The 72,089-nt window shown below is 41.6% G+C and overlaps 1 protein-coding gene across 2 annotated transcripts; it reads right to left on the reverse strand.

Moving 5' to 3' along the window:
• Positions 1-31,508: 31,508 nt before the first annotated feature.
• On the reverse strand, positions 31,509-57,951 carry dnajc24 (DnaJ (Hsp40) homolog, subfamily C, member 24). 2 transcript variants are annotated; one of them, XM_063000139.1, is made up of 5 exons: positions 57,928-57,951; positions 56,280-56,391; positions 43,602-43,740; positions 33,285-33,353; positions 31,509-32,731 (listed from the first exon to the last, which is right to left on the reverse strand). In XM_063000139.1, the coding sequence occupies exons 2-5, from the start codon at positions 56,385-56,387 to the stop codon at positions 32,589-32,591; spliced, it is 459 nt and encodes a 152-aa protein (XP_062856209.1). In that variant the 5' UTR covers positions 56,388-56,391; positions 57,928-57,951; the 3' UTR covers positions 31,509-32,588. The 2 variants fall into 2 exon arrangements, with proteins under 2 accessions (XP_062856209.1, XP_062856208.1); XM_063000138.1 differs by lacking the exon at positions 57,928-57,951 and adding an exon at positions 57,593-57,723.
• Positions 57,952-72,089: the final 14,138 nt, after the last annotated feature.

Raw genomic sequence — 72,089 nt, forward strand, 5'->3', positions numbered from 1 at the left:
TCAACACACCCTTCAGCACATGGATAAACAATTTTATTAGCTCCATTCAGCCTCCAATTGCCAGCAACATGTCTGCTACTTTTTTTCTCCCCTTGCTTACACACTGAACACTAACAATCAGATGGAAGTGTGCCGTCAGATATTCTCTAAGTGTGTTTGCTCAGATTGCAGCTGCATTGGCTTTGTTCTGCCCTCAACTACACCCTTGATAATACGGTGGTACGTCTACCATTATTATACACTGATTAGGCATAACAGCAGCAATAGATGAGCAATCGTCTCTGACTTTACATAGTGGACCAAGGTGGACCAACTAGGTAGGAGTGTCTAGTAGAGTGGACAGTGAGTGGACATGGTATTTAAAAACTCCAGCAGCGCTGCTGTGTCTGATCCACTCATACCAGCACAACACACACTAACACATCCCCACCATGTCATTGTCACTGCAGTGCTGAGATTGATTCACCCCCCCCAAATAATACCTGCTCTGTGGTGGTCCTGTGGGGGGTCCTGACAATTGAAGAACAGGGTGAAAGCAGGTTAAAAAGGTATGTAGAGAAACAGATGGACTACAGTCAGTAATTGTAGAGCTACAGAGTGCTTCTATATGGTAAGTGGAGCTGATAAAATGGACAGTGTGTGCAGAAACAAGGAGGTGGTTTTAATGTTATGGCTGATTGGTGTATATACAAATACACCACAGCAAAATGCTTTCCACACTTTACCAGAGCCACTAGACGTCCTCACTGTTTACAGTTACACTTTTATCCAAAGCGACTTACAATTGTGACCAAATGCAATGCAAGCAGTTGACAGTAAATGGCCTTGTCCATGGTTCCAAGAGTGGATACTTGAACCAGTAACTCTTTTAATCACTAGTCCAGTACCCTAACCTCTGAGTTACTACTGCCCACTTCGGCATGCACTGTTCTCTTTGTGTGTACCACAAATGCACCAACATTTCTAGCCAGAAGAAAAGTTCCTGAAAAGCAAAAAAGCACCACTGTACAATGCATCCAGTAAAATGTTGCATATTTTAGATGTCACTGCTTAATCACAAACACATGGTTTTAACCGAAACAATCATGTCCATCCAGCTCAACAATTAAAGCATGAAAATACACTCTACAGTACGTTTCAAATCAGCAGATCAGAAATGAGTGGAACTGATTGTTTTCACACTCAATTGACTGTGCAAACTATTTGTATGTGTGTGTATTTGTGTGTGTCATTATGTATAATTTGAGTGAGCACATGAACAAATGTGTGTAAATAGCTTTTAATCATTGTGTGTAAATGAAAGAGAAAGTCTGTCATCATATTAACTTCAGTAGAAACATTAAGTATTTACTAAAACTCATACAAGCTAACCTCTCTTAAATAATACAGAGCCACCCACAGGTATAGATATTTATACGTATAATACATTGGGTGTGTTCGAAAACCTAGTGAGCTGCCTACACAGGCAGCTGCCTAAGTAGAGAGGATTATAATATGTCATCTACCTACAGTATGAGGCAGGTTATTCGAACACGCTACTCAGACAGCGATAACATCAGGTTTCGCTAACTAAGCTAACATAGTTAGCCTCATGCCATTCAAACCAAAGGGATGGGGTTGCACAACGCGCTAGCATGTCAACTAACGTCTCCCTCCGTGTACCGAAAATGGTTAAATTCGCTGACAAGCCCGAATTTGCAAAAAAAAACACTTGTGCAAGTTTATACAAATAAAAAATCGTAATAATTTATTTACGTTTGAAAATCCGTTCGTTTCTCTGCATCGTCCGCCATGTTTTTTATTTTTCTGTGAGAAAAGTTGTGCAGCATTGAATGCTGGGATTGCCTTCACCGCTAAGGCAGCATCGGATGCTCACTCGTGTATGATACTCGTTCAAAATACTGTTGAAATTTTAAGACACCTTACTAGTGAGCATATTAAGTTATTATATTAATGTTAGGATTTCTAACAGCCTCCTTCTATGAGTGGATCAGACACAGCAGTGCTGCTGGAGTTTTTAAACACCTCATTGTCACTGCTGGACTGAGAATAGTCCACCAACCAAATATATCCAGCCAACAGCGCCCCATGGGCAGCGTCCTGTGACCACTGATGAAGGTCTAGAAGATGATCAACTCAAACAGCAGCAATAGATGAGCGATCGTATCTGACTTTACATCTACAAGGTGGACCAACTAGGTAGGAGTGTCTAATAGAGTGGACAGTGAGTGGACACGGTATTGAAAAACTCCAGATGATGATCCACTCATACCAGCACAACACACACTAACACACCACCACCATGTCAGTGTCACTGCAGTGCTGAGAATGATCCACCACTTAAATAATACCTTCTCTGTAGTGGTCCTGGGAGAGTCCTGACCATTGAAGAACAGGGTGAAAGCAGGCTAAAAAGGTATGTAGACAAACAGATGGACTACAGTCAGTAATTGTACTACAAAGTGCTCATATATGGTAAGTGGAGCTGATAAAATGGACAGTGAGTGTAGAAACAAGGAGGTGGTTTTAATGTTATGCCTCATCTGTGTAAATTCGTATATTAGTAAATGACCACTTTTTTTCCCTCTCATGAACATCTTTGCTACATGTGTAAAATGTGTTTCCTGTTCCTCAGGGCCTTTAATTGGCCGGTGCGTAGGGGACACGGTGGTGTGAGAGCCTTTGGGACATTCTTTCTTCCTTTATACAGCAATAACAAAATAAAATAACAATTGTCTTGGAGATAGCACCTTTAATTAGCGCAGCCTCATTTCCTGACACCAGCTCGTCCTCATTAGAACCGTGAGGGCCCGAGAGCCGGTCTTTGGCCTTGGGGTGTTTAGGTTTGACATGATTAAGGTAATATGTGTTGGGATGATTTACCGCAGTGAACTGAGTGAAAGGGCTGGGGTGATGATGTGGACGGGTGTTAAATGTACAGAAGGGAATCATATTTATATTGTTGCAAGGGTTTAAAACAACTCAAAATTGTAGACTTGTGGCAAAGCCGAGGACTAGTTCTCAACAGTAGTCCAGTATCATAATGAAGAATCCCAGTAAAACACAACGTTGAGTGGGCGGATGTATTTACCTGTTGTCATGATGCCCCTCTACCTATGAGACCAGCAGCGGTGTGATGGCGACTCCTCAGGGAATCATTCTGGTCAGGTCTAATTTAGCAAAACAAGGCGTAAATCCCTCAGGTAGGAGGAGGTTGGAGGAGCTTCGCCTTAAAATAGTTATGAGACACGGCAACACTATTAGGTTTACACTATATGGTTCGATATATGTGAACACCTGACCATGAGCGAGAAACCCCGCCTCACAATCGATGTTCCAATTTGCACCGATCAGCCATAACATTAAAACCACCTCCTTGTTTCTACACTCACTGTCCATTTTATCAGCTCCACCATAAAGAAACACTTTGTAGTTCTACAATTACTGACTGTAGTCCATCTGTTTCTCTGCATGCTTTGTTAGCCCTCTTTCATGCTGTTCTTCAATAGTCAGGACTCTCCCAGGACCACTACAGAGCAGGTATTATTTAGGTGGTGGATCATTCTCAGCACTGCAGTGACACTGACATGGTGGTGGTGTGTTAGTGTGTGTCGTGCTGGTATGAGTGGATCAGACACAGCAGTGCTGCTGGAGTTTTTAAACACCTCACTGTCACTGCTGGACTGAGAATAGTCCACCAAACAAAAATATCCAGCCAACAGCGTCCCATGTGCAGCGTAATGTGACCACTCATGAAGGTCTAGAAGACGACCGACTCAGACAGCAGCAATAGATGAGCGATCGTCTCTGACTTTACATCTACAAGGTGGACCAACTAGGTAGGCGTGTCTAATAGAGTGGACAGTGAGTGGACACGGTATTTAAAAATGGTCTGATCCACTCATACCAGCACAACACACACTAACACACCACCACCATGTCAGTGTCACTGCAGTGCTGAGAATGATCCACCACCCAAATAATACCTGCTCTGTGGTGGTCCTGTGGGGGTCCTGACCATTGAAAAACAGGGTGAAAGGGGGCTAACAAAGCATGCACAGAAACAGATGGACTACAGTCAGTAATTGTAGAACTCCAAAGTGCTTCTATATGGTAAGTGGAGCTGATAAAATGGACATTAAATGAGTGTAGAAACAAGGAGGTGGTTTTAATGTTATGGCCTCGGTTAAATGGGAAACCCACACAGACTCAAGGAGAACATGCAAACTGGCCATCCAGACTGGGAATCAAACCCAGGCCATTCTTGTTGTGAGGCAACAGTGCAACCCACTGCACCACCATGCAGGCCTAAGCAGAAATTAAGCAACATTACAAAGTTAAATGAAAAGTTAAATGAAAAAAAAAGCTTTTTTTTATGGTGGTTAATTAAGAATTAATTTTTGCCAATTTGCTGCCAGTAAATAAAAAGTAAATGAAATAAAAAAAACTACCAACTAGCATGCTAACATCAGTGTTTTCTCTTACACCAGGTCTTTGCATAATCATCAGATCTGTTTCTTTATTTTATCTGAAGTCTCTTGTCTCGCCTGCTTTTGAATACAGTCTTGCTGACGGCTTTGCTCAAACAAGAAGACGTCTAAAGCATTCTCAGCCATTCACATAAGCATTCGATGCATTCCCATCTCAACAATGCCAGCATTCTCAGCTCAATATCTATTCCTTCCTCGTCCATGCAAAGGAATGAAGCTGCAGTCAGAGATGCCCCTGCATCCTCCAGCCATGCCCTCCCAGGCCTATTTGTATGGAAAACTGAGGTTACGCCTTGACCCCACCCTCTATCAATCAAAATGCTCACAATGCTCCTCCATCTGTCTGCCGGTCCTCAGTAGCACTGCGCCTCCGTCCTCTGAACACGAGGGCCGACGCGGAGAGCGGAGTCACCAACCTAAAGCCCACCCCCCCTCCCCAAAACCACCGGTTGCTAATGCTCAAGGGGGTCATTAAAATCAGCAACATCACTAGGCCATAATGATGAGCAGAAGATCCACTTCCTCTCTTTTTACTGCCGTGACTCTTTATGCATCTCTGTGTGACACCGGCTCTCCACGGCTCGTCGCTTCCTCCATAACCCCACGCCGTGACCTACAGGGCCCCCCCATGCCTATCAGGGGGATAACGCCAAAACAAATGTGGGAGGAATCAAAGACGGCGCTGGGAAGGACAATTCTGATCGAATTTGTGATTCATCAAGTGTCAGAACTTGATTAACGCTAAGATGAAGTGGACAAGCCAAATCTGATGAGTGCAAATACAATAAATTGGTCCCATGAGCAAATATTTACGGCATGTCTGATTACTTTTACCCAGTCCTGCCAACAGGTACATCTGAGGATTTGTCAAGGTGTCTGTTTGGGCCCCTTGTGTAATCTCGGCCCTTTGAGCCATTCCTACATTTCTTTTTCACCCCAAACCTGCATATTTATTTATTTGCTCATTTTAAGTAACCACATGGTCCTGACTAGGGTCGTAGGGCATATATTGTATCGTAGGGCATCACAGACACCCATTCCCTCATAACTATGGGCAATCAAAGATAGCCAATCCACCTACTGACTCTTAGAAGGGGGAGGAAACCAGAGTGCAGTAAGCACACAAAAAGCAACAAGAAGAAAAGATCAAATCACCCTCACGCTGTACAGCACCAACACCTGTTGCATCACCATGCCACCCACGGGACTTTTATCTTCAGTATCTGATTTATCTTATGGCATCACATAAACAATTAAGGCAGCCAATTCACCTACTGGTTTGTTCTTGGGAGATGAAGGAAACCAGAGTGCAGTAAGCACACAAAAAGCAACAACAGGAAAAGATCAAACCACCATCACGCTGTACAGCACCAACACCTGTTGCATCACCATGCCACCCATGGCAGTTTCATCTTCAGTAACTGATTTATCCTGATTTATCTTATGGCATCACATGCACAATTAAGGCAGCCAATCCACCTACTGGCTTGTACTTGGAAAAGGGGGAAAACCAGAGTGCAGTAGGTGCACAAACAGAAACAAGAGGCAAGAATCAAACCAGATTTTAAACCACCCTTCTGCTGTACAGCACCAACACATGTTGCATACCCATGCCACCCATAGCAGTTTTACCTTCAGTAACTGATTTATCCTGACCATCATCATGCAAGTCCATCTTATGGCATCACATAAGTGATTAAGGCAGCAAAGCCACCTATTGGCATGTTTTAAGAGCTGGAAGGTAACCAGAGTACGGTAGCCACACAGACATTAATTGGAAGTGTACCGTATTTACATGGCATACTGTGCCAAAGTGCCATCTATTTATATTCAGTAACCATTTTTTGGAGTCTATGAGACAAGTAACACAGTAATGTAGACAGAACTTGATACTGGTTTATTATAGGGCATCACATATCCACTCATATTTATTGAGTCCTTTACACATGGGGTAATTTAGATCAGCCAGTCTACCTACTAGTATGTTTTACAGAAATAGAAGGAAAATTAGATGTTTGAAGTAAACTCATCCAGACACATTGATGTGCTTGGCATATTCTCTAACAATGACCAGGGTCAAGGTTTAAACCCAGGTCCAGAAGAGCAGTAATGCGACGTGGAGCCACTCTATCATCTGTGCAGTCATGCTGCCCTAATCAGTTACAGCAAAATGATATTTTGATAAGTCATGAACGTATTCTTTTCCATTCCAAGACAAAAAAAATCATCTCAATTCAGCATCTCCTTGAAAAACAAAAACCTTTGTCTGTCAGCACGACACTTTGCCCTCAAACTCATTGATTGCTCAACTGTCTGACACTCAATGATAAAAGTGCCACACGAAAACCCAGCTCCCCTGTTTCTCCCACGATCTCGCTCTTTTGTCTCTGAAATGGTGTAATTTCAGAGATTGAAGTCTTTGCTGGTGGCTTCATCTCCTGCTCTGACAACAATAGGCCGTGAATGCTTTCAGCAATGATGGATAAATTGCCGGGTAGTAAAATATTATATCTAAGGTAGGTGATGGGGCAGCGTCTGTGGTGCGCTCTCTCCATCAGTCTCATGGCAGCTGAGGTAATTATAGTCTGTTAGTCTGTCTCGTGTTCTGGCTCTCGACATGGGAGAAGCCTCTGCTGTTTGTCACCAGCTCATCTACAGGAGCAATAGGACAGTAATGGGTCCAATTAACATCCGCTGCCTGACTGGCGTTTTCAAAGGCAATGACAGGCCCCACAGGTAACCTTTTCTGATTATTGACCTGACTGAAGGCGTAGTAAACTTCCTTCATTCCTTCATCTCAAATTCCAATAGCTAGAGCATAATTATAAGGACTGACTATGGATTTAAAGGTGTCATTTATTTTTGGTTATCAGTGGATGCATTTAGTCTATTAAAACCAGTTCTTCTCAGTCATAATTCAGAGGAAGCACCCGTTATATTTAAACCATTTAACATTCCAGTAAAAACACTTAAATGAAGGCAGTGTAAGGTTGTTAATGAGGGAATTAGCTTACTAGAGCATCTTTAGCACCTATGCATTCGAGTTTAGAACTAATTCATAGCGGGGAGTATTAATCTTACTGAAGGATAATTAAACAATGATTAGATGAAGTTTATGGACCAAAGTGAGTTTGGAGATAAAAGACTAAGCGATTTAGCAATTAAAAAAGAAATTATTTTGAAATGTTACCTCTGCTGAAAAAATCATGGTATCTGAGAGTTTTACATGGTTAATAATATTCAACAAAATTATATAATATTTCATATATTTTTTTAATTAAAAAAAAGATCAATTTTATCGTTTATTAAACAAAAAACAAACCAAAATAGTTTCATCATAACCCTGTTGACCTAATCATAACCCCTCCAGACCTAATTTAAAGACGACAGTCTTTGGCATTAAATATGTCTATAATTTTGGAGAAATAATGTCCATTTTTTGGGTTTAGCCTTTTTAAAAGTAAATTACAATGGTACCTCAACATCAGTTGGTTCTGGGAGTGGCGTTGAGTTTAAAAGGCGTTGAGTTTAAAAGGCGTTGAGTTTCAAAGTATTGTTTCCCATAACAATGTTTGGGAAACCTGTTAATGTGCTCCATGGTCCTGTGGAACTGCATATATTTTAGGCTAATGTAAAATAATGGGGTTGTTTTTGCCATTTATACACTGAAAATAACACAAATATAATATAAAACACTGAAATAAAAAGCTGATTCTCACAGTTTCTCAGATCCCTGAGCTGTAACACAAGTTTAAAAGTGAAACAGGAGAAAAATCCAGATAAACACAGATACATGTGGAGCTTTTAGAGTGAATCTGATGGTTATTCCACACAAATGCAGTTTCGTCTCATATTCGTACTTTGATGACGTATTACTGCACCACTCAAGCCAAGCGCTGAATAAAGTGCCTGTTCATTGTTAATTTGAAATTAAATAAAAAATAATAATAAAAACAAACTAAACATGTTGAGTTTAAGGGAAACGTTGAGTTTAAGGGTACACATTTCTCAGCGAAGGGCGTTGTGTTTCAAAGATTTTGAGTTTAGGGAACGTTGAGTTACAAGGTACCACTGTAGTATTGATTTGACTAGGATCCATTTAACATTTAAGGCAAAAACATTTATTCAAAGCAACTAACACTTAAGTTAGTTAAGACCCAACAACTAAGACTCAATGATGCCAACCTGGCAGTGCTAAGATTTGAACTTGTGACCTTCAAGTAACTTTTCTCAATGGTTAGTATTTGTTTTCAACACCTTTATGTTAAAGAAGCTTTTAATAGTTTTATCACTTTTTGTAATATTATTTGAGATCATATTTATGCCAGTTTTGCAGAATGAGTGGGAAGCTGTGTTGTACAGTAATTTTCAGGGTTTTTTTTTATTATTATTTAAAACCTTTATAATGCTTCCTTGGTATTGTGCTTTTGGTGAGTGTTCTTAATCTTCCTTTTCAGTTTAGGCTTTTTTTGGCAGTGTGAAGAATGTTTTAATCTAAAATCTTACATTAATCCTAACTGGACTAGTCCCTGCTGTTTGAAGTAATCTCCATAAAATGGTCCATTACCTCCACATGATACAGTACATGATATGTCTTGCAGTTTCTTTATTCAGTAGTTGCTTTTTGTTTGTGGCACTTTTATTAAGCCTTCTTAGAGGTAACACCTTGGCGTGGTGAATCTATGACCATCATATTTAGTCACATTCACAGAGTTAAGATGGGTCGCTGCTATGTATGTTCAGTGTTTTTGAGATGGCCTTCTACGTGTCTCCACATCAGTGCTTGTATAGATCCCTGACTTATTTTGAATGCTCTTCTTTGCTAAGATATGGGTCTGAACAGAGGGAGTCTGAGACAGTGAGCAGTCTGACAACCAAGGAGTATGGAGGTCCCTGCTAAGTCTGGTACCTCTCAAGGTTTCTTCCTGTAATTTTAAGAGAGTTGTTCTTTGCCACTGTCACCCTTGGCTTGCTCAACAGGGGTTTTTGGTCTGTAGGTCTTGGATTCTGGAAGTTGCTTTGAGACAATCTCTATTGTAAAAAGAGCTATACAAATAAAAATGACTTGACTTGACACAGTTTGGAGTCTAATACAGTGGGGGCAAAGCAAGTGGACAGGTCATCCTAAGATGTAGTGGTTGCTCTAATCTGCATTAGACTACTCCTGCTTTCTGTCCAATATTTTCAAGTGGACCCAAAGTGGTCAGATAATCCAACAGGTCTGGCATAGATTAGAAGCTCATGGAACATGGGTTACCTTGTCCATACTCAAGCAAGCTTTCAAGAAAGAAAGAAAGCCCCGCTTATTATTTTTACTTTGTCCATTTAATGAGCAATAAATTTCAAGCTTTGAGGTGCCAATTTTGAAGCAGAAGCTTCTTTTAGGTTAATGAAGATGTAAAGCTTGCTTGACTGTGAACGTTGTTAGATGTGAGTGGCTTGGTGGTTTTTGGAATAGATGTGAACCATTTTTTTCTCAACATAAGGTCAAAGTTTAAAATTGGTTCCTGACCTTGGCAAGGAGACCAAGGTGAGAACAAAGGTGATTTTGGGACCTGAAGCTGCTTGGAAACTAGTGATGATCCTGACTCATAGACCTCATAGACATAGACCATAGCCTCGTAGACTTTCATATTGCATGTGGATCAGTCCAGTGAGTCAAACCCTATTTATATGGGTACAGATAAGGCATTAGCTACAGTCAATAATAATTATTTGTATTAAATCATTATGCAATTGGAACCCACAGGCAGGTTTGTTGATCTTAAAAGTCGAAAAAGCCTCAATTGGGTAGGAAAACACTGAACTGGGCATGGGTAGTCAAAGGCTAGTAATAAGAGTAGCTGGCATAGGCACGGGGTATCATAAGCCATGTGCACTGTGGCCGGTTGGCTCAGTTGGTTAGCGCGTGGTGCTAATAATGCCAAGGTCACGGGTTCGATATCCATATGGGCCACTGTGTCTTTTGGACTTAAACTAACGTGTGTGATAAGGGTCTCTAACTACCAGAATTTATTAACCTGTGGTTCAAACGTTGTCTTTGCCAAGTGTGAGAACTTTGTAACGTCCTTCTCATTTAAGTCAGAAACATGCCACTTACTAAGCACTTAAGCTGAGAACTAACATGTAACATGAGTTTTAGCAGTTATGTATCCTTGGACTGGTGTTTACTTCAGCTAGAGTAGGGAATACTGCTATGGAAGCTCCTCTGTGAGTCACTCTTTATAAGAGCGTCTGCTAAATGCAGAAAAAGTAAATGTGTTTTTACCATTTAAAGCAAATCTGAACATCCAATTCCAGAGATTTCTGAATCACTAGATTGGCAGATTGGCACTGCCCTTTGAAGTCGCCTCCACTAAGTTAACTGTTAACTGTTAACTGTAGAAAGCTAAAGTGCACCTGTGTTCAATACTAGAGGAAGCCTGACACCACCCACCCTACATCAGCCTCACCGTCACACCCACGGCCGAGCCACGCAGGGACGAGAGATCCCCCCGCTCTTCAATTTGTCCTCCCAAGGATTGTCTTTTATTGATGAGTTTCTAGGTCAGCGACCCTGAGTGCTTTTCAAAGGATCTAAAAGGCACCCAGATGGGCCAGCTCAAGAAGGAGCCTATTGTCGTCAACTTTCTATAGTATCTTACAAATGAAATGCGCAGGAGCCATTAGCCCTCGGTGGATTGTTTTATGGGCAGGGTACCCCTCTTGCAGGGGGTAATGATGACAGTGCAGGCCACAGATCAGTCAACTCAACAATTGCACCGAAGGCTCTTTTCTTAAAACAAGAGGCTTTGGCTTCTCTTCTCTCCCGTAGCTTTTCAGTGAGAATAAACTCAGCACTGGCATCACAATGGGAAGCCAAGATGTTGAAAGTTTGGTAAGCTGTGGTGAAAGTGCAAACAATCTGTTAGCACCCGGACTCTGCCAATTTAGGGAATAATACTCAAGCTCGGAGTGAATCATTAATCAGCAAGTACTGTGCAAATGGACTTCATGAGGATATACTCTAAAAGAACGACACTTTACAGTAATTAAATCTTTTATTGATGACTCTCTATTTCACCGAATCTTTGAGTTAGCTTTAAGATCTCACAGGCATCCAGTTTAAGATGGCTGTTAATTTTGCTGAAAGCAGCATCATTGTGCTTCCATTGTGTCACTCCGTACTTCTGCAGGTGAAGCGCCGACCACTTTCCTTAAGGGAGAAGAAAGGCAGGTGTCAGCTTTCCCCCTCATTCAACCCGAGCTGTGGGTAAACTCCCAGACTGTAGGCCGTGTGAGCTCAGCAGATAAGCTCCGGCTAACCCTGACACCACCTTATTGAATTAAGGCTGTTTGTGCAAGCGGCCACCAGGGAAGGTGCCTTCACCTCAGCTTTTCACCTGTTGACAGGTGGGAGACAAGTCAAAGCTACCTCAGAGGAAATTAGCAAAGCAACTTAGTTTAGATGCCAGCTGGGTTTGATTAGAAATGATTCACATGAGGACTTTGACAGCCCTTTGTTCGCACAAAATGCTAATGCTACACGCTAATGCTGCTCGTTTCAGCCAAATGCAGCATTTATTTTAAGTAGTTTTTCAAAGTTGTAATGACAAATTATGCAGCTATTCAAACCAAACTTATGGTTCATTTGTTTAATGTGTAGAAATTATTATATTAAAAATATGGATACACTTGTGAAACAGTATTTTTTTGAAGAATGATAAGAAGTATGTACTGTATGTCATTGAAGCATTGGATTTTAATAATTTCTGCAATTGTTTTTGTCACTAAATAATTTGAACATATAGAGCTTAGTCCAACGAAATGAATTTGTTTTTTTTTGTCTTTGTTGTGGATTTTCTAAAAAGTCAGAAATAAACATACAACAACTTATATACATACAACAAAAGATTATAAACCTGGTGGTGCAGTTTAAAATGTCATTTTAATTTTTGTCATGGCCTCCAAATTCCTTATAAGCAGTGGCGGCTCCTGCCAAATCTCTCAGGGGGGGCAATTGTTGCGATGATGGCCAAGGTGACCCTTTCAATGGGTAAATTAACATCTTAAGTCATCTGTCAGTTTGCCCTCACAAATAACTTTGAACATGGAGAGAGACCAGCTTTACCATTAATCATAAAATGAAGTAAAGCCTTCACACTAACAATTTAATTCAGTCTTCATCAGATAGCATTTTATTTTAGGTGCAGCAGATCCAGAATAAAGATCGGCATCTGGGCTGATGTGCAATGAATAAAGAAGTACAATTAAACAATTGGGGAGATACAAAAAGTGCAATCACTATTCACAATTTAAAAATGACATTACTTACTTGTAATTTACTTGTTACTTATATTTACCCCTTTGTAGATACTTGCTTGATGTTTAAATTTGGTCTGGGTGGCCCTAATTCTTAAGTTGCTGATTTATGGAGTTGCTCCGAACTGAGGTAATGGTGGTCATGGTGACGAGATCGTGACACCAGGTTACGTTTGACGCAAGCACGTAAGTGCGAGCCCTCCCGGAACCCATACAGATTGTATTGCAGCGCCTGCAGTTTGAAAAAAAGTGCCTTAACATGAGAGTCTATGAGAGCAATCCGGAGCGATTTTCAATCAGACTAAAATCGCCCCAAAAGGGGCGGTACTGTACAGAACACAACTCGACGCTGATTGGACTACGATATTCAAAGGCAAGACAGACTCCAGAACAGTCACAGCTGTGATAGAAACATTTCTTCCCTTTTGTCTTTAGGTGGTGCGTCGACCGATCGCCCTAAGGAACAAGCCGCCCCTGCTTACAAGTAATATGCCCTTATAAAAAAGCTAGTTTGATTGAACCCAGTAAAAAGTGCCTATAACTGTGGTCTTTTTGTCAAAGTTGACGAAGAACACTGTAACGAGATCGCCTGCCATATAACTCAGTAGCTAAGCACAGATTACAGCATTATATCCTTATGCCATGCCACTAGTGGTCAGGGGGGATGGAGGCACAGCTGACTGACAGTCAGTCTCTGCACCTCATTGAACATTAATTCACTGGATGTCTGGGTGTCTATAATTACAGCCTCTTTTCCAGATTGATGCTGACTCTTGTTTTTGAACTCTCTCTAAGGCTGTGATGCTAGGTTCAGTCCGGACTGTTTTTCTGTCAATGCATATGCCGGCATTATTTATTGTATTTTTTTTTTTGCCGGGGAAAGAAACCGGTGTTGTGGTGTCTTTTGGTCATCACTTCCAAACCACCCTGGACTTCTCAGCTGCCTCCAGAGGTGGTGTGAAGGAACCCCTATGAGCAGACCCCACATATGGATCCACCCTGGATGCAGGCAGCATCAGTTGATGGAGTGGCTGCTCCACTCCTGTCATAGCCACTGCCCGTTTTTACTTTTCCTCTCTTTATTCTTTTTTCTTAAACCTGTTACATGCAGCTGGTACATTTGTGACAACTGGCATTCATCTTTTCCCATTTTTTTTCTATCATCTCTCTTCACTTCAGAGCTGTGGATCATAGTGGATCATTTTTTTGCTACTTTATACATTGGCCATGTTATACTTTGCTTACAGTGTTGTTCTTAGTTAAGCATCCTGCAGGTGCAGCGCTCCACAAATGCATGACACACCCCATTACTTTTACCTTATGCTGAAAAGAAATGTATCCAAATCATTGACTAAAACTATGTAAAACAAGTCTGCCATTAATCATAATGATTGCCAACAATCATAAAATATTACAGAGCAGCACAGACCTCATACAAGATCCTCTTAATGGTACTAACCAAATGCAATTTGGTCTATCTACTATTAAGTAGAGAAAATGAAAAACCCTAGTCACACTGCCTAGGTCAGAAAATAATAATAATAATAATAATTATTATTATTATAATAATAATAATAATTATAATGATAATAACTGTAATAATAATAGTAATAATAATAATAACAGTAACAATAATAATAATAATAATAATAATGATAATAATTGTAATAATAATAGTAATAATAATAATAATAATAATAAAATAGTAATAATACTAATAATTATTATTATTAATAATAATAATAGTAATAATAATAAGAGTAATAGTAATAATAGTAATAATAATAATAATAGTAATAATAATAATAATAATAATAATAGTAATAATAATAATGATAATAATAATAATAATAGTAATAACAATAATAATAATTTATTATTTATACAAGTATTTATACAATAATAATAATTAAAGCAAAAAACTAATCAATACTTCAATGTTCTGCCACAACAAAACTCTCTAATTCAGCAGTGCCACCTAGCCATAATCAAACAGATCAGAGTTTCTAAATCAACGACTTCAACCACATTTGTGAAGCTGCCAGTTGATTATTGTATGTAATTTGTGAGTTGGGGCCGAGGGACCGAGGGACTTCTCTAATCCTCTTTGGCTGGCAGCTGCCTGGACCTTCTCCTCCCCTGTTTTGCTAATTTGGGTCTGTGATGTGGTACACTTGTTCAGCGTTGATTGCTATCAGCAGCTCAAACGCTGGGGGAGCTGCCAGGGGAGCCTGTCACATGGATCCAAGTCGCATCTCAGTATATTTGCATAAGACGCAGAGGGCTCTGATATAAGATAAGCAGGTGACACACATTTTGTGATCACAGGCCGTGACCCTCATCGAAGGAGGGCGTGCGGGGTAAGGGGTGTCGATCGGGAATGATAAAAGAAACTATGTTTATTAAGCCGCGGGATTAGCAGGCTGTGAGGAAATCCTCTTGGGTGAATATCAAAACGATCAACAAATAAATGTTGTTAATGATCAACTTCATGATTAGGATTTAGTGCTGAGCAAAGAATCCTGCATTAGCACAACAATTTCCCAGCTGGGTCGCTCTTGTGTTCTTTGTTTCCTTGCAAACACCTAGCTTTTGGCACTGGATCCACTTTTTTCCGCTCAAATTCGTGTCAAATACAAGAGGGTCTAAGACACATGTTAACACAACAACAATAACCTTCTCTCTGACCAATGTTAAAGCCCATGGTACCAAACAGAGAGGCTTGTTCTTGAATGCGACTGAGGAGGGCATTGTTTAATGCAAGTAGGTGTGTTTTCAATTCAGGACCCCCTGCCTGAAAGCTTTTACAGTTCCCTCAGCTTCCTGCGGTGCAGAAGTGGCCAACACACTTGCACTGTACTCACACTCGCAGTCATTTAGGGAGGTCTCCACATTTATCGATCTCATCCCCCTGACTGACTAAGCTATTTTTTTCTTTCAATGCTGTGGGCCAGGAGCTTTTTGCTAGGCATTCCTGACCCCACACTGTCAGTCAGAACCAGGCATTATGCAGAAATATGCTGTTCAAGCTGGAATGGAATGAGGTGGGTGCTGGGATTCTTAAGTGAAAGACAGGAGAATCTCAACAGGAAGCAGCTCAGTTGGTTTACAGTTGGCATCCAAGGTATTTCTGGGATAAAGAGAATATGCACCGGTCTCTCAGACCCCCTAGAACTTTAGCTTCCTCTGTCAGGCCCAGTCAGTCATTCCTAGGCAAAAAATTAGATGCTTTAAGGCTTTTTTTTTTATTTCTTGACATTTTAAGACCTATATGATGTAGTTACTCTTTCTTTAAAGATCTCCTTATATTTGGCAAACAAGCAGATTAGCCTTATCAAGTCCCAGTACAATACAGCAGTGTAATTAACCCACCAGATATAAAAACTTAGATGTAGGACCTTGGGTTGAGAGCAAATCCTGGCCACCCAACACCTTTTCTTTAGGGTGTTTATTGTATATGACATCATTAAGTGGGTATTGAAGGAGAAATAAAGTATTTGGGAGCGAGCAAATACTAAGGTTTTCTTGTGCTCTGTTTATTAAGTACTCATCATTTAACATACAGTATACACCTTATATAAAATCAGGTCCAAAAAGAATGTTCTGGAGAAAGAATGCTCAAATGGTCACCAAGAGTCAAAACTGACTTTACGGCTGCTGCTGCTGCTAATAATAAAAAAAATAAAAAAATAATTAATAATAATAATAATAATAACAAAAATAATAATAATAATAATAATAATAATAATAATAATAATAAATAATAATAATAACAATAATAATGATAATAATAAAATAAAAAAATAATAATAACAAATAATAATAATAATAAATAATAGTAATAATAATAATAATAATAATAATAAATAGTAATAATAATAAAAAATCCCAACCACTACAGTTTAACTATAATTTGTGAGAATGTAGAGAAATAAAGGTAGGACCCTTGTTCAGAAGCTAATCCTGTCATCCCAACACCATATATATACAAATGTATTAATTAAATTTATTTATTTAAATTAATTAATTTAATTTATTTAGAGGTGGAATATGGGAACATTATCAGGAAAGCGTTTACATCACAGATGTAAAATGTCCTTACATTTATGGCTGTTCTCTGATTATTGTTGGGATTTTGCTTTTTCTGTCAACACATTATTCCTGTCCGAAATCGCATACTTAAACAGTACGTGCTAGATTCAAAGCAGTATGCACTCGACTGGTAAAGCATTAAGCTCTTTCAGTACGCAGGTGTGCAGTATGCACTCTACCATAGACGTACTACGTCCACCAGCATACCAACGTCACGTGATGCATGATGTCTCATCGCCACAGTTATAACAATTTTAAAGTCGGACAAAATTAATTCTGTCGCTCTCCACAAAGCTACTCATAACATTCTTCAGGGTTGTACTAAATCATAACATGTTTATCTTACTCTGCTTTCCACCGTCTTTCTTCTTCCCTACGAATGCCTTTGCAGCTCCGGTTGCATATAAATAGATTATCGGACCGTAAGTGTGCATCGTTTGCATATTCAAAAATGGCTGCCCAGACAGTAGGTCACCCGGGTACTTTTCACGTACTTTTTAATGTATACTACATATTCAGACATACTAACCACTCTCGCAGACTGCTTTCGCGTACTGTTCAGTATGGAAGTATGCAATAACGGACGCAGCTTGTGTGTAAGTCTACGTGTAAGTCTGCAGATCTTATAGAGCCCAGATGTACAGTATATATACCCTGCAATGAGGACTCATAAAGCTTCTTGGACTTTGAATCAAGATTTTGTCAGTCTACATGTTATCTTTGTACATTTGTGTATAATAATAATAATAATATTAATAATAATAATAATAATAATAATAATAATAATAATAAAATCAGATTCCACTATTAATTTAGTTGAGTAATCAGAGTAAGTTCTTATGCCAAATGAACCAACCATATTTCATATAAGAAAAACAATGTAGGCTCTATAGAGTCACAAAATCATGAATCAAATCCAAGTGGAGAAGTGAATCCTTGTGTCAGGGTAAAAAAGTTATATGTGGGGATGGAAGTGATGGAGGTTTGATTTGGTATTTGAACATCTTACCATCTAGCTTTGTTTTTCATTTATCAGCAAGTGTGCAGATTCGCAAATATGATCTTAACAAATGCCCTGTGAGTTCTTGCAAGATAGTATAAAAAACAACTAGAGATTGGTCATAAAAGAAGACGACAAAAGTCTTGGAAATACGACTTCTATTAAGTAAATCTTGCCCTGTTAATAAGAAGCTGCCCTCTCTATGAGGAAAGGCTTTTATTTGACAGCTCATAAGTGGACTGTGTTATATTTATGGGGCCTATGGGATCAGTAAACTGTGAAAATCATAAAGCATAGCCTAAGGAGACTTGTGAGTGGCAGGGCAAAACCTTAGAATACACACACACACATATATACTGACAGTGAATGTCTGTGAAACACAGGAACTCATTGAAACATAATTAGAAAGGTTGTTTACATATATTTGGCCATAACATTTACAAAATCCTACAGATGACCCAACAAACATGTGAACATGTGAACATGTGGACAAATGGAGGTCTGACAAGCATTAATGCCTTGGCTGTAAGTAACCAGTTTGTTCATTTGATCTGATTTAAATCTTCTGAATCCTGTTTGATTTCAATTTTCAGGCCCAACAAGGACCCCCCTCCCCCCAGGTGCAATTTATACCATCCGCTATTGAGTGCCAGCCTGTCACATATGGATCCTCCCTTGATATCATTCAGCCTGCATGTAATCTTATTATGCAAAGTCCTAATCCGAACCAACCTCCCGACATCCCAAGGGTCGCAATATTGTGATATCAAGGTGCGGGGAGGTCATTTTCTAAGATCCCTTCTCTTTTCTTTTGAGGCGATTGGCGACTTAGATGACTGTCCCCAGAGCCTTCGAATCTGTGGAGAGAAAGAGGTGGAGAGGCGCTGCCGCATGTTTTTTTGAAGGATGAGATTGACATGAGGTCTCCAGCTAGGATTAGACTTGATTTGAAGCAGTGGGATTTTTCCAGCAGACACATTATTGGACAGGGGAATAAGAGGCCACCGGCGTGGTGAAATTGGATCAGGATTGGCATTCGCTGCGAGTCAGTGGCGGCAGCTAAAATAGCAGCTGCCCTGCCGATTTTTCTCTCCTTTCAGGTGGAGCCACCTCCAGTGACTTGGAAAGAGAGAGGATGGGAAGAGAGGGAGGGGTGAAGAGAAATCGACGAGGACCGAGCCAGAAAGGGAAGAAGTAGTGGGGGTGATAATTTTGAGGTCTGTGAGGTTTAGCAGCAATGTAATGAGATTAAGTGTAACACCTTTTGCTAAGGGGGAAAAAAAAGCCACCTGGTGCTGTTACGGGCGGAGACAGAGGAGGCACTAATCCGTTCCCATCTCTAGGACATCATTCAGTGAGGCTGCGAGTGATTTCCGCTCGGCGAGCCTCCAGTTAATTCCGACACCAGGAGAGACAAGAGTGAGAGGGAAATAAAGGATAAAGCTCATTATCCAAAACCAAACCCACAGAGGAGACGTCATTCTGGAGTTCAAAGGGGAGACGGATTATCACATTTCTGAGCATGATTCATGTCCTTATGTCTTTCAAAAAGACTTATGGGTATTTAACAAAATTCATAAAACATTCCTGGTTTCAACTGCATGGCAGCCACTTGATCAAAGGTTTCCTTGCAGAGCAAGCGTCATGAAGCATCATAAAACCTAAAAACAAGGTTGCTTGCTGGACATCCAATTTCATAAACACAGCCTTTAAATTAAAATGGTTCGACAAAATTTTACAGGATTTGTGTCCATTCAGCCAGAAGAGCATTTTTAAGGCCGACCTCCTTTTTTAATTTTTACCATTTAGTGATAATGCTCTCACTGTGGTTTGGCAAAGTCCTAGAACCTTGTTCAACCTTTTTAACCCTTCTTTTGTTAACATTGTACCTAGGTTGTGACTAGTGCTGGCACCGATTTGATACTCGGTATCAGTATTGGTCCGATATTGGCCCAAATCACTGGATCGGATATCGGAAGGAAAAAAACATGTTATCCGATCGATACTCTTGCTTAATGTAAATAACACTTAATGTAAATAACACTTAATGTAAATAAAGCCATTGTTTGTGTGTAAAGCAAATAACACACAAAGATACGTTCCAACAGTGTTGTAAAATAATTCAGTGTTCAAACATTCGATTCAGTAATCCATTACTGTTTTGTTTCCCATTTTCCTCTTCAAAATCCAGCAAGTGCGCTTTGTTTTTTAATAATCTAAAAACGTGACAGAACTTTAACAAAAAAAACTCAACTCTGCATCAATTCTAATTGGTCCATCGCATTTGATTGACATCCACATCTTCCAATTGTAGACACTTTTGTTAAACAAGCCAAAACTACTGCTAAATATTCTGTGTAAAAGTGAAAATAAAAACAGCAGTTTTGTATAAGTGTCATGTTGTAGGTTCTGTATTTATTCCTTAAGAATATGTGTTTCACAGTCTGAGCATTGTTATTTAGATAGCTAGTTTAACCATGGTGCAGTGAGACATGTACTGCTTAGTTGTTTGAGAGAATAAATTACGGTATCGGATTGGTAACGGTATCGGCAGATTCTCAATTTGCAGTATCGGTATCGGACATAAAAAAGTGGTTTCGAGCCAGCACTAGTTGTGACATAGTAGAAATATAAAAATTGATTTTTCTTTAAATGAACTTGTTCTATATTAAATTTAAATGAACAGTTCTATATTTGTTTGTTTGTTTGATTAGGATTTTAACGTCATGTTTTACACTCTTTGGTTACATTCATGACACAAGATTCATCAGTTCACAAGGTTATATCAAACACAGTCATGGACAATTTTGTGTCTCCAATTCACCTCACTTGCACGTCTTTGGACTGTGAGAGGAAACCCACGCAGACATGGGGAGAACATGCAAACTCCACACAGAAAGGACCCGGACTGCCCCACCTGGGGATCGAACCCAGGACCTTCTTGCTGTGAGGTGACAGTGCTACCCACTTAGCCACTGTGCCGCCCAACAGTTCTTTAACACCAAATCCCCAAAAGTTGGGACAGTACAAAAAAGCAAACACAGTGTTTCTTGCATTTACTTAGCAGACAATATTAACCTGCGATATTTCATGTTATGCCTGGTCAAACTTTTATTTCTTAATAAAAAATTCATTACTGCATTTCAGGTCTGCAGCACATTCCAAAAAAAATCAGAATGGGCCAATTTAGGGCTAATAATGAATTAAAAAGCAGTATCCATGAAAGTCTTTGAGACGCAAAGATGGGCAGAGGATCTCCAGTTTGTCATGTTTGTAAAATGTTTGAAATATTTATTGCCCGTTTTACCACCGCTTTATTTTATTCAGGGTTGCAGTGGGTCCAATTCACCAGACAAAGGCAGGAAGCACTGTGGACAGGTCACTAGTCCATCACAAGGCAAATACATACTCACTCACATATCTAGAGCAAATCTAGTAGCTCTAATTAACCTGACTGCATGTCTTTGGACCAGAGCTCTTAGAGGACAGTAAAACTGCATGACCTCACAAATTATTCTGACTAAACACACATTTCCACTCTAAAAAAAAAATAGAGAGTGACTGTTCTTGGATACGTCTGTACAAGCTCACCTGGATTTGGGCAATTTAACCCTTTTTTCATAACAGATTCTCTCAAGCTCTGCCAGGTTGGAGGTGAGCAACTGTAGACTGTCATTCAAGAGTTCTATAAGTCCAAAATCAATTTAGTTTGTGACACATGGACTCAAATTACGTTCTAGATGAATCTCAAAAATAAATAAAGTAGACAGATTGCACTGACCACTATTTGAAATGTCACAGCAAATTGTGTTTAAGAGATTTCAGTCTTTGATTTTGCCTCTTTTTGAAATCTCTACAGAGATGTATTCATCTCATCATTATGGGTGATTAAGTGTAGATTAATGGTAAAAATGGCAATTATATTTATTCAAAATCAAATCCACAACACAAAGTGTGCAAACAATCAAGGGGTCTGAATACTTTCTGAATCTACTGTATGTGATTACACATTAGTAAGGTAATTTCACATAATTACACACTGGGAATCACTGATCTGATGTGTGGATCACAGCGGGACAGAACGTTTCAGGAGCCCAACACGACATTACAAATGTTGCTTCCCAAAAATTCCCCAGTCCTGCCAACAGCCAATCAGCAGCCAGAAAAAAAAAATCAACTCACCGCCAAACGAGGCTTAGTCAAATCAAACCGCGCACTAACCATCCCTCAGTTTACACATAATAGCCGATTATGTGCTAGCGTCCCCTCTGGGACATGCGGCTACAAAACAACATTGGCCTTGAAAGTCGCAGAAAGCCTGTGTGTGCCATCCTGAATGACATGAGAACATTTAGAAGCAGACACATGGGGGCCTTTCCAGTGACGAGGTCAACTTAATGAACACAAAGGAGGGTATGCGGGGTGGGTGTGTGTAAGGAGGGAGGCGTCTGCGTGATTAACAATCTGGGGTTATTTTTAAGTCAGGTCCGGGCAGGCCTGGGCTTGCAGGGTGCGGGTTGGGAGGAGGGGAGAGCCTAGGGCCTCGTGGGCATCACCATGTTCCAACGATGTCGCAGCGACGCGACCACAGCGAGACTCCCCTCTGGCAACTGCGTTCACAACAAACATGTAAATAAATCGAAGTTTTACTTAGTAACAATGCAGAATGTGTTTAGGAGGGTTTGAAGTGACTTGAAGACATTTACACAGCACATAATATACAGTGAATTGAAAAATTATTTCCTCCCTTTGTGATTTTTTTTTGGTTACATGTACAGGTCCTGGAAAGAGGGCATGTCTGTGCCAGAGATGTTCACAAGTCACAAAATACGAGTCCGAGTCAAGTCATGAGTCTTTAGGCTAGAGTTCGAGTCAAGTCACGAGTCAATATAATGTTGGAAATGTAGCGTAGAAATAAACAAATAATCTGTAAGTTCAGATAAAAACAACAACAGATTAGTGACTGTATTCTGCTGTTTTACTTTGTGTCTTTACTTTCCTAGGTACCAGTTAAAAGCTTAAACTGACATTTTGTTTTCATTGCAAATTACGGCACAGCGGCCAAAATCCCAAACACAGCAAAAAATCCATAATACTGCTTACCTTAGCTTATGTTCTTCCAGATGCTATTACATTTATGTATAACCGTGTGTCTGATTAGAAATATAATCCGTTATTTTGTAAATGTGCTTATAATTAAAAACCTCCAAACTTTTCCCGGTTGTGAAGTAAAACACGAACTTGTTAGAAAGCCAATCAAGCGTTTCATTGACAATCATCTGTGTAACGCTGCAAACTAAATACATGCAAATAACAGCATTTCTTACTAAAGATCTGATTGGTTTGGTTCAGAAAGTGGTTCTTACAATCATTAGTGCCAATTCTGTAGAAGTAACATTATCTGTTACTGTGAAGTGCACTACGTAGGGTATTCCACCATTTTAAGTAGGGAGCGACACTTCATCACTACACCGGAAGCTGGCTGGAACATTTACCCATTGCGTGCGTTGTGGGTTAAGACGGCCGGAGCGTTATTAGAGAGCAGAAAATGACACGATCAGAATGATGTCGGATCATATATATATACAGTGTATCACAAAAGTGAGTACACCCCTCACATTTCTGCAAATATTTTATTATATCTTTTCATGGGACAACACTATAGACATGAAACTTGGATATAACTTAGAGTAGTCAGTGTACAGCTTGTATAGCAGTGTAGATTTACTGTCTTCTGAAAATAACTCAACACACAGCCATTAATGTCTAAATGGCTGGCAACATAAGTGAGTACACCCCACATTGAACATGTCTAAATTGTGCCCAAAGTGTCAATATTTTGTGTGACCACCATTATTATCCAGCACTGCCTTAACCCTCCTGGGCATGGAATTCACCAGAGCTGCACAGGTTGCTACTGGAATCCTCTTCCACTCCTCCATGATGACATCACGGAGCTGGTGGATGTTAGACACCTTGAACTCCTCCACCTTCCACTTGAGGATGCGCCACAGGTGCTCAATTGGGTTTAGTCCATCACCTTTACCTTCAGCTTCCTCAGCAAGGCAGTTGACATCTTGGAGGTTGTGTTTGGGGTCGTTATCCTGTTGTAAAACTGCCATGAGGCCCAGTTTTCGAAGGGAGGGGATCATGCTCTGTTTCGGAATGTCACAGTACATGTTGGAATTCATGTTTCCCTCAATGAACTGCAGCTCCCCAGTGCCAGCAACACTCATGCAGCCCAAGACCATGATGCTACCACCACCATGCTTGACTGTAGGCAAGATACAGTTGTCTTGGTACTTCTCACCAGGGCGCCGCCACACATGCTGGACACCATCTGAGCCAAACAAGTTTATCTTGGTCTCGTCAGACCACAGGGCATTCCAGTAATCCATGTTCTTGGACTGCTTGTCTTCAGCAAACTGTTTGCTGGCTTTCTTGTGCGTCAGCTTCCTTCTGGGATGACGACCATGCAGACCGAGTTGATGCAGTGTGCGGCGTATGGTCTGAGCACTGACAGGCTGACCTCCCACGTCTTTAACCTCTGCAGCAATGCTGGCAGCACTCATGTGTCTATATTTTAAAGCCAACCTCTGGATATGACGCCGAACACGTGGACTCAACTTCTTTGGTCGACCCTGGCGAAGCCTGTTCCGAGTGGAACCTGTCCTGGAAAACCGCTGTATGACCTTGGCCACCATGCTGTAGCTCAGTTTCAGGGTGTTAGCAATCTTCTTATAGCCCAGGCCATCTTTGTGGAGAGCAACAATTCTATTTCTCACATCCTCAGAGAGTTCTTTGCCATGAGGTGCCATGTTGAATATCCAGTGGCCAGTATGAGAGAATTGTACCCAAAACACCAAATTTAACAGCCCTGCTCCCCATTTACACCTGGGACCTTGACACATGACACCAGGGAGGGACAACGACACATTTGGGCACAATTTGGACATGTTCACTGTGGGGTGTACTCACTTATGTTGCCAGCTATTTAGACATTAATGGCTGTGTGTTGAGTTATTTTCAGAAGACAGTAAATCTACACTGCTATACAAGCTGTACACTGACTACTCTAAGTTATATCCAAGTTTCATGTCTATAGTGTTGTCCCATGAAAAGATATAATGAAATATTTGCAGAAATGTGAGGGGTGTACTCACTTTTGTGATACACTGTATATACAGTATATATATATTGTCACACGTAACTAACTAATGTTGCTGACTTTTGTTGTACACAAGTACTTTTTTGCAAATCACGAGTCGAGTTCGAGTCATTTGAAACGAGTCCGAGTCGAGTCTGAAGGCGCTGTGTGTGTGACTTACTCGAGTCCCCATCTCTGGTCTGTGCTGAATATAAATTGTTAAACTGTTTGTTCTCAGAAAATCCCAGACAGTGAGAGATGAATCTATAACAGCTCTGTAAAATTGTATCGACAACTTTTGTGGAAGACTGTATTTATTTTTACTTTTTTTAATATATATTTTTAATTATTAGTTTTTAATGTCATGTTTTACACTTTGGTTCCATTCATGACAGGACAGGTTACAGGTTACACAAGATTCATCAGTTCAAGTTCAATATCAAACACCATCACTGCCAATTTAGTATCTCACTTACACGTCCTTGTACTGTGGGAGAAAACCCATGAAGACTTCACTAACTTTAGCAGTTACTAACTATCACAGACCAAAGACATGCAAGTCAGGTGAATTGGAGACACTAATGCCAAGTTCACACTACACGACTTTCCAAGTCATCAGGTCGCTGTACAGTTCACACTACACGACTGGATCTCTTGTAATTGGGAGTCTTTCAAGTCGGTGTGGCTTTCACACTACACGACTGATTGGCGGATAGGGGGTTTCTCACTACACCATCTATCACCAACTGGAATCACAGGCGAGCTTCTCTGGTCTCCCAAACAACGTTCTTTCACGAAAACAAACACGAGAAGTGACGAGGGGTTTAATGATACCACGCCCAAAAATGCACGTCAACAAGTAGCGAGCGATCAAAGTTTGTGCGCTGATGTGCAGCGTAAAATCAAGTAGGAAAATAGGAGCAACAGGGATTGTTCTATAGTGAGTTTGAGGTTAATAAATATTATGCAATGTAATGTTGGTGTTATGTTTTGTAGAAAACGATGAGGTCAGAAATACTGTAAAACTTGTGTGTGTACCGATGTATTCTGATATAAACTATATTATGCCCCTGTCTTCCCTGCGGTTCCCCTCACCCCGTATCTTGCGTTCTCATTGGCTGTTCGACATAGCAATCATTGCCAGTTGGGTAACTCAGATCCAGATATTTGACAAGCTGAATATCTCTCTTCGGATCGAGTTGTTGAATAGTTCACACATAGCGACTGAGAGCCGAGTTTCGATGGCCGAGCGAACGCCGAGTTGCACCCGAGCCGGCAAATCTAGCGCCGACCAGTCAGCGAGCGAAAATCAGGTCAAAATTTGTGTCGTCTGAACTAGGCATAAATTGTCCATGACTGTGTTTGACATTAAACTTGTGAACTGATGAATCTTGTGTAATGAGTAACTACTGTTCCTGTCATCAATGTCATTTTACAACTAAAGTGTAAAACATGACGTAAAAAATCCTAATAAACAAACAAACAAACAAACAGGAGTAATAAATCAATTACAGAAAGGAAATGACATGCTTCCAACTTTGCAGCAACAGTTTAGGGAAGGTCCTTTTCTGTTCCAGCATGACTGTCCCTCTGTGCACAAAGCAGCTCTATAAGGACATAAAGAAAAGCTCAGTATAAAGACACTCCAGTGTCCTGCAGTCATGTTTTGTGCATATGGGCACAGTCATACTGGAACAGAAAAAGGCCTTCCCCATGATAATGGTAACGATGAAAGGGGCAACCACATGTGATTAGCATTACAGTACGATGAAAGTCTGAATGTGAATCTAAATTTGCAGGTGAGGACGTTTGTTAGCTGATTTAGTCCTTTGATGGAGTTATAAGTACATAGAGATTGGTTCTATATTTGTAAGGAAAACAAACATTTGCTTTTGCATTCAGGAGGCACGGAGAGGTTTGGATCTAAGCATTGCAGGGTGGTATTTATAGTCAATGGTATTAAATCACACCAATCACTCTCTTCTCATACACACACACACACACAGGATTGGTGAGGGCTGTTAGTGTTAGTGCCAGTCGAGTGAATCGGATGATGGGTTGGGCAGTAAAACCTCTGGCTCTCTGACACAGTCTGCAATATAAACAAAGAAACAATGAAAGTGCAAGCACAGGGCCGTCTATGTACACACACACACACACACACACACAAACACACATACACACACACACTTGCTTTTCTACCCATTGTACAGACCAAATCAGAATGTTTGTAAACAAATGGCTGGCACCTAGTTCCATTCTGAACTTCCCATACAGTGGTATTAACTATCATAGCCATCCGGTCCAAAATGCATCCACACATTAAAGGTATAACATTAAATAGTTTTCTTGAGTCAGTAAGGAAAAACACAAGGATGCACACAAACACATGATACAGTGTCACTGATTTAGCAGTGGTAGCTTACATGCAGACAAAATCGCTTATTGGTAAAGATTTTCTCTGGTCATGTACACCGATTAGGCAGAACATTATGACCACCGTCCTAATATTGTGTTGGTCCCCCTTTTGCTGCCAAAACAGCTCTAACCTGTCGAGGCATGGACTCCACTGAAGGTGTGCTGTGGTATCTGGCACCAAGATGTGAGCAGCAGATCCTTTAACTCCTGTAAGCTGTGAGGTGGCGCCTCCATGGATCGGACTTGTTTGTCCAGTACATCCCACAGATGCTCGACTGGATTGAGATCTGGGGAATTTGGAGGCCAAGTCAACACCTCAAACTCACTGTTGTGCTCTGCAGACCGGGAACACCCCACAAGAGCTGCAGTCACCTGTCAGCGATCATAATATAGTATAAGGATAGGTGTATGAGAATAAGAATAGGTGGTCCTGGGTCATTTAGTGCTGCTGTGTTCTGGCTCTTCTAAAATCTACAAATGGAAGGATGTCAAATCGTGACACAAAACTCACAAAAATGAAACCCATTACAAATATGACAATGACAAAACGTAAACGAAATGTAGGGCTTATGACGTGACATTAGATTTACAGGTCTGTTGCTTAAGAAGCTTATTATATAACCTGTTCAGTGATAGTTCAGTGGTTAAGCTCAGTGGTTAAGCTCAGTGGTTAAGGTACTAGACTAGTAATCAGAAGGTTGCCAGTTCATTTTCAGCATTTAGCAGAAGGTTGCCAGTTCAAGCTCCACCACCACCAATTGCCACTGTTGTGCCCCTGAGCAAGGCCCTGAACCCTCAAATGCTCAAACTGTATTTAGGCATATTTGTAAGTCACTTTGGATAAAAGCGTCCTCTAAATGCCACAAATGTAAAATGGTTAATATTCAATGTATTTTATATTATATATTTATTAGGTTATTAGTTTATGACCAGCACAGATTTTTTTTTAAGCATTTTTCTCCCCATTTTTCCTCCTGATTTAGCACATCCAATTTGTCCTCCGCTGCTGACAGACACCAGATTTTGCATCCAAGGTTTGCATCCATTCTTTACACGTGTACAGCCCTCCTCTTCTCGTCCATGCTTCCTGCACGGGCGTCTCTTCTGCCAATCAGGGCCCTTACACAGCGTATGAAGACCCACCCACTCAACCAACCACATATAGTCCGGTCCCCACCCTGCAGATACGGTGGCCAATTAGTATCTGCTGCAGGCACTGCCAATTATGCCCGCCAGATGGCGCCCAGCCGACCGGTGGCAACACCGAGCCTCGAACCCAGTAGTTCAGAAACTCGGTGCTGGTGTGCAAGCGGAATATCCCGCTGTGCCACCTGGGTGCCCAGCCAGCACAGATTTACCAGTTGGGTCCTTTTAATACAGTAATTTGGTATGGGTGGTCGACTATCCTACCTGAACAGAAAAGGGCCTTCCCCAAACTGTTGCCACAAAGCTGGTGGCACAATTTAGATCCACATTTTAGATCTTTGATTCTCTACACCGGTAAGACATGAGTGGAGCTGAAACACCTGAAGTCGATAATTAAATACGATTAGCATGACAGCACAGGGAATATGTGAATGTGCTTATATGTAAATTTGCTAATACATTTATTGTAGATCTTCTGATCCCTTAATAACCTTTATAATACTGACTCTTTCAACCCTCTTTCTAGATGTAAATTAGTAAGCAAGGAAATTACTAGTCCAGCGTCCTAACCCCTGAGCTTTATTAGTGATGTAACACCTAATGATGTTAGAAAGCTGACTTCTGTGTAGCTAACATCCACAATCCCACAAACACAATACCATTTCCAGTCTGAAACAGGAAAGCTATAGTTAAGATTTGAGTAGGGTCATGTAGAACCAAGAGGGGACTGGATGTGATGAGATGGGTGAAATCCACCAGTTCTCACTTGCCGGGGGTATAAGGTTACCGCTACCGTTCTCTCAACAACACACAGCCTGTACACCAGGACTTCCACACCTCCAATAACCTGAAAAGAGGTGGAGAATCTGAGGTCAGACTGAGTTACACTCCCCTGCTGATGGGCTCCACTTTTAACCCCCAAATTGACCAGAAAACAGTCCAGCAAACATATAAAAATTGAGCAACTATGAGTAACTATCAACATGACCTATATTTTGTCAGGATTGGTCAGAAGCTGGTGTCTGTTTAAACAAAAAGACGTCAGAGTTTTCTGGGTGTAAAAATCAAACCGTCTGGGCAATGATGGGGAAAAATTTGATGACAAAACTGACTTCAAAAAAGAACTCCTAACACTGACTGCACTAGAAAAAACCTCTTACTAAAAATACTTTTCATTTTTTAATGTGGTGTGTGTGTGTGTGTGTGTGTGTGTGAGAGAGAGAGAGAGAGAGAGAGAGAGAGAGAGACATCGGAGTCAACTTGTTCATGACGTCACGTGTTTCGCAAATTTCGGTTCATAATCAGAAATTTGTTCGTACGTTAAGTTGAAAAGGATCGTTCGTAACCCAAAATGTTCGTATGGTAAACCGCTCGTAACTCAAGGGTCTACTGTACATAAAATGTCATTTTAAGACAATAAAACATATTTTAAGACATTATTATTTTTTTGCAGCAGATGACCCAAAATGACCCATCAAAATAAAAAAAATAAAAAATAATAACTACAGCTCTTGTTTATTGGCAGCACTAAAATCCTGCCCAGGTGAAAAGCTGTCTCCTCACAAACACAGCACAATGACGTCCATCCGTGGATTACAATGTGTTGTTGATCCTCTCTGCACATATAGTGGGGGGACAACGGACTTAATTAGAGCTCTGACAAGCCCACTCTCTAAAAGTGATGAGATTATCCCTAATTGATGTCAGTATGGATTAGGGTTCGCTCGGCTGCAGGCCCACTGGCAGGTCCAGCTTCAGGAGGGGACGCCGATAAAAAGCGTGCTCTCTGCCGCTCCTGCGACGAGACGGATTTTACCGAACAGCCTAATGACTCTGTTTGAAGTCTTAATCAAGCCGTGACCTTGTTCCTTTTAACTCCGGTGCAGATCCACTGATTACTGACGGAAAAGTGGGAAAGTCAGAATCAGTTTTTGCAGACTAAGTGCGGCGGCAGTTTGAGACTTAAATGTGATAAGGAAGCACGTTTATTTTTAGGATTACTGTCCGTACTAAACAACAGGGGGAGGAAAGATGCTGTTGTGGTCTGATCTGGTTAAAGAGCATGACTCGCTTTAGGGAAATAACTTAAGGGTTTTTAAGTAGGAAACCCTTTGACCCATTTTTTTTTTTTTTTTTTTGCTAAGAACTGACCTATACCACAATGGTTCAGCCAAAATGACATTTGCATAATTAACTTCCCTTAAAGTCAAACAGCCGAGGCATGTGTGGTGTTTAAAATGTAATTACTTGGTTCAACATTAGAGGGATGAACCGAATCTAACTAAGTAACGGAAGCATAAAGATACCAGTGGTTGGACACAGTATGACGCACTCAGCTGGCTACTCGGGTAAACAAGGCGGCGTTCACATCACCACGGCAACCATACCAAAAACATGGGACTGGTGAAGCACTGGACATCCAGTCTTCTGCAAAATTGTAGTCACCCCTGTTCAATTCAATGTTGTGGCACAAAAGGTTAAGGTACTGGACTAGTAATTAAAAGGTCACCGTTTGAAGCCCACCACTGCCAGGTTGTCACTGTTGGGCCCTTGAGCAAGGCCCTTAAACCTCAATTGCTTAGACAATATACTGACACACTAGTGTAAGTCACTTTGGATAAAAGCATCTGCTAAATGCTGAAAATGTAAACCTTAAAATAAAGATAGCCTGCTTCTTGTTATTCTTAGCGAGACACGTCGTTTCTGTCAGAGAGATATTCTGTATCAAACCAGACTTGTTTTATCATGTTTTTTTTTCTGCCTTGTCCCAGTCTTAGGGAAACGCGATTGTTAATTAGATATCTTTAAGATTACATAGACTTGAACTCTTCTCTATAGTATCAAGCAAAGTTTAGGTCCATGTGACCCCTTCTTCTGTTTACCATATATTTGCATGTATGTAATAAACTTCAGATTAATAATTTATTTATTTATTAGTACTGTAACATCATGTTTTACACACCTTGGCTACATTCATGACAAGAAGCGGTAATTACTCATTACACAAGATCCATCAGTTCACAAGTTTAATATCAAACACAGTGATGGACAATTTTGTCTCCATTTCACCTCACTAGCATGTCGCTCGTGGAGGAAACTGGAGCTCCCGGAGGAAACCCACACAGACACGAGAAGAACATGCAAACTCCACACATAAAGGACCCGGACCGCCCCACCAGGGGATCGAACATCGGACCTTGCTGTGAGGTGACAGTGCTACCCACTAGGCCACAAATTTAATAAAAGACAACATGTTTGTCCCTTCTTATGATCTCCTGGTACCAGACAGAGGGAATCATGACGGATGACATCAGTAGAACTACTTTATCAGGAATTGAACCCAACAGTCTGGGGACTCATCCGACCGTTCACAGGTGAGTTCTAATTTTTGATCTGTTGACGATCCTGATAGTTACGGCACAACAGCCGTGCACAAAAAAGTCTTATAATCTGTGCACTTGTTTGTTCGGTTGATATAACGCCTTGTTTACTCTGGCGAGTTATTTTCAAGGCAGGATCGGTTTTTCATATGAAAACTTAGTATTACTTCAGTGACTTATTGGGTTTATAAGCAAGTCCTTAAGTTTGTATTTGTAAGAAAGTTTATCATCATGTTTGCGTTGTTTCTGATGAAGATATTGCTTACTGCGTTAGTCATCCTTAGTCTCTCTCTGTTGTATTTAACACATTCTGTCGAAATGTGTTTTACAGTAATTGTAGTTTGTAGTATGTTGCATACGGGGGCCTCCTCTCCCCTTATCAGGTACGAATGCGTAAATGGTGTCCGATACGGCATCTTCTGTATAACGTTTGTTCTGTACCTGTGCACTTATAGTATTGGCTAACCCGTAAGAAAGGTGTTTCTCACGAAGGTGTTTGTGGATAGGGTTTTGAAGCGAAGGCAAAGACCAATTTCCTTTGCCTAAATTAGAAAAGGCATTAATGTTAAAGCCTTGACGAAGGCACCTTGATGAGGCAGAACTCTTTGTCCATGTCATTTAGCTCCTCTCCTGACTTCTATACTAAGCGAACAGGTATCGCAGCACACCACAGCGTCCTCGTCTTCCTCGTCCGTGTCCGTCTTCTCCAGCAGGAACTCGCCACCACAGCGACAGCCGTACGAGTAACACTCATTCTCTATGACACAGGGGAGATATCGATCAGAACACAGCACCCATTATGAGAGAGCAAAAGTCAAAGTCAACGTCCTTTTCTTCTCCCCAAACTAGTTTCCAATTTTTCCCCACTGAAACTTTTCTCCTTCTCCTGCAAACCCCACGCCACACACTCTCCCTCTGACAGTATCAAAGTCACCCACACGCTTTTCACCTGCCAGAGGCGGCATCTCACAGAGCACCATACGTGATCAACTGTTCCTCTTGCAGGGGCCTCGACCAGCCACTCAGTATAACACAAAACACCAAGGCCATAATTGCACCAGCTGCCTGATTGCACAACAGAGATCCAAACTCTTGTTGTGTTAGGAACTATGATTAATCTTGGCTGGGTTTTGGGTCAAGTTATAGATACCAAATCAACTCCATGATTTTCACCTCTTTAAAACATCCTTTATGGTGAAGTGGAATGAAGTGACTACTTTTTAATGATTCTCAGACGCCCTGAACATTGACAGCACAGAAGGCTTCAGCTAGTACTTTAACAGGTAATTTATTAACACAGCTTTACTCACCGCTGTCCCAGTTCATCTCCTCCAGTGTTACACATGCATCAACCGGCCAGCTCTGCTTTAACTCATGGGCTACACACACACACACACACACACACAACACACACACAAATAGAGAGGAAGAGATAAAGACCAACATTAGGATTATAAAACAAGATTATGCTATATGTATATACATTTCATCAGGGCTCTGAGTAGGTATCAAACTTGTCAAACCATGGACTTTGTGCAATTGTTGTCTGACTTTTGTCATACAGACAGAATTTGAAAAAAAAAGAATGCAACAGACTACTAAGGCTAGAATTACACTGCAAGCTTTAGTGATCAATTCTAATGGACTTCTCCAAGTTCGTTTTTAGGCTAACATATCTGAACAAATTTGATTGTGTCCTATATGTCATCGCACTTCTGAACTGACCTGCATGTGCAGAATAGAGCTGCATCTGAGATTCATCAGACAGACAGATTCATGCAGTCAAAACAACCTGACCTGATACCATTATTAATTGTATAATAATCATACATACCAGGCGCTGGGGTGGCGCGGTGGTAAATCACGCACGCACGCACGCACGCACGCACGCACGCACGCACGCACGCACACACACACACACACAACTGAGATCCCAGAAATCCTGTTACTCTATTACACACAGTGATTCAGGTCAAACCGGCCCACTGTGACAATGTAGATGCCCAACTGGCTGATAGCACCAGTGGGGATTCGAACCCAGGATCTCAGTAGTGTGGGTGTGTGTTTATGTGTCGTATTGCTATTATCGCGGGTTCGAATCCTCAGTGGTGCTACCGTCTGGTCGGACATGTACATTCAGACATGACTGGCAAAGTCTGGGTGGGTGGGGGGTGGGTGAGGCTTCCTGATGAATTGGCTTCCTTTCCAGGTGTGTGACAGCATTGTGCCCAGTGATTCTAGGGAGACCGGACCCACTGCAAAACAGTCAAAATTTTAACAAGGCAAAGCAGATAATGTTCCAGGTTTTATTCCTCCATGACTCAACCAAGCATGTACCTGGTGATTGTATCAGGTCTTGGCTGGCTAAATTGTCAGGTTTGTTTATTCATCATTCGAAGTTTAATAGCTTTATATATTATACCAGGTAAACATGCATTCTTGTTTAAGCAGCTACTGGAAATTCAGGCAGGCTGTGGACAAATGAAATATCAAACAACAAGTGTTGAATAACCTAACAAGTGTAATTATAGTTTGTTTACCAATGTTGTGTTTAGCATCAAATGCCTTTTGATCTGACGATTTACAGTAATATTTGCATGTTAGGACATGATTTGTTTATATTTAGATCATTTATTTAGTGACATCACAGTGAAGATAAACACCCCATCTCCTTAATTTCTTCTTTTTTGCATTTTCTCCTTTTCCTCCCAAACTAGTTTCCAATTTCTCCCCATTGCAACTTTCCTCCTGCAAACCCCACACCGAACAAGGCAAGCCGCAGACCGTCACACACTCCCTCCGACAGTATCACAGTCACCCACCACTGTTCACCTGCCAGAGGCGGTATCTCACAGAGCACCAAGCGGCTAATGGCAAGTAAGACAGGTTCTGGACAGATTAAAAAATCTATTAAATAGTACGCAACCAAAAACTCCAAACAATATCAAACAACTGTAACATCATCCTTTAGCATGGTTGCAGTGTTGCTACATGCTCCACAAACTGAAATTAATATCCCAACGGTTACAGTTTTAGTGCAATGACCAAGCAGGACAGGAACTTATCCAAATAACTTCTAAACCATATATTTTCTATTTTGACAGTCAGAAGAACATGGCACACCACGTTAACATTGTTTCCTCCATGCATGAACCCACCAAAACACAAAGATCAAAAGAAGCCAGTGGAAAAAAAAGAACAAGACTAATCAAATTCTAGCAAAATGATCTGATACAGAAGCCCAAGAGGCTCCAACAAAAAGAGCCGTCACCAAATCTGAATATGTTCTGAGGTGTGAAAGAAAGTTTCCTGAATATGAAAATGTAAAACATGACAATTAATTGTCACAGGAGCAAAATGAGAAGAAACGAAAGCCTGAAATGTAACACGTCTCAGAAAGAAAGAAGACGGATAAAAACTGCAGCCGTTGGGAGAGAACGGTAATTAGCACGTCCCCGTGCCACTTTTCAACATGTTTGGCTTTAATTAGCCCAGAGAGTGCCCTGAGCGTGTGCCATTACAGTTTTGGCTGCATATCATTTTAAGGTATGCCAAAGAAATTTGCACCACTGATTCCCAGGCCGTCAAAAAATGTGGTTGAGATGCAGATGAGAAAAATGTGCTGATATTTTAAACAAAAAGACAGTTAGAAATGCGTTTCACATGTATGAAGACGATGTTCAAATTAGTGACACGTTCTCGTTAACCCGTCAGGGCACCGTGCATATTTATAAGTGTCAATGACTAAATGAGATAAAAGTTGGAACGTCTTTAAATGGATTCATCACTTCATCAGTGTCTAATTCTGTCTGAATTAAAGAAGCCTAATTTCTCTAAATGTTTCAGAAACACGTTTCTTTGACTTTTTTGCAGGTGATGAGACTCATACATGAAAGCAGAATATTCTCTGGGTGACAGAAAATAATACCATAATATGTTTTGCAGGGCGCTCAAGTGGCGCAGCCATAAATTACACTAGCCTGTTAACACCTGAGGGCTGTTCTTCAATGGTCAGGACTCCCAGGACCACTACAGAGCAGGTATTATTTAGGTGATGGATCATTCTCAGCACTGCAGTGACACTGACATGGTGGTGGTGTGTTAGTGTGTGTTGTGCTGGTATGAGTGGATCAGACACAGCAGCGCTGCTGGAGTTTTTAAACATCTCGTTGTCACTGCTGGGCTGAGAATATTTAACCAACCAAATACAGTGTATCACAAAAGTGAGTACACCCATCACATTTCTGCAAATATTTTATTATATCTTTTCATGGGACAACACTATAGAAATAAAACTTGGATATAACTTAGAGTAGTCAGTGTACAACTTGTATAGCAGTGTAGATTTACTGTCTTCTGAAAATAACTCATCACACAGCCATTAATGTCTAAATGGCTGGCAACATAAGTGAGTACACCCCACAGTGAACATGTCTAAATTGTGCCCAAAGTGTCAATATTTTGTGTGACCACCATTATTATCCAGCACTGCCTTAACCCTCCTGGGCATGGAATTCACCAGAGCTGCACAGGTTGCTACTGGAATCCTCCTCCACTCCTCCATGATGACATCACGGAGCTGGTGGATGTTAGACACCTGGAACTCCTCCACCTTCCACTTGAGGATGCACCACAGGTGCTCAATTGGGTTTAGTCCATCACCTTTACCTTCAGCTTCCTCAGCAAGGCAGTTGTCATCTTGGAGGTTGTGTTTGGGGTCGTTATCCTGTTGGAAAACTGCCATGAGGCCCAGTTTTCGAAGGGAGGGGATCATGCTCTGTTTCAGAATGTCACAGTACATGTTGGAATTCATGTTTCCCTCAATGAACTGCAGCTCCCCAGTGCCAGCAACACTCATGCAGCCCAAGACCATGATGCTACCACCACCATGCTTGACTGTAGGCAAGATACAGTTGTCTTGGTACTTCTCACCAGGGCGCCGCCACACATGCTGGACACCATCTGAGCCAAACAAGTTTATCTTGGTCTCGTCAGACCACAGGGCATTCCAGTAATCCATGTTCTTGGACTGCTTGTCTTCAGCAAACTGTTTGCGGGCTTTCTTGTGCGTCAGCTTCCTTCTGGGATGACGACCATGCAGACCGATTTGATGCAGTGTGCGGCGTATGGTCTGAGCACTGACAGGCTGACCTCCCACGTCTTCAACCTCTGCAGCAATGCTGGCAGCACTCATGTGTCTATTTTTTAAAGCCAACCTCTGGATATGACGCCGAACACGTGGACTCGACTTCTTTGGTCGACCCTGGCGAAGCCTGTTCCGAGTGGAACCTGTCCTGGAAAACCGCTGTATGACCTTGGCCACCATGCTGTAGCTCAGTTTCAGGGTGTTAGCAATCTTCTTATAGCCCAGGCCATCTTTGTGGAGAGCAACAATTCTATTTCTCACATCCTCAGAGAGTTCTTTGCCATGAGGTGCCATGTTGAATATCCAGTGGCCAGTATGAGAGAATTGTACCCAAAACACCAAATTTAACAGCCCTGCTCCCCATTTACACCTGGGACCTTGACACATGACACCAGGGAGGGACAACGACACATTTGGGCACAATTTGGACATGTTCACTGTGGGGTGTACTCACTTATGTTGCCAGCTATTTAGACATTAATGGCTGTGTGTTGAGTTATTTTCAGAAGACAGTAAATCTACACTGCTATACAAGCTGTACACTGACTACTCTAAGTTATATCCAAGTTTCATGTCTATAGTGTTGTCCCATGAAAAGATATAATGAAATATTTGCAGAAATGTGAGGGGTGTACTCACTTTTGTGATACACTGTATATCCAGCCAACAGCGCCCCGTGGGCAACGTGCTTTGACCACTGATGAAGGTCTAGAAAATGATCAACTCAAACAGCAGCAATAGATGAGCGATCGTCTCTGACTTTACATCTACAAGGTGGACCAACTAGGTAGGAGTGTCTAATATAGAGTGGACAGTGAGTGGACATGGTATTTAAAAACTCCAGCAGCGCTGCTGTGTCTGATCCACTCCTCCCAGCACCATGTCAGTGTCACTGCAGTGCTGAGAATAAAACCTGCTCTGTAGTGGTCCTGACTACTGAAGAACAGGGTGAAAGCAGGCTAAAAAAGTGTGCAGAGAAACAGATGGACTACAATCAGTAATTGTAGAACTACAACGTGCTTCTATATGGTAAGTGGAGCTGATAAAATGGACAGTGAGTGGTTTTAATGTTATGGCTGATATGTGTAAATTAAAGCAGGTGTAACATCAGATCCATAACCCGATTGTGACAGATATCAGGTGGTAAACCTGAACTGTACATGGCGGTCAGTGAGACCATTAAACTCCAATAAGGGGTTTGATGGTACGTTGATGCTGGTGCAGGTCCACATGGGTCAGTGGCTTCTGGTTCTGGATGAGAGCTATCATAAAAAAACAGGCCACAAAAAGATAGCGGATACTTAGCTATGATACGATGCTGACAGCTAAACTGCTGAGTAATTTGGAAACATGGGCACACAATAACCTGAGATAAAAAGAGAGAAAAAAATGGAGCTCAGACTAGCATGAAACATAGAATAAACACACACATACAAGACGATGGGTCTGTCTGAAACCTAGCGAACTGCCTTGCTGCCTACCTGGGCAGCTGCCTAAGTATAGAGGATTCTAGTAAGACATCGGCTTATAGGCACTACTTAGACAGCGATTCTTTAACTAAGCTAAAACAGTTAGCCTCAGGCCATTCAACTCAGACAGGAGAGAACATGCAAAACTCTTAACAAACCGTGGTCATCAACAAGGATTTCATAAATTCCCTCAGCACGCATGTTAGCGTGCCACCCACTTTAGCAGTTACATAGGCACCCTGTATAAGAACTGACTGATGAAATATTCAGAGTAACATGCCAGCCTACTCACGTTCAGAAGTGTTAAATAAGTGTTAGTATAGCAAACATCAGGTTTAAACAGCTGTAATCTCACACCCGGGCAACGACCCAGCACAGTCAATAATAAATCACATTTAGCTGTGCAGTTAACAAAGCACTGCAGGATGGGCTCTGTGGGTTAGGCCCTGATTAGCACTGGCTTTGAGCTAGAATCGATCTCAGCTTTAATTACAGTCAGCCTCGTCATGTCACTCAGACCTCCGAGTGGCTCAAGTTTCAGCTCTAACACTTACATACACATTTTTTTTTTCATTTCATTTCCAGGTTTTACCACCGTTTTATCCTGGTCAGGATCGTGGTGGGTTTGATTTCCCTAGCCGCAATGCAGCAGAGATGGGGACTCAAGTCTGCGACTCGCATAAAATGGCTTGTGGACAACGAAAGTCAGCAACATTAGTTACGTGTGACAATTATATAAAATATATATACAGTGTATCACAAAAGTGAGCACACCCCTCACATTTCTGCAGATATTTAAGTATATCTTTTCATGGGACAACACTGACAAAATGACACTTTGACACAATGAAAAGTAGTCTGTGTGCAGCTTATATAACAGTGTAAATTTATTCTTCCCTCAAAATAACTCAATATACAGCCATTAATGTCTAAACCACCGGCAACAAAAGTGAGTACACCCCTAAGAGACTACACCCCTAAATGTCCAAATTGAGCACTGCTTGTCATTTTCCCTCCAAAATGTCATGTGATTTGTTAGTGTTACTAGGTCTCAGGTGTGCATAGGGAGCAGGTGTGTTCAATTTAGTAGTACAGCTCTCACACTCTCTCATACTGGTCACTGAAAGTTCCAACATGGCACCTCATGGCAAAGAACTCTCTGAGGATCTTAAAAGACGAATTGTTGCGCTACATGAAGATGGCCAAGGCTACAAGATGATTGCCAACACCCTGAAACTGAGCTGCAGCACAGTGGCCAAGATCATCCAGCGTTTTAAAAGAGCAGGGTCCACTCAGAACAGACCTCGCGTTGGTCGTCCAAAGAAGCTGAGTGCACGTGCTCAGCGTCACATCCAACTGCTGTCTTTGAAAGATAGGCGCAGGAGTGCTGTCAGCATTGCTGCAGAGATTGAAAAGGTGGGGGGTCAGCCTGTCAGTGCTCAGACCATACGCCGCACACTACATCAAATTGGTCTGCATGGCTGTCACCCCAGAAGGAAGCCTCTTCTGAAGTCTACACAAGAAAGCCCGCAAACAGTTTGCTGAAGACATGTCAACAAAGGACATGGATTACTGGAACCATGTCCTATGGTCTGATGAGACCAAGATTAATTTGTTTGGTTCAGATGGTCTCAAGCATGTGTGGCGGCAATCAGGTGAGGAGTACAAAGATAAGTGTGTCATGCCTACAGTCAAGCATGGTGGTGGGAATGCCATGGTCTGGGGCTGCATGAGTGCAGCAGGTGTTGGGGAGTTACATTTCATTGAGGGACACATGAACTCCAATATGTACTGTGAAATACTGAAGCAGAGCATGATCCCCTCCCTCCGGAAACTGGGTCGCAGGGCAGTGTTTCAGCATGATAATGACCCCAAACACACCTCTAAGACGACCACTGCTTTATTGAAGAGGCTGAGGGTAAAGGTGATGGACTGGCCAAGCATGTCTCCAGACCTAAACCCAATAGAACATCTTTGGGGCATCCTCAAGCGGAAGGTGGAGGAGCGCAAAGTCTCGAATATCCGCCAGCTCCGTGATGTCGTCATGGAGGAGTGGAAAAGCATTCCAGTGGCAACCTGTGAAGCTCTGGTAAACTCCATGCCCAGGAGAGTTAAGGCAGTTCTGGGAAATAATGGTGGCCACACAAAATATTGACACTTCAGGAACTTTCACTAAGGGGTGTACTCACTTTTGTTGCCGGTGGTTTAGACATTAATGGCTGTATATTGAGTTATTTTGAGGGAAGAATAAATTTACACTGTTATATAAGCTGCACACAGACTACTTTTCATTGCGTCAAAGTGTCATTTTGTCAGTGTTGTCCCATGAAAAGATATACTTAAATATCTGCAGAAATGTGAGGGGTGTACTCACTTTTGTGATACACTGTATATAAATTTTTTTTTTCTGCTCTCTAATAACGCTCCGGCCGTTTTAAACCGCAATGCACGCAATGAGTAGACGTAACAGTCAGTGTAATGATGAAGCGTCACTCCCTACTTAAAATGGTGGAATACCCTACGTAGTGCACTTCACAGTAACAGATAATGTGAATGAAACATTCCTACAGAATTGGCACTAATGTTTTTAAGAACGCTTTCTGAACCAATCACCTTCTGATTGTAATTGTTAGTAAGAAATGCTGTTATTTGCATGTATTTAGTTTGCAGCATCACACAGATGATCGTCAATGAAACGCTTGATTGGCTTTCTAACGAGTTCGTGTTTTACTTTACAACCGGGAAAAGTTTGGAGGTTTTTTATTATAATTACAAACATTTACAAAATAACGAATTATATTCCTAATGGGACACATGGTTATAAATTTAATAGCATCTGGAAGAACATAAGCTAAGGTAAGCAGTATTATGGATTTTTTTTTGCTGTGTTTGGGATTTTGGCCGCTGTGCCGTAATTTGCAATGATAACAAAAAGTCAGTTCAAGCTTTTAACTGGTACCTAGGAAAGTAAAGGCACAAAGTAAAACGGCACTAATCTGTTGTTGTTTTTATCTGAACTTACAGATTATTTGTTTAGTTCTACACTACATTTTCAATATATGTTTTGTTTATATTATATTGACTCGTGACTTGACTCGGACTCGTATTTTGTGACTTGTGAACATCTCTGCAATGCAGTAACAGAACCCGATGAGGATGCTAATCCATCGCGGGGCCTCGACCACCCCCATCCTTCATACACAGCCAAATATGTATGACGCCCAACTGACTGATTCTGCTCGATCTTAGGGGTACTTTTTCCAACCTCTCATACAGCAGGACAACTGGCTAATCTAAATCTCCCTCACAGTCAGTAAGTAAGAGGTTGGTATAATTTATTTATTCACTGCAATTTTAACGTCATGTTTTACACACTGTGGTTACATTCATGACAGAAACGATAGTTACTCATTACACAAGATTCATCAGTTCAAGTTTAATATCAAACAGTCATGACCAATTTTGTATCTCCAATTCACCTCACTAGCACATCTTTGTACTATGGGAGGAAACCGGAGCTCTAGAGGAAACCCACACAGACACGGGGAGAACATGCAAACTCCACTCAGAAAGGACCCAACACATTTCACCTGGAAATCAAACCCAGGATCTTCTCGCTGTGAGGTGACAGTGCTACCCACTGAGCCACCATGCCGCCCAAGTAAGTGGTTAAGTAAGCGTTGTCGTTCAAGGTTCAGGTGCCCTGAACAAGGTGTATTCTCGGCAGAAGCCAGAGCCACGATGACGCAGACCAGGATAAAGTGGTTGGTGAAAATGAATAAATGAACAATATTACAAATAAACAAAAATATATAAGAAATACATAAGGTTGAAAAAGGCTGGGCTTAAGCAGTACTGAGTCAGAGTGTGTTCATCCCTAAAGACAGTACACTGCCCAAACCACAACTTCCACCCCCCCCACCCCCCCACCCAAGCTCTGATGGTGCTGCTGCATGTACACTTATTGAAGCTCCTAATGGAGGGCGAGGGGAGTTCTTTCCTCAGGCGAGAGGGGAGAGACACAGCCTATCACTTCATGTAAGAATAGACCATGTGTGATAGACCTGACCTACATTCTCATTCTCTCTCTCTCTCTCTCTCTCTCATTTTCTCTTCTTTTTCTCTCTCTTCGAAAAAAGTGGGTGAGAAAGCTGTTATGTCGCACATCCTTAATGGTGCTATATTTCCCATAACCCCCACATTTTTCACTGTAGGATCTCTTATATCTTCTAATATGTTCTAATAATGTGCAACATCAACACAAATATAAAGATCTTACTGATTTTTCACATTGTTCTTATAATTGCAGATACGGTGAAAAGATCTGAAGAACAAGGTGAAAAAGAATCGTTCAAATGATGTGATCAAGTGCAGGTGTATTGAGCATGAAAAAACAATACAGGAGAATTTTTTGCATGTTTACATTCCATCTACTTCTCATGTTATAGACATGCAGTCTAAAGGCATATTTCAAAACAATCTTTAATGCTGAGGACAAAACATGGCAGACTACATCCCTAATTGTTTAGCATACAATTATACCATGGTCAAGACAGGAAAAATGGCATTTGCTGCAGTAGTTTACTTTGGACAAACTTATTTTCATCCTGACGTCCTGACAACAGGAACGACCACTAGCTTTACTGATTGAGAAAATAACTGGAGATACAAAATTGTCCATGACTGTGTTGGATAATGGAAACACTGCACACAAGGTGGAAACACACTGGAAGCAGGGTGCAAATTCATCACAGCACCACACATTTCCTCACCAACACCAAAGGATATTTTAATTTAGTTTTTGTTTGTTTTTCTTGTAGAAGGTAGGTGGAAACCAGAGTACCTGAAGGAAACCTCATACAGTACAGGTCTGAATTTCAGAGGTGCTTTTGGCCGGCCGAGCATAAACAGTATGCCTGAGGAAAGGATGGCCGTAGACCTGGTATAGATTGGCACACCTCGTTCAGTGTATTCCTGCCTTGTGCCCAGTGTTTCCAGGAGAAGGTACGTACCACGTAGCTGCAGGTCATACTCTCTCCTGCTCTTCTCATTGCTTAGGATCTTCCACGCCTGATCCACCTCTATAAACCTCTTCAAACTCTCCTCAGCCTCCTCATCTGATAGACCAGGCTTCTGCTTGTCTGGATGAAACTGCCAATAAAAAAATTTACGGTAAGTGAAAAAGAGACATGAATTTAAATAATGTGTGGTACACTGTAAAGACAAAAATGGACACAGAGAAGTGGTAGTTCAATGGATATGGAACTGAACTATTGATCGGAAGGTCACTGGTTGAAGTTTTACCACTGCCATTTGTCCAGTGTTGGATCCCTGAACAAGACTCTTAACCCTGCACTGTTTTGGTCACCAGTTCCAAACTGATCTAACAGATTTTGGTGGGATTTGTGGCGTAATGTTTATGTAAAAACTTTCCCTGTTAGACATAAATCTGGAATGGTTCCAGATGAGACTGATCATCAAGATTTAAAAACCCTAATTCAGTTAGGTTGGACATCAGACTGGGGAGACTGGTGATGATCTCAATGTTCTCAGATTGTTTGGTAGAGACAGGAAAACTACATACCAACTAAGAACTTTCCATCGGGCATTCAACTGACTGCTGATTGGGTTTTGGCACTGGTGAGTCGAGCATTGCGTGAATGTGTATGTGTTTGTTGGCCCTGAACCGCTGCCAACTACAGTTAACGATGCATGCTGGACTACAATAACCAACAGTTCTAGGCTGGCCAATTACTGTCCGCTGTAATTATATTTCTCATTTTAAGCAACAGAGAAGAACTAATCATTTCAAACAATTAATTTTTCAAATTAATTAACATTTTAGGGTGGTTCCAACCTGCTCTAGTTCTATTTTACGGCTCTCATTTTTTTCTCTTGTATTTTAGTTGATGTGACAGGAAGCTGAAAGAGCACGGGTGTCATCGACAGTGTATTATCTTCCAGACTGAATCATAAGCAAATGCAGTGCAGCAACAAACCTAATAAACATAAAACTTTTTAACACTGTCTCTGAACGGAAATGAAAGTGGTGTGGTGGCTTCCTGCGGTCACTTTTACACTTTTGTATATTATATTTATGCATTTATCCCTTTTTCCCTCTCAATTTGGTCGTATCCAATTACCCTGGTTGTATCTCTCTATCACTGCTGCAGACCTGATGTCCGTCTGTCTGTCCGTCCGTCCGTCTGTCTGTACACTGATCAGCCTTAACATTAAAGCCACATCCTTGTTTCTACACTCACTGTCCATTTTATCAGCTCCACTTACCATATAAAAGCACTTTGTACTTCTACAATTACTGACTGTAGTCCATCTGTTTATTTACATATATATTTAGCCTGCTTTCACCCTGTTCATCAATGGTCAGGACCCCACAGGACCACCACAGAGCAGGTATTATTTGGGTGGTGGATCATTCTCAGCACTGCAGTGACACTGACATGGTGGTGGTGTGTTAGGATGTGTTGTGCTGGTATGAGTGGATCAGACACAGCAGCGCTGCTGGAGTTTTTAAATACCGTGTCCACTCACTGTCCACTCTATTAGACACTCCTACCTAGTTGGTCCACCTTGTAGATGTAAAGTCAGAGACGATCGCTCATCTATTGCTGCTGTTTGAGTTGGTCATCTTCTAGACCTTCATCAGTGGTCACAGGACACTGGGCGCTGTTGGCTGGATATGTTTGGTTGGTGGACTATTCTCGGTCCAGCAGTGACAGTGAGGTGTTTAAAAACTCCATCAGTGCTGCTGTGTCTGATCCACTCATACTAGCACAACACACACTAACACACCACCACCATGTCAGTGTCACTGCAGTGCTGAGAATGATCCACCACCTAAATAATACCTGCTCTGTGGTGGTCCTGTGGGGGTCCTGACCATTGAAGAACAGGGTGAAAGGGGGCTAACAAAGTATGCAGAGAAACAGATGGACTACATTCAGTAATTGTAGAACTACAAAGTGCTTCTATATGGTAAGTGGAGCTGATAAAATGGACAGAGTGTAGAAACAAGGAAGTGGTCATAATGTTATGCCTAATCAGTGTCTATCTATCTATCTATCTATCTATCTATCTATCTATCTATCTATCTATCTATCTATCTATCTATCTCATAATAATTAGAAGGGGTGTCCCAATACTTTTCCATATAGTATATGCAGTTCATATTTATGAATAATCAAAACCAAAGCAGTTAAATACACCCCAAGTGAATTACTGATATTGTCTTTGGTTATTAATTAAACTAAGTGTCCATTATTGGTTAGTTATTTAAAGAAGGCGCTCGTGTCTTTGATCTCCACTTCACTACACAATCATGGTTTAAAGTGAAGCTGTATTGAACACGGCAAAATTCAGGAGTTAAAAGTTTCCTTCTACGGCTCTCTCAAAGCCTTTCTTAATTAAAGCTACAAGAACAGTCCAATCTGGTGCACTTTGATTCTGTTGATCTGGGATAGTGAGTCCCTGCAGAGAGGATTACACCTAGTGCAGTGTGGGAACTCACCCAGAGATCAGAGACAACAAGCCTGCTATTGGAACACCGGGAGGCAAAACACAAGTCCTGATTACTAACAGTTATCATCGAGTATCTGTAGATGATTATAACAAGTCACACAGCACCAAACAATGCTGACGATTTTCTGCTTTATTTTCCATCTCCCGTCATTTCCTCGTTAGTGTGTGAGTTTTCTCCAGCGTATAATAAATATGTGGATGCTGATTGGTCACTCCTTATTGCCCCTTGATGTGATGAAGCGAATATATATACAGTGTATCACAAAAGTGAGTACACCCCTCACATTTCTGCAAATATTTCATAATATCTTTTCATGGGACAACACTATAGACATGAAACTTGGATATAACTTAGAGTAGTCAGTGTACAGCTTGTATAGCAGTGTAGATTTACTGTCTTCTGAAAATAACTCAACACACAGCCATTAATGTCTAAATAGCTGGCAACATAAGTGAGTACACCCCACAGTGAACATGTCCAAATTGTGCCCATATGTGTCGTTGTCCCTCCCTGGTGTCATGTGTCAAGGTCCCAGGTGTAAATGGGGAGCAGGGCTGTTAAATTTGGTGTTTTGGGTACAATTCTCTCATACTGGCCACTGGATATTCAACATGGCACCTCATGGCAAAGAACTCTCTGAGGATGTGAGAAATAGAATTGTTGCTCTCCACAAAGATGGCCTGGGCTATAAGAAGATTGCTAACACCCTGAAACTGAGCTACAGCATGGTGGCCAAGGTCATACAGCGGTTTTCCAGGACAGGTTCCACTCGGAACAGGCTTCGCCAGGGTCGACCAAAGAAGTTGAGTCCACGTGTTCGGCGTCATATCCAGAGGTTGGCTTTAAAAAATAGACACATGAGTGCTGCCAGCATTGCTGCAGAGGTTGAAGACGTGGGAGGTCAGCCTGTCAGTACTCAGACCATACGCCGCACACTGCATCAACTCGGTCTGCATGGTCGTCATCCCAGAAGGAAGCTGACGCACAAGAAAGCCCGCAAACAGTTTGCTGAAGACAAGCAGTCCAAGAACATGGATTACTGGAATGCCCTGTGGTCTGACGAGACCAAGATAAACTTGTTTGGCTCAGATGGTGTCCAGCATGTGTGGCGGCGCCCTGGTGAGAAGTACCAAGACAACTGTATTTTGCCTACAGTCAAGCATGGTGGTGGTAGCATCATGGTCTTGGGCTGCATGAGTGTTGCTGGCACTGGGGAGCTGCAGTTCATTGAGGGAAACATGAATTCCAACATGTACTGTGACATTCTGAAACAGAGCATGATCCCCTGCCTTCGAAAACTGGGCCTCATGGCAGTTTTCCAACAGGATAACGACCCCAAACACAACCTCCAAGATGACAACTGCCTTGCTGAGGAAGCTGAAGGTAAAGGTGATGGACTAAACCCAATTGAGCACCTGTGGCGCATCCTCAAGTGGAAGGTGGAGGAGTTCAAGGTGTCTAACATCCACCAGCTCCGTGATGTCATCATGGAGGAGTGGAAGAGGATTCCAGTAGCAACCTGGGCAGCTCTGGTGAATTCCATGCCCAGGAGGGTTAAGGCAGTGCTGGATAATAATGGTGGTCACACAAAATATTGACACTTTGGGCACAATTTGGACATGTTCACTGTGGGGTGTACTCACTTATGTTGCCAGCCATTTAGACATTAATGGCTGTGTGTTGAGTTATTTTCAGAAGACAGTAAATCTACACTGCTATACAAGTTGTACACTGACTACTCTAAGTTATATCCAAGTTTCATGTCTATAGTGTTGTCCCATGAAAAGATATAATGAAATATTTGCAGAAATGTGAGGGGTGTACTCACTTTTGTGATACACTGTATATACAACAAATTTATGAGCAGCACAGTGAATCAGTGGGTCCTTGAAACAGCATTTTTGCTCATTTTATTTAATCGTAATTAATTCTCGAATTCTCATTGTAGCAGCAGTGGCTTAGCGATTAAGGTACTGAACTAATATCAGAAGCTCCCTCAGTTGCTTGCACTGTAATTGGCTGCAACTGGCTTTGGATGAAGCGTCTGCTTAATGCCGTAAACATAGTTAATGTTTAACACTTAACTGACCAACTTACAGTGATGCACACTTTAAAGCTCACTGGCTTTACGTCACACACTCACACTCACACTCACACTCACACACACACACTCACACACACACACACACACACACACACACGGCTGTAATGAACAACAGGTTCCTAAACACCTATACACTACATGAGCAAAAATATATGGACACCCCTTAATAACTTAATTATAAAGTTCAGGTATTTAGCCACACCCAATACCACCAGGTGTATAAACTCCATCACATAAACAACCATACACTTTCAAATTTGTGGCAATAGTATAGGGAAGACCCTTTCCTCTTCCAGCATGACTGTGCTCTGTGCACAACCTGAGGTCCAAGTCAATGCAGGCCAGTCCAACTTTAGAGCCTGTCCTCAGATATGCTCTTTTGACTGAACTGGTACAAATTCATACGAACAATGGGTAATTTGATGAAACTATAAATGAAGAGATGTATTCTGCCATAATACACTTTTTAGAAAGTCAAGGATTAGGATTTTTGCTGGTATTGTTAAACAATATAGAAAATAAAATAGAGATTTTTTTTCTGTGATGCTTCCTTTAGTCTTTATTCTTCACTTTAGGAAGCAGAAAACTGGCCAGTGTAAAACAGCAAACCTGTCAGAAGACAAATTGCCTATGTCAAAGCTTTGTTGCTTAATACAAAAATGACCAAAAAATTTGGTTTCTTACAGCCTCATATTTCTAATACTCTGTTTATGGCAGGGTGGTATGACGGTACATTCGGTATACCAGCTTTCATTCCTCGTACAGTATGGATATATCATATACCACCATACTGTAGCACAGTTAATACAACAGCTGTAGGCTTCAATAGGATGCAAATCATATAATATCCTTCAACTCTAAAAGGGCCATGGAGCACCAAGCAGATTAGATACAGCTCACTTATTAACCAGGTAGTGTTAGCATAACAGTGTTAACAGATGAGAGAGGTTTTCTCAATATGGTGGGAAACAAAAACAGCAAAGAAATGAGCCGTGTCTGCAGTTTAGTTTTTGTTTCGACACAGATTAAAACACTATATACTGTATGGTTTGTCGGGGCACGGTTGTTGCAAAAAAGCAAACGGTTAAGTGACATTACAAATGGGGGTTGCTATACGGACATTATACCAACAACACCAAAGCAAGCTGGAAGTGTAGATGTATAAAGTTGTCCACTTTTCTACAACAGACCTGTGATCAAGTTGTACAATCAGTGGCGTCGTACCTTAGTATAACTGTATACTTCATCAGTGGTGACTGGGAGACTGCAAATGTCGATAATTGTATAATACTTACATATTATATTATTAATAAACATTATATATATTGCACGTTTCACGTGTACTGATTCCATCATATATTGTGTCATTTTGTGGGGCCAAGCAAAGCTATCGCTTGTTAAGTGTGACGTCACGCGTCATTTCCGGGGCCTAACGAACCTAATCGCAAACGCAAACAACTATGGCTAAACCTGTGAACCTTTTTATATATACAGTGTATCACAAAAGTGAGTACACCCCTCACATTTCTGCAAATATTTTATTATATCTTTTCATGGGACGACACTGTAGACATGAAACTTGGATATAACTTAGAGTAGTCAGTGTACAACTTGTATAGCAGTGTAGATTTACTGTCTTCTGAAAATAACTCAACACACAGCCATTAATGTCTAAATGGCTGGCAACATAAGTGAGTACACCCCACAGTGAACATGTCCAAATTGTGCCCAAAGTGTCAATATTTTGTGTGACCACCATTATTATCACTGCCTTAACCCTCCTGGGCATGGAATTCACCAGAGCTGCACAGGTTGCTACTGGAATCCTCTTCCACTCCTCCATGATGACGTCACGGAGCTAGTGGATGTTAGACACCTTGAACTCCTCCATCTTCCACTTGAGGATGCGCCACAGGTGCTCAATTGGGTTTAGTCCATCACCTTTACCTTCAGCTTCCTCAGCAAGGCAGTTGTCATCTTGGAGGTTGTGTTTGGGGTCGTTATCCTGTCGGAAAACTGCCATGAGGCCCAGTTTTTGAAGGGAGGGGATCATGCTCTGTTTCAGAATGTCACAGTACATGTTGGAATTCATGTTTCCCTCAATGAACTGCAGCTCCCCAGTGCCAGCAACACTCATGCAGCCCAAGACCATGATGCTACCACCACCATGCTTGACTGTAGGCAAGATACAGTTGTCTTGGTACTTCTCACCAGGGCGCCGCCACACATGCTGGACACCATCTGAGCCAAACAAGTTTATCTTGGTCTCGTCAGACCACAGGGCATTCCAGTAATCCATGTTCTTGGACTGCTTGTCTTCAGCAAACTGTTTGCTGGCTTTCTTGTGCGTCAGCTTCCTTCTGGGATGACGACCATGCAGACCGAGTTGATGCAGTGTGCGGCGTATGGTCTGAGCACTGACAGGCTGACCTCCCACGTCTTCAACCTCTGCAGCAATGCTGGCAGCACTCATGTGTCTATTTTTTAAAGCCAACCTCTGGATATGACGCCGAACACGTGGACTCAACTTCTTTGGTCGACCCTGGCGAAGCCTGTTCCGAGTGGAACCTGTCCTGGAAAACCGCTGTATGACCTTGGCCACCATGCTGTAGCTCAGTTTCAGGGTGTTAGCAATCTTCTTATAGCCCAGGCCATCTTTGTGGAGAGCAACAATTCTATTTCTCACATCCTCAGAGAGTTCTTTGCCATGAGGTGCCATGTTGAATATCCAGTGGCCAGTATGAGAGAATTGTACCCAAAACACAAAATTTAACAGCCCTGCTCCCCATTTACACCTGGGACCTTGACACATGACACCAGGGAGGGACAACGACACATTTGGGCGCAATCTGGACATGTTCACTGTGGGGTGTACTCACTTATGTTGCCAGCTATTTAGACATTAATGGCTGTGTGTTGAGTTATTTTCAGAAGACAGTAAATCTACACTGCTATACAAGCTGTAGACTGACTACTCTAAGTTATATCCAAGTTTCATGTCTATAGTGTTGTCCCATGAAAAGATATAATGAAATATTTGCAGAAATGTGAGGGGTGTACTCACTTTTGTGATACACTGTATATTGTAAGATCCATATTGCACTAATTGTAATGATCTATGTTTATTGTCATAAATATTTTCTGTTTGGTTAAAGAATACTTATTTGAGGTGACTTGGTATTTCAGCTGACTTGGTATTTCAGCTATTGATGATTTTTCCTGGTAATCAGTGTATGCTGTTATTTATTAGTCCTCTTCGGTGGAGTCTGCGGAGGGCAGAATTGTACTGACTCTATATACCGACAATATTTATCAAATATACGGAAAGAAAGAGGACGTGGAGCAACAGATTTATGATCGTAGTTTTGTTTGTTATACGCCAAATGTGAACATAGTGAGTTTTTATAAGAAACTTGGATTAACGGATAAGTCAATGTAAGAAGAAAGTGAAAATAAATTCTGTTTGTGGAAAACTTAAGGAACTCGTGTTGCTGTCGTTGGAAATTGGATTTACAAACATTACCCGAGTCATAAATGTCTAGTCCTTCTCAATAGCTGTCTGGACGAGAAAAGGTCTTATTATATACATATATTATATATTATATATATTAGAAACATACATTAAGATACAAATAAGACAAGATGTGCAGTACACTAGTGCACTTCAGGTAATCAGAATATCATGAAAAGTTCATGTCATTATTTCATTTCATGTCACCTCATCAAGAGGTAAGCGGTCATATTTTTAATTACATGAAAACTGACATTTCTAACTCTTTGGTTTTACTTTTAATCAGTATAGCTTATATAGTAAAAATCCAGAATCTCACATTATTATATGAAATAAAAATAAAAAGCTTAAAACACGTGTAATGAATATACAGTACAATGACAGTTTACCTTTTTACATTGAATTTTGAACAAAAATATTACTTCATGATATCTAATCACAAGGAAAGCGGTAAAAAGACAGTTGGGTAGTTTTTTTTCGACTCGGACCTGTTGAAGCAGTACGGGACACAGCACTGTGGCATATTGAAAATACGAGGGACTCGGCCAACTTGGACCCGGATGTGACGTATCATAAGGTCGACACGTCACCACTTAACAAGCGGATAATACCCAAAACCTTTACTATATACATGATAAAATAAAAATGTTTGATATTCTATGTACTTATGACAGTAAAATCAGCCACAGACATGTAAAAAGTAAAACATACTGTGATATACCGTGAAACAGTCAGAATTTTTTAAAAAATACCGTAATACAAATTTTCGGTCATACCACCCAGCCCTCTATTTCCTCGGTTGCTCCCGTTAGGCGTTGTCGGCGGATTGTGATCCACATTATTGATTTGACACAGTTTTTACACCGACTGCCCTTCCTGATGCAACCCTCCCTATTTATCTGGGCTTGGGACCAGCACTACAATGCACTGGTTTATGCATCCTAGCAGCTAGGTATCTGTAGGACAATTCAGTGTCTCTAATTTGCCTGGGTGCATGTTTTTGGACTTTGGGAGGAAACCGGAGCACCCGGAGGAAACCCACGCAGACACGGGGAGAACATGCAAACTCCGCAGAGAAAGGACCCGGACCGCCCCACCTGGGGATCGAACCCAGGACCTTCTTGCTGTGAGGCGACAGTGCTACCCACCGTGCCGCCCTCATACCACCCAGCCCTAACTCGGCTACACTGGAAATCTGATAAGGTTAATGCTGACACATTCAAATACCCGGATGGCACAGCGGTCTGTAGTGCTAGCCCACCACTTACGAGACTTGGGTTTGAATCTCAGTGGTGCTATCAGCTATTAAGCAGGCATCTACAAAGACATGAACGGCTATGTCTGAGGGATGTTTGAAGCCCTGTGATGGATTGGAGCCATGTCCGGGGTATTCATGAACTCAGATTTCTGTACACTGGTGCGTACAGTTTAGCACATGCTGGTGGAGAAATGTGTGGTACATTGTTTAATATTAGAGTTAAGATGTGTTGATCAGGCCGTCGGGCAAGATGTGTTTTCCATTCGGCTGCTCCCTCACCCTCACCTGACACGGTTCAGGTGCTCACCATAAATACAGCACTGAACGAGAGAGGCGTCGGTTCTGCCCTCTCACCCGCCCTCGCCTCCTCCCTCTCCTCTCTGCCCGCCTGCCTGCCCGCCTGCCTGCTTCCTCTCTGGAGTTACACGCTTTAATTGCTGTCCCCTTGCACGCATTGTAAAATATTCATTTACCGGGCCTAATGGAGCTTGGAGAGCAGAAGCACAATATAAAGGGCCGGCCAATTTGGAGCGCTCGCCGACACTGGTCATACATCATCACGGGCTCTGGTGCTGAGGAAACCTGCTCACATAGTCCTGAGGGGCCGAGGTAAGGGCCAGCAGCATCACGCTACTGCCACCTAATGTCAGCCCACACACAGAGAGAAAACACACACACAGCTCAGGTATGAAGTATGAGGCTATACCAGTTACAAGGTACACTAAATAGCCAAAAGCATACGGACACCTATCCTAATTACTTAATGCAGGAGTTCTATCCACACTGAATGGACTAACGTGTGTATAAAACCATAAAAGTATATTTACTCTCAGCCTACTCTCTTCTGAGAAAGCTTTCCCAAGATTTTGAAGTGTGACTCGAGGAATTTGTGCCCATTAGGTAAGAACCATTATGATAACAGGCACTGACGCTGGACAAAATGGTTTGGCGGCAATCAATGTTCTGATTTCTTCCTAAAGTGTTCAGTAGTGTTAAGGTCAGGGCTTTATGCAGGTCCATATCATTATGCCAGATCTGTGTTAACCTCTCCTCGTCAACAGCTCAACAGACAGAGGTAAAACGCCAGAAGAGGAAAGCCCTGAGTGCAGCTGGGAGACCAGCATCAAGCTTCATCTGCGCAAAATGTGGAAGAGACTGTCATTCCCGGATAGGCCTGACAAGCCACAACCGATGTTGCAAAAATTGAACAGTGCACAACTCCATAGTCTCCCGAGACTGACGGATGCCTGATACCACCACTTTATCCTGTTCAGGGTCACAGTGGGTCCGGTTCAACCCAGAATCACGGGGCACCATGCAGTAACAGATACTAATTGGCACGCCAATCTATCACAGGGCCTGTGCCACACCTGTAGACCCCAGACTAGCGTATAGCATCGCTGTGGATTTGAACCCTGGATCCCAGCTGTAGTGGGCTAGCATCATTTAAAAATAGATTTTAGAAAGAAAAAGTCAGCATGTTTCAGCTTGTTGCTGTGTGATGAAGATAGAAGGGGGAGATAGAAGGGAACATATCAGAACTGTTCCTGGACTGGCTCTGCAACCATCCTGATAAAAAGTGTCATAATTAAAATGGGTTTGAGATTAAACCAAGCAGATTAAACATCACAAGGTCAAACAGTATTTAAATAATGTATTCAATTAATACAACAGTGAGGAAATTCTAATCAAGCCCCTGTAGATATACCACTATCCCTCTGTTTTATCTACCGCCTGTATTCACATTTATAAACTAAGCTTAACAAAAGAAACTGAAAAGCCAGAAATGTGAGCAAAAAGTCAAACATCAGAACAAACGTTTATATGCAGGCTGAGGTATATTTTTGGAGGGCTCATGTGGTGCAGCAGTCTCACATGCTAGCACACCAGCACAGAGAGTTTGAGTAAAAGGAAGAACATGCAAAAGTTTTAAACCCATAACAAAAAAGTCATTAGTTTTCATTCTGGTCAGGATTGTGGTGGGTCTGGTTACCCCGAAATTACTGGATGCCAATCCATCGCAGGGCCGTCCAGCACCCATTTCACTAGGTGTGTACCCTTTCTGTATGTACATTTACATTTTCAGCATTTAGACGCCGTTATCCAAAGCGATTTGCAGTACAGTTACACTATACAGTCTGAGCAATTGAGGGTTAAGGGCCTTGCTCGAGGGCCCAACAGCAGCAACCTGGCAGTGGTGAGGCTTGAACCAGCGACCTTTAAAATACTAGTCCAGTACCCTAACCACTAGGCTACGGCTTGCCTAATAGAAGAGGAGTGATTGTAACACATTAATGTTGTGTTACAGTTGTAGCCTAGCGGTTAAAGTACTGGACTAGTAAGCAGAAGGATGCCGGTTCAAATCTCACCACTGCCAGGTTGTCTCTGTTGGGCCCTTGAGCAAGGCCCTTAACCCTCAATTGCTTCGTTTGTATATTGTAAGTCGCTTTGGATAAAAGCGTCTGCTAAATGCCAAAAATATAAATGTTAATGTTAGTATTACAACAAGACTTATTTTGCAACATCGTTATAATACCTGACATCAGCTGTTAGAAATATTCATGAAGACATTTGATCGCTTACATTTACTGCATTTAACAGACAATTTTAAACAAAGCAACTAACAATTGTGACTGTGTACAACTGTACACACCTGACTGGCTGATGATACTGCTGGAGATTAGGACACTGAATGGCAGCAGTAGTGGACTGGCTCAATATTAATGCTTTGCCACTCAAGCTCCTTCAGAGGGCAATTTATTTTACTAAAATATTCGTGCTTGATTGTTTTGCTTGGTTTGACTCTCTGCAACTGCGAGTTGTCGTCATGTTCCGCCCAACAGTGACACCCCATCTAATGCTCAGTATGGCTGGGCACTATGGTGAAAAATCGTATCAGCTATTTCTGCCATATGATGAGTAAATTTCCAGATTCTAATCTGTGTTTTAGTAAACTGTGTATATTAATCTCGTAAGTATCCATGAAAAATACAAGGCATGTTCTAGTGTGACATGGATTTTAGAGATCCAAGGTTACTAAAGGGCTGCAAATGTTCCTGTCCATGGTACCACTAACAAAAACCCAGTTTTTAGTTCCAGTTTAGTGCCTGACTACAAACTATCACACTTTAATTTTAGTGACACAAAATTAGAACCAAGAATGAAAACACACATTTAATATTAGACATGAAAGTAATTTACACATGTACAGGTGGCAAGACAACACACTAGACACGAGTTTAATCAAAATAAAAGTTGAAGAAAAAAACTGATTTACCATCAGCACAAGTCTCTGATACTTCTGTTTTAACTCTTGTACATCTTCAGTAGGAGCAGCACCAAGTATCGAGTACCAGTTCTTCTGAAGATCTCCAGCGTTTGACATACTTCTGCATAAAAAAAGTTTAAACAAGTTTAATATCAAAAACAGTCATGGACAATTTAGTATCTCCAATTCCCCTCACTTGTATGTCTATGAAACCCACGCAGACACGAGGAGAACATACAAACTCCACACAGAAAGGACCCGGACCGCCCCACCTGGGGATCGAACCCAGGACCGTCTGCTGCACCATGACTGACTGATGAAATTTACATTTTCGACATTTAGCAGAAGCTTTTTATCCAAAGCAACTTCTCATCTTACAAATACAAGCAATTGAGGGTTAAGGGCCTTGCTCAAGGGCCCAACAGTGGCAACCTGGCAGTAGTAGGGCTTAAACCAATAACCTTTCGATTACCGGCAACATTCGATTACCAGCAACATTCTTTATACCCTGTTGTTGGACTGTTTGACTATTTGTTGTTATCGTATTGAGATTAGTGTCGTTTTGTGCTTTAATGTCTTATGTGATTTGTTTGTAAGAATGCATGTTCCTCAAGAGGCTTTGCCTTTTGCCAGGCCGCCATTGTAAACAAGAAGCGGCACGGTGGCTCGGTGGGTAGCACGGTGGCTCGGTGGGTAGCACTGTCACCTCACAGCAAGAAGGTCCTGGGTTCGATCTCCAAGCAGGGCAGTTCGCGTCCTTTCTGTGTGGAGTTTGCATGTTCTCCCCGTGTCTGCGTGGGTTTCTTCCAGGAGCTCCGGTTTCCTCCCACAGTCCAAAAATATGCAGTCAGGTTAATTGGAGACACTGAATTGCCCTATAGGTACATGTGTGTGTGAAGGACTGGCGCCCCATCCAGGGTGTTAGTGTGTGCCTTGCGGCCATTGAAAAGCTGGGATAGCCTAAATATTTAAAAGTTTTTACATCAACTTTAATGTTTTAATGAAAGCTGACTGTTTATAACGGAATCCTCTCACCATAATGACGCTAAATTCAAGCAGATAAATTAAGAAATATGAATAAATTTATATGTTGTTAATATATATTCTGAACTTTCTTGTGTTTGAAATTATTGTTAGGGTAAAGAGTAAATAATAGTAACTTTATTGTAATTTCATACTCTGAAGCTCACTGAGAAAAGTCTGGACACCCGTGTTATTATTTATTAGCAATCTAGCATGGTAGCTAATGTAATGAACCTGCTAGCATGGTAGCTAATGTATAACATACAGCAAATAAAAGTTATATTTATAGTAATACAAACCTTACGGACGGATTCGAAGACGCGGTGAAAAGTAAAAAAGACGCCGCGCATGTCAGAAAAATAACAACATTATTTTTAATTTCTAATTTCTACTCAACACACAGTTTGTACTGCTAAGTGCTAACCGCTAGCCTACATTGTGTCTCACTATATTAGACTCGGTAAGAAACACGCCCCCGCCAAACACAATATATAAATTTTATTTTGTTTAAATTTAATGAATTTGAAGTTTTAGAAATGTGTTTTTAATCTAGATATTTAAATTATTTAATTTTATTCTTCATATTTGGTCAGTTTAAACTGACAAACTAAGCGCTTTTATTTGAGATTCTCACCCGAGTGATTTAAGCAATAGCACAGTGACGCCGTTTCCATGGAAACGAGCAGCCCAAGCATGGTGAATGAAACGATGACAGATACAGAGTAGATCAGACATCATATATTACTACATCATATCATCATATATAGTTACAATATCTGTTTATACATACAAAACAAGCTGTTCTTTTTAAGGTTTATGTTTAAAGGTTAGGAAACAAGGGCAAGATCCTATATTTGTCATATATACAGTGTATCACAAAAGTGAGTACACCCCTCACATTTCTGCAGATATTTAAGTATATCTTTTCATGAGACAACACTGACAAAATGACACTTTGACACAATGAAAAGTAGTCTGTGTGCAGCTTATATAACAGTGTAAATTTATTCTTCCCTCAAAATAACTCAATATACAGCCATTAATGTCTAAACCACCGGCAACAAAAGTGAGTACACCCCTTAGTGAAAGTTCCTGAAGTGTCAATATTTTGTGTGGCCACCATTATTTCCCAGAACTGCCTTAACTCTCCTGGGCATGGAGTTTACCAGAGCTTCACAGGTTGCCACTGGAATGCTTTTCCACTCCTCCATGACGACATCACGGAGCTGGCGGATATTCGAGACTTTGCACTCCTCCACCTTCCGCTTGAGGATGCCCCAAAGATGTTCTATTGGGTTTAGGTCTGGAGACATGCTTGGCCAGTCCATCACCTTTACCCTCAGCCTCTTCAGTAAAGCAGTGGTCGTCTTAGAGGTGTGTTTGGGGTCATTATCATGCTGGAACACTGCCCTGCGACCCAGTTTCCGGAGGGAGGGGATCATGCTCTGCTCAGTATTTCACAGTACATATTGGAGTTCATGTGTCCCTCAATGAAATGTAACTCCCCAACACCTGCTGCACTCATGCAGCCCCAGACCATGGCATTCCCACCACCATGCTTGACTGTAGGCATGACACACTTATCTTTGTACTCCTCACCTGATTGCCGCCACACATGCTTGAGACCATCTGAACCAAACAAATTAATCTTGGTCTCATCAGACCATAGGACATGGTTCCAGTAATCCATGTACTTTGTTGACATGTCTTCAGCAAACTGTTTGCGGGCTTTCTTGTGTAGAGACTTCAGAAGAGGCTTCCTTCTGGGGTGACAGCCATGCAGACCAATTTGATGTAGTGTGCGGCGTATGGTCTGAGCACTGACAGGCTGACCCCCCACCTTTTCAATCTCTGCAGCAATGCTGACAGCACTCCTGCGCCTATCTTTCAAAGACAGCAGTTGGATGTGACGCTGAGCACGTGCACTCAGCTTCTTTGGACGACCAACGCGAGGTCTGTTCTGAGTGGACCCTGCTCTTTTAAAACGCTGGATGATCTTGGCCACTGTGCTGCAGCTCAGTTTCAGGGTGTTGGCAATCTTCTTGTAGCCTTGGCCATCTTCATGTAGCGCAACAATTCGTCTTTTAAGATCCTCAGAGAGTTCTTTGCCATGAGGTGCCATGTTGGAACATTCAGTGACCAGTATGAGAGAGTGTGAGAGCTGTACTACTAAATTGAACACACCTGCTCCCTATGCACACCTGAGACCTAGTAACACTAACAAATCACATGACATTTTGGAGGGAAAATGACAAGCAGTGCTCAATTTGGACATTTAGGGGTGTAGTCTCTTAGGGGTGTACTCACTTTTGTTGCCGGTGGTTTAGACATTAATGGCTGTATATTGAGTTATTTTGAGGGAAGAATAAATTTACACTGTTATATAAGCTGCACACAGACTACTTTTCATTGTGTCAAAGTGTCATTTTGTCAGTGTTGTCCCATGAAAAGATATACTTAAATATCTGCAGAAATGTGAGGGGTGTACTCACTTCTGTGATACACTGTACATATACAGGTGTACAGTACAACAAAATTCTTCCTTTGCGTATCCCAGCTTTGGAGTTTTGGAAGCTGGGGTCAGAGCGCAGAGTCAGCCACTGTACGACGCCCCTGGAGCAGAGAGGTTAAAGGGCCTTGCTCAAGGGCCCAACAGTGGCTGCATAGTAGAGCACTGTCAAACTTTTAGTTAATAGCCCAAAGCTCTACCCACTAGGCTACCACTGTCCCAAGACTAACAGTCAGATGGTTGCTGGTTCCAGCCCACCACTGGCAGTTTGCCTCTGTTGGGCCCTTGAGCAAGGACGGCCCTTAATTCTCAGTTGCTTAGATTGGATACTGTAAGTGTATGCTGAAAATGTAAATAAAACAAACTTTAGTGAAGCTACAATAGATGCAGTGCCTCGCAATTTAACACATTATGAATGTTTTCCATTTTCACAAACCCTTTAGTTCAAGGTGTTTAATTCCCTGGAATTTCCATAAGTCTAAAGACATGCAGTCAGGCCAATTGGAGCTATTAAAACTGCCCTACGTGTGTGTGTGTGTGTGTGTGCGTGCGTGCGTGTTTGTGAAAGATTGAGTGAGTGTTTACTGTGTTTTATGCCTTTCGCCCAATGAATCAGACCCACTGCAACCCTGACCAGGATGAAGAAGTGGTAAAACAGACAATACGTCAGTTAAATATTTTAGAATCATTTACATAAACAGACACTTTTATCAAAAGCAAATTGCCATTAATACAGTTCAACTTGGTGGTGTGGGGACCTGAACCAGCAACCTTGTGATCATGCTACACAAATTCACAATTTACGTACAACTATCGGGTGGCATGGTGGCTCAGTGGGTAGCACTGTCGCTTCACAGCATGAGGGTCCTTGGTTTGATTCCCAGGAGGGGCGGTCCGGGTCCTTTCTGAGTGGAGTTTGCATGTTCTCCTCATGTCTGTGTGGGTTTCCTCCGGAAGCTCCGGTTTCCTCCCACAGTCCAAAGACGTGCAAGTGAGGTGAATTGGAGATACTAAATTGTCCATGACTGTGTTTGACCATAAACTTGTGAACTGATGAACCTTGTGTAACCAGTAACTACCTGTCCTGTCATGAATGTAACCAAAGTGTAAAACATGACATTAAAATCCTAATAAATAATAAATAAATAAATAAATAAATAAATAAATAACATACAACATGCATGAAATAGAAACCCTGCTATTGAATGAAATAAAATATTTAGTGTATAGGATGGTATTCGGAACACAACAGCTCTTCTCTGCTCCATGTGCAACCTGATACAGCAAGTTTTATTCTGATCTATTATGTGAATGTGATGCTCCTTGTCAATTTCAGTAGTTTTATATTTCCATTCCTATTTTTTTCACTTTCTTTCAAGTTTTGGGTAACGGGGCTGCTAGGGATGTGGCAAATCTAGGGTGGCGTCCCCCCCTTTTCCCGCACCTATAGAGGGGTGTGAAATGCTGTCAGGTGTTTATTAAATGTGCCGAGAATGATTAAAAATAATGAATTATTAAAACAATGGATTTAGAGGAAGAGGATATCACGGCGAAGACGGCTCAGCCGCTCGTACCTCCTGCTGCTAATTACCAAACTGTTTAATGAGCAAGTGGATAGATGCCACATGTGACAGACAAGTAACATATTGTTTATTTTTAAAGTTTAGAATTAATAATTCACTTCATCTGTGACTGGCGCTGTTAATTAACTGATGAAGTACAACATCAGATGGACTGTTTGTTATTATTATCACTGTTAATTAAAACAACTCAATCATCACTGGTTTGAATTTCATGCATTCATTCATTGTCTGTTTTAGCATGGTGGCTAAGTGGGTAGAACTGTCGCCTCACAGCAAGAAGGTCCTGGGTTCGATTCGCAGGTGGGGCGGTCCAGCATGTTCTCCCCGTGTCTGCGTGGGTTTCCTCTGGGTGCTTCGGTTTTCTCCCACAGTCCAAAGACATGCAGCCAGGCTAAATGGAGACACTGAATTGTCCTGTAGGTACCAGCCGCTATGATGCATAAAGCCATGCATTGTAGTGCCGGTCCCAAGCCCGGATAAATAGGGAGGGTTGTGTCAGGAAGGGCATCCGGTGTTAAACTGTGCCAAATCAATAATGCGGATCACGATCCGCCGGCGACCCCTAACGAGAGCAGCCAAGGAAATAGATTCATTGTCTGTTTTACCACCGTTTTATCCTGGTCAGGGTCACTGTGGGTGCAGTTTATTGCGCCAAAGACAGAAAAACACCTTGGACAGGTCACCACTCTATTACAGGACACACACACACTTTTTTGTAGCACACAGTTTTGTAGCTCCAATTAAACTGACCGCACGTCTTTGGATTGATGGCTGCTCCACCTAGGAATCAAACCCAGGACCTTCTTTCTGTGAGGCGACAGTGCTACCCACCGAGCCACCGTGCCTCCCCTGATTTAAACTGATCATATTTGAATTTCAATAGGCAGCTCGACAACAGGGGTCTTGGGGACCTGGGTTCGATACTCACTCCAAATCACTGTCTGTGATTTGTTTCACATCATCTCCCTGTATCCACAAAGGTTTCCTCCAGGTACTCCTTTTCCCTAGCACCTTCCAAAAACATCCAGAAGTTGGATTTGCAGTTTAAATTATTCATAGGTTAATAAAAGTCTTTTATTTGTTATATATGCATATACAGTACAAAGAATGTCTTTCTTCGCATATCCCAGCTTGTTTTAGAAGCTGGAGTCAGAGCACAAGGTCATCCATTGTACAGCACCCCTGGAGCCCAGAGGGTTAAGGGCCTTGCTCAAGGGCCCAAAAGTGGCTGCATGGCAGAGCTGGGATTCAAACTCTCAACTTTTCAGTTGATAACCCAAAGTTCTACTTACTAAGCTACCACTGCCCTATGTTGGACAAAGTGAAATATAAGTGAGGTTGTCCTGACCTGTAGTGAATTTGTGCTGTAACCAAAGTGTGTTCCTGGTGTTTCTAGGTTATATATAAGCAAAAGTATTTGGACACCTGACCATGAGTTTGTTGAACATTCTATTTAAAAACAAATGATATTACAATTATGTGACATCTATGTGATCATTTAAGCTAGTTCACTCCAAATCTGTTCAGCGGAGCTGAGGTCAGAGCTCTGTGCATGACACAGGACCTTCCCTAAACTGATCCTGCAAAGTCAGAAGCATATAGATAGATAGATAGATAGATAGATAGATAGATAGATAGATAGATAGATAGATAGATAGATAGATAGATAGATAGATAGATAGATAGATAGATAGATAGATAGATAGATAGACAGACAGGCAGACAGACAGACAGACAGATTGATAGATAGACAGACAGATTGATAGGTAAATAGATAGATAGACAGATAGCCAGACAGATAGCCAGACAGACAGATAGCCAGAAAGACAGAGAGATAGATAGATAGATAGATAGATAGATAGATAGATAGATAGATAGATAGATAGATAGATAGATAGATAGACACAGACAGACACAGACAGACAGACAGACAGACAGACAGACAGATAGATAGATAGATAGCCAGCCAGACACACAGATAGATAGTTTTATTCACTTTTCTTCCAATCTTCATATTCATCATATTTGTCAGCTTACATCATGTTGTACCAGACCCGTTTCTTTCTCTTCGTGAGCCCTCACTCACTCATACAACAACTCATTCCAACAATTAGCATCTGATTTAGCTTCGCAGGAGGGTTCATTCTGACATGATGCTGTTTGTTTGAACCGTGCCAGCTTTTCAAATGCTAGTCAGATTCTATTAGCACGTTCCGTGGTGATGTTTGTGGAAACATCGTAGGTGCTAATCAGGCCTCGTTCTCAAAAGCACAAACAGGAATACCATTTTCCGTGACACTCCCGGCCCACCTCGAGCTCCGCTAATGCTAACCTGAGACTGAAACCAAACACAGGAGTAGCGCCGGTCTATAAATATCAACGTGTTAATTACTGATGAGAAACTAGCTTACGATTCATCAGGCTAATTAACAAATTCCAAAGTGATTAAAAGCACCGTGTTTTTCTGCGTGGGTGGATGAGTGGGTGGATCTTTGTTACATTTCTGTAATTATTCTTTTATTATTTCTGACCTGAATCAACTCCATCAGTTGTTTACACTAATAAAATATAATTCCTCTCAATCATTAGTTCACTCAGACGTTCGATTAAAAAAGATTAATTAGCATATACAGATTTATTTACAGTTACTACACAACAGCAACCAAGCAAAACAAAGTTTTAATTATTCAGTGATTCATTAATTAACCTTTTATAACTACTTCATCACAATCTTGGTCCAGTTGAGTCCAAAATCATAAAAATATTACATAAGTGGACACAAGGCTGAGATACACCCATCAGTCCATTGCATATCATAAAGCACTTGGTCATTAACATTTACACATATTTAGGAAGAGTTTAGAGCAGCTAATCCACCTTCTGTGTGTGTTTTGGATTTACAGACACAGTAAGTGGAGCATGCCAGACTTCTTACAGTCAAGTTTCAAACCCAGGTCCACAAGACTCTGAAGCTTTGAAGCACCCACACTACCTGTTTCATCCAGTTGTAGTTAAATGTACTGATACAGGTCAAATATCCTGGTGATTTGTTTGGTGTCGGTAAGTACACTTCATACCTGCAAGTATGTAATCACTCAACAACATCACATTTAAAACCATATGTAATAAATACCCCATGACCCCCTTCCCCCTCATTTGCTTCAACACCCTTTTCCAGGAAGAGAATAGGGTGTCAGATTTTGAATTTTTGGACTGCAGGGATTTCTTCATTTAGTTAAAAGACCATCTTAAGACCAGGGTGATAAATAATTTGGGATGATGAGACCTGCAGTGGTCTCTTGCCAAATAAAACTTGTCTGGATTATTAAATGCAGTCCAAAATAATCTAATAACACTACAACTGAATATATGAATGCATTATTTTAGCACATAGTGACTGCATTTTCCTATTGACTTCAGGAAGAGATGATTGTTCCATCTGCTTTGTAATAAGTGCAGTCCAGATAGCCTCATGGTACAGAGAGTATGCCAGTTGTGGTCAATCATAATTACCAGCAAGGAATTAGGAGACCAGGCCACAGAGTTTAAGGACACAGTTATAAACGTTTCAACACCAAATTGATCTGATTGAATGTATATATTTTTGACCCTCTTTTGGTCCACAGGGGGTGCAGAGGGAAATTATGCTAGCCCACTACCACTGAGATCAGGGGTTCGAATCTCAGCTATGCTTAGATCAGTCAGTTGTAAACACAGACATGACATGGCTATGTCTGAGAAAAGGGGTAGCCAAATAGCCCAGCTTGTAGAAAGTGCACTTCTCAGTGTGCTCTCAGTGCCGATCTTAAGCCCATCAGGAGGGGCGTCTGACATAAAACTTTATTAACTTTTGGGCAAAGATTTGTGTGTTCACAAAAACAGCTGTAGAAAATAAACAGTTGCAGAAATCATTGAAATCGCTGGTGAAATACAAGATTATGTATTATGTAAACTTTTGACTTTTTAGATATAAAAATAGATTTATATGAAATCTAACATCAGCTGGATGGTTGTGGGTCAGACCGTGTGTTTGGCTGATGTAGGAACTGCTGTGTAAGCCAGATAATGTGAATGATTGCAGAGCTCACTGACCCACAAGTAAATTTCACTAGGATATTTGGCTTCTGAAAACCTCTTTGGCTTTTGGTTGTCTGAGGTGTCTGAGTCTCAGAGGATTCATCTGTTATAGTCGTCGATCTGAGAGGACGCAGGGGGGCACAGTTTTTTTTAACATTAAAAAATAACATCTACTGCTCCACCTCTGTCAGTAATTAGAGAAAAAGATCAGTTCAGAACAGTATTCAAATCCTCATTGTTGTGTAGTTTGCAGTGGTATCTTAAACTCAAATGTACAATATGTGGCTAGAAGAATGTGGATACAACCCACTAATTTTGAATTTACACCAGCTAACAGCTGAATACAACAGATTATATGAAATATATTATTGTTGATGGTGGTGCTTAAACCAAAAACCTTAAGATTACTAGTCTGGTACTTTACCCGCTGAGCTACCCCTGCCCAAATTAAGTCAGGGTCTGCAGCTGTAGCAAAGAAGCAACTGAAATGAAAAATGCATAAATAGAATAAAATATATTACTAGTAATTCCAAAACCCTGCAATAGGTTGGCGTCCTGTCCAGGGTATTTCTGCCTTGTGCCCAGCATTTCTCGTTGGAACCAGAAATGTAAATAAAACTCTTTTCAAATGTTCACAAATCCAGCCTCAATAAAGAGCTACAAGAAATACCCAGAAACACTTCAGTAAAACACATTTGACCTGGATTTGTGGGGAAGCCATCAGGTGCAGTTCAATGTGACCCTCTCCCCAGAGTCAGAGTCTCCGATCCTCTCCAAACTTCTTGGCCAGCGAGAACGTGGGTAGCTGGAGATGGCCGATGCCAAGCCTCTAATTAAAGACGATCCGATCTGTGCCAGTCTTTTGTTAGCATAAGTTCTAGGAAAGAGACTGATGAAGAATGTGATCTGTAAAGATCTATCTGTGATCTCAAATGACTGATCTATAAATCACGGGACACGGTTGAGTGATGAAAGTTGTTCCTTTGGGGCTCTTTTTGCGGAACGAAATACCATAACGGATTCTTTTATCAGATGTTAAAATAGTTTGTTTCCACATACGTTTTTAGTGTGGAATACATGCACACATTTACATGCAAATTATTTTATGTTTACTTTTTTTTAAGTTAAAATAATTCTACACTCGCCTGTATGTTCAATGAGCAAGCAAATGAAAACAACATGGTTTTCATTATGCCTGGCAAAAAGCAAACACAGTATTTTGTAGCAAGAACATTATACAAACAGTATAAAAAAAAAATCTGTCAATCCCTCTTGATCGATTCGTGCTACCCACCGAGCCACCGTGCCTCCTGGGTTGAACATATTTAAGTAAATAAATAGATTTTTGGCAGCTGTAGTAACTATAGCATTGTCAGGCTTTGTGAATGTGTGTTGCCCAACATCATGCGTGCTTACATTTTATTATACGTCTAACAAAAAAGGTTGGCACTCAATAAAGTGGCGAGAAGTGCGGCTGTGTGCTCAGTAATTAGTATGAAATTTACTCTGAACACTGTTTGCTGTACACTTCACTGATTCACTTAGACTATGTGCGTGTTTAAGTGTGTGTATGTGTGCGTGTGTGTGTTTGCCCATTTCTTTTACCCTGGGCGAGGATCCGCGGTGCCCCCTGAATGATCCATTGATACATGCTTTATTCTCCACGAGTACCAACCACTTGTAATTCAAGTAGAGTGGGCAGCTTTGTCCCCGATGTCACCCCATTGTTCCGACTTGCCATCGGTGCCCCGTGCAAACAGAGCGACCCCGCTGACACCAGCGTAGAGACGAGAGAGAAAAAAGCATGGCATGAAGAGAAGAAGAAGAAAGAAGAGCCAGGGGGAGATAGAAGAACACAGTCTCTGTGTCTCGGCCCCCGCTGCAACAGGACAGAGGAATTTGAGGCACTGAATCGGTGCCAGTTTCGCCCTGCCGTGGGGGGTCCTGTGCTTCGCTGTGGCCGTTCTACTTAACATTTCTGTACATGGAGGGAGGCACGATGCTCAGCCTGCCCCGGTTTCACACCTGGGAGAACAAGAAGTGAGCAGGGTGAAGAGAATAGGGAGCAGGTTTAATAGAGGATTAAAGAGTTACTGCTCAGCATGGTGGGCACACTGTACTCACCAGCCAATGCAAATCTCTCACAATGGTCTGTGCCATGAAAAAGCCGAGAAGAAGGGCTTGACGGACAGTTAACTGGCAGAGAGCCACGGTTTACGCCAGGTCCCCCGCTAACCAGCATTATCCTTGGGGTAAATTCCCCTCCTCCGGTGCCCGTCTCTCCCTGAGCGTCGAGCGCTAACTGTTAGCGTTTGTTTTCCGACAGGAATGCCAACCACATGGGGACTGTCGTCAAAGAGCTTCACAGGGTCCAGACATTTGAGTGCGATCCATGTGTTTAGAAACTCAGCCAAACAGAGGGTGTTTACCATTTGATTAAGAGCGAGCAACACCAAATCATTCTTTTACCTCTCAGACTCGGGTACTCTCGTCGAGTTCAATCAAACAAGCAAAAAAATAAATAATTGTAGTTTTTAAATGCTGCTTAGCTTTTATTTTAACAAATAAACATAAGCTATATAGAAAAACAACTTAAAAATAATAATGTCATAATTTTAATGTATTTTAATAGTACAAACCCTATTTCTAAAGATTTTAAAGATTGGACCATTTTTTTTCTCCTTTTCTTTACATTTTTTACCCAATTTTCTCCTCTAATTTGTTTGTATCCAATGACCCCTGGTTGCATTACGCTTCACCTCTACCAATACAACCCTCCACTGATGACTGAGGAGCTTCGCAACTGACACACGCCCCCTCCGACACATGTGCAGTACCCACTCCCTCTTTTCACCTGCACGAGGCGAGTTCATATCCGCGGATCAGCCTTGTGTACAGAGAGCCACACCCTGATCAGCATTATTCCCCAACTCTGTGCAGACGCCATCAATCAGCCAGCAGAGGTCGTAATTGCACCAGTTATGAGGAACCCTGGTCCGTCTCATTCCACCCTGAACAACAGTCAATTGTTGTTTAAGTGGCCGTCCAGCCCAGACGGACGACAGAGCTGAGATTCGATACGATGTGTTTGAAATCCCAGCTCTGGCATGCTAGTGTGTTTTACCGCTGCGCCAACTGAGCGGCCAAGATTGGAAATGCACTAAAAATAAGAATCTGTTGTGCGTGAGTGTGTAAGTTTGTGTGTGTGTGTGTGTGTGTGTGTTAGTGTTACTATGAATGTGAGTTGGTCACTGTGCGTGTGAGTGGGTATGTATACATGATTAAGTGAGTGTGTGTATGAGTACATATGAGTATATGTATATAGGTGTGTAGGTGTTGTGTGTGTGAGAGTTTGTGTATGTATTTATGTGTGTTGGTGCGTGTATATAAGTGTTAGTGTGAGCATGTACTTTGTGAGTGGCCGTGTGCGAGTGTGTATATGTGAGTGTGTGCATATGAGTATATGTACGTGTGTGTGTGCGAGTGTGTGAGTTTGTGTATGTATTTATGTGTGTATGTGTGTTAGTGATGTATGTTAGTGTTATTACATGTATGTAAGTGTGAGTGAGCATGTGTGTGTGAGTGTGTGTGCATTTGAGTATATGTATGTAAGTGTGTAGGTGTTGTGTGTGTGAGAGTTTGTGTATGTATTTATGTGTGTGTATGTATGTTAGTGTGTGTATGTGTGTGTGCATATGAGTATATGTATGTAAGTGTGTAGGTGTTGTGTGTGTGAGAGTTTGTGTATGTATTTATGTGTGTGTATGTATGTTAGTGTGTGTATGTGTGTGTGCATATGAGTATATGTATGTGTGTAGGTGTTGTGTGTGTGAGAGTTTGTGTATGTATTTATGTGTGTGTATGTATGTTAGTGTGTGTATATGTGTGTGCATATGAGTATATGTATGTAAGTGTGTAGGTGTTGTGTGTGTGAGAGTTTGTGTATGTATTTATGTGTGTTGGTGTGTGTATATGTGTTAGTGTGAGTATGTACTTTGTGAGTGGGCGTGTGCAAGTGTGTATATGTGTGTATATTTGAGTGTGTGTGCATATGAGTATATGTACATGTGTGTGTGTGTGCGAGTGTGTGTGAGTTTGTGTATGTATTTATGTGTGTGTATGTGTGTTCATGATGTATGCAAGTGTTAGTACAGTATATGAATGTAAGTGTGTGTGTGTGCAAGTGTGTATATGTGTGTATATTTGAGTGTGTGCATATGAGTATATGTACATGTGTGTGTGTGCGAGTGTGTGCGAGTGTGTTAGTGATGTATGTATGTGTTAGTATATGTATGTAAGTGTGAGTGAGCATGTGTGTGTAAGTGTGTGTAAGTGTGTGTGCATAAGAGTATATGTATGTAAGTGTGTAGGTTTTGTGTGTTTGAGTTTGTGTATGTATATGTGTGTATGTGTGTGTGCATATGAGTATATGTATGTGTGTGTGTGCGAGTGTGTGTGAGTTTGTGTATGTATTTATGTGTGTGTATGTGTGTTCATGATGTATGCAAGTGTTAGTATATGAATGTAAGTGTGTGTGTGTGCAAGTGTGTATATGTGTGTATATTTGAGTGTGTGCATATGAGTATATGTACATGTGTGTGTGTGTGTGTGCGAGTTTGTGTATGTATTTATGTGTGTATGTGTGTTAGTGATGTATGTATGTGTTAGTATATGTATGTAAGTGTGAGTGAGCATGTGTGTGTAAGTGTGTGTGCATATGAGTATATGTATGTAAGTGTGTAGGTTTTGTGTGTGAGTTTGTGTATGTATATGTGTGTATGTGTGTTAGTGATGTATGTGTGTTAGTGCGTGTATGTAAGTGTGAGTGAGCATGTGTGTGTGAGTGTGTATGTGCATGCATTTGAGTATATGTATGTAAGTGTGTAGGTGTTGTGTGTGTGAGAGTTTGTGTATGTATTTATGTGTGTTGGTGCGAGTATGTAAGTGTTAGTGTGAGCATGTACTTTGTGAGTGGGCGTGTGCGAGTGTGTATATGTGAGCATGTGTGCATATGAGTATATAAGTGTGTGTGTGTGCTTGTGTATGTAATTATGTGTATGTTCATGTTTAACATCAGCAGGCGCTTCTTTTCTTTCCTCTCTCAGTATTAAAACATCTCATCTAAAAACAGCAGCTCAGAAGATCATGTGCTCTTCATCTCTGCCTGGAAGTCAGTGGAACATGGTGCCATCCAGCAGCCACGTTTATTTATGAGCCTGGCGGTGGGCGCCAAGTTTTGCAGGTCGGAACTTCTGTGCTGCAGCTGTGTTTCCTTGGCTCGTTTTCATAGCGACACGCATGGCTGTTCTGTGAGCTACGGGCGCGGTTGGCACGGCCTGGCGTAGCCGTGCGTTTGAGCTCTTTGCTGGATCAGCAAGCTTAACCCAGTGAAATCTGCCACTAGTGCCGTGGGCTTTGACTGATAATCAATCTTACATGGGCTGCTCGACAGTTGTCACTGGGACTGGGACACACACACACACACACTCATACTTACACAGAAGAAGCAGAGGCAGGTGGCAGATGGGGCCCGTCTGCTGAGGAAGGTGCCACTAGGTGCACCCAGGCCACCCCATTTCCAAACAGGAGCATGTGTGTGTGTTACTTCCTCTACTCATGCCAAGAGAGGTGTGTTTGTGTAAGTGTGTGTGTGGGTACACTTCTGTCTCTGGGTGAGGTGTGTGCTTGTATGTGGTTTTTCTGTTGTACCTCTGCACTGACGATCCTAAAATAAGGCTGGGAAGAGGGCAGCGCCCCTGTGGGAACAATCTTAGGCCACTTTGCAACCCCCCAAATGAATACGGTGGCAAAGCAGCACACCTCACCTGTGTATACCAGCCTCCGCTTTCTTTAGAAAGGCTTTTTACAAGATTTTGGAGTGTATCTGTGGGATTTTGTGCCCATTCAGTCAAAAACAGAATTTATAAGGACAAGCACTCATGCTGAACGTGAAGGTCTGGATCTTCTGCGTTCCAGTTCATCCCAAAGGTGTGCAAAGTCATTATGCAAAAGGTAGGAAACACCCTGGACAGGTTGCCACTCCACCACAGGGCAGACACACACACACGAAACCTGACTGCATGTATCTGTACCCCCGAGCTCCTGGAGGAAACCCACACAGACATGGGGAGAACATGCAAACTCCACACAGAAAGGACCCGGACCGCTTCACCTGGGAATCAAACCCAGGACTTTTATGCTGTGAGGTGCCAGAGCTACCCACCAAACCACCATGCCACCCATCACTGATCCAGTTTTTTTGGATGATGGTTTCTTATGACTTTGACTGTTCCTCCTTAAAGGTAGGAACCACTTTTAAAAGTTCTGAATGACTGTGTGATGCTCTGTGATAGACTGGCACCTGTAAAGACCCCTAAATCAACCACAGCCCTGGATACAGAGGTTTTTAGTTCTCAGCAGATCAGAGGAAACCTGGAGTCCCTGCAAAGAACCAGTGCAGACACATGTACCCCTTTTGCACCAACGCGGATCTGGCTCCGTTCCGGTTCGTGAACTTGATTTGGAACCGGTTCCGCATGTTTGCCCCAAAAAAGTGGTTCCAGACAGCAAACTAGCGTTCTAATCTGGCACCACAGAATACTGGGTTTTTCAGAGCGAACCTTGACG

Source organism: Trichomycterus rosablanca, chromosome 8 (assembly GCF_030014385.1).
Source record: "Trichomycterus rosablanca isolate fTriRos1 chromosome 8, fTriRos1.hap1, whole genome shotgun sequence".
In the NCBI taxonomy this organism is placed as follows: domain Eukaryota; kingdom Metazoa; phylum Chordata; class Actinopteri; order Siluriformes; family Trichomycteridae; genus Trichomycterus; species Trichomycterus rosablanca.

What these genes read in the sequence shown, in the direction of transcription:
- dnajc24 (XM_063000139.1), bottom strand. Translation starts at nt 56,387, where the DNA reads ATGTCAAACGCTGGAGATCTTCAGAAGAACTGGTACTCGATACTTGGT. An exon ending in ATCAGAGACTTGTGCTGATG is followed by an intron (nt 43,741 to 56,279) that starts GTAAATCAGTTT and finishes TTTTATTGGCAG; the next exon opens with TTTCATCCAGACAAGCAGAA. An exon ending in GGAGATGAACTGGGACAGCG is followed by an intron (nt 32,732 to 33,284) that starts GTGAGTAAAGCT and finishes CCTGTGTCATAG; the next exon opens with AGAATGAGTGTTACTCGTAC.